The sequence below is a fragment of the Takifugu rubripes genome, chromosome 14, assembly GCF_901000725.2.
Source record: "Takifugu rubripes chromosome 14, fTakRub1.2, whole genome shotgun sequence".
In the NCBI taxonomy this organism is placed as follows: domain Eukaryota; kingdom Metazoa; phylum Chordata; class Actinopteri; order Tetraodontiformes; family Tetraodontidae; genus Takifugu; species Takifugu rubripes.
This window is the reverse complement of record NC_042298.1, coordinates 14,059,607-14,131,695: the sequence shown is the minus strand read 5'-3', so window position 1 is coordinate 14,131,695 and position 72,089 is coordinate 14,059,607. Positions and strand designations below refer to the sequence as shown.

Sequence of the window (72,089 nt, the reverse complement as noted above, 5' to 3'; positions counted from 1 at the left end):
ATGGAAAAACGCGCACCAAATTGTCTGAAACGTGAAGCAGAACACCCCATCAACCGCGACACACCCCATGCTGTTTACTGTTAGGGAACACTGATACAACCCGATGAACAGAACACATCAGACATAAATAAAATAGCCCCATCCAACATGTTCTCTGACCAATGCGGCCAGAGAAATGCTACCACCAGAGTCACTTAGACCAGCTGTAATATGACCCTGATCAGAAGGCGTCCTCCGATTTGGGTTAGGGTTCGTGGTTCTTTCGGAGAAAGTTTTCTGCGCCTTCTGCAGCAGGAAACTTGTAATTCATTTTACCCTCATGTTGTTGTCTTGGTTTAAGGTCCAAACCCATCTGATAGCTGCAGTCATACACGTTATGCAGAACCTTCCAGTGTTCTCAATGTTCATCGCAGCATGAATGGTCCAGAGCGGGCTAACGTATTTAAAACTTGATTTTCACTTTATAGCAACACCATTGTAAAATACATTTTAAGAAAGAGCAGCACCAAGTTAGTGTTGGCAATCAACGAACTGACCTTCAGTAAAATCTAGGAGTTTGGATCGATGAAAGTCATTCTCTAACCGGGGATTAGATGGAGGTTGAAAGTGCTGGTTTCTGCCTCAGCACCTCATTCTGTTTTTCACCTCCTCCATCTTGGAGAAATGTCAAGAGAACAATAAATGTATAAAAGGTCAGCGGCGTACTAACAGACCCTTCCAAGCTTTCATTACATTTGCTGTTGGCTATAGCGGAGGCGCTTGGGCAGTGGTGCTGACATTTGGTTTGTTTTTACACCATGTTGAGTCTCACATAGCTGTAGCTCCTAATAATGTCAGAAGAAAAGATCTCGGGGCGGCGTGGTTGCGTTTATTGCTACTGTGTAGCAACAGGACTGAAGCTATAGCTCAAACCACATTGGAACCACCAATGTAATCAATAACTACCGTGAGGCTCCTTAGAAAAAAGCAGTGATGAAACGTTTTGTCCTAAAGTTGCATAATTACTGATATTGAAAGCAGCCAGATGTATGCTTGGTTACATCAGTGTTGCAGGCCCGGGCCTGCAGAGGGGAAGAGAGTGGTCTTGTGCCACGGCAGCAGCAGCATTAGTTAATGACTTCACACCTTGCCGAGTCAAAATCGATCCGCAAAGATTCGTATTTGGACACAAATGGAGATTGAAACAGATGCACATGACGACAACCATGTGGTGCACAGAAAAGTAATGGAGCTACTGTGACCATATGAAGACATCAAACCCCAACACTTGGTTAGCGGTGTTGAAACAGCCAGAAAGCTAAGACCAATTACAAAAGATTAGATGTACTCCATGTCCTCGGCCGTCCCTTTGAGCTCAACACACTCCATAACCTTTTCCAAGTGGTGTTTTTGCACACAATTACTGCCTCATTTTGTCTATTATCACATACCAGACAGAAATTGTATTATTGTTATATTATTCATCACTTTATTGACCAGATCTCTGCATTCATCCATTGTTTGAGACTGTCAGTTTGCCTCGATGGGCTGCTTTTACAGTGAAAAAAACAGAACCATGTTGAGATTTCTTCTAGGTCAGAGGTTAATGAAGGCTCATTTCTCTCTCCCAGCAGGCATTGCCCACTCTCCCGTGGCCAGGAGGGTGAAGGAAACTCAATTTATTGCAGATAAATCCCAGGGAGACAGTGTGCTGTGATTTAATCAGCGCCGAACCGATTACTGTTGACAAGGAAAACATAACCAAAAAGGAATTGGTTTATTGATCCTTTTAAAAACACGATGATTTGCATGGGGTGCCAATCCATAGAAAGTGGTTTAATGACCAGTGAGTTCCTCAAATTATACTGTAAATGAAAGTTTGCTGAACAGTTGCTGAATAAGAACAGGGCATTAACAACACTGGATGATAAAGTAGCAGCAGCCATGAAGCACATTCTTGTGTGTGGCCTGAACTGAACTTAAATCTCTAAACCTGGGCCAGAACTCTGCTCAAGGAAGAAGATAAGTGAAAAGTGAAGTGCAACAGAGTTCGTGATAGTTTTCTTTCACTCCAGAGCCAGGTGGTGGCTCTGTACTCACCACGAACTCCCGGCCTTCCGGTCCGGTCCTTGTTCCCACCTTTGCAGGCTGTAAAACGCCAGCTGAGCTCAGACGATGGGATGGGATGGGATGGGATCATGTTCGATTCTGAAAAGCTGATTTTTAAATGGAATCTGTCTGCACAACTTGATCCAGCACCTTTTGCTGGAGTGGTCTTGGCTTCCACATGAGGATCACTTGGAGCAAAGTTGTGTTTTTTTCTCCTCATTTAATAAAAAGCAAAAAGTCGTGCAACTGTTATGAGATCAACGCTGATTCCCGTGGGGATTTGTCTGCAATTTCTATGGTTCATGCAATGACCAACAAGTTCCATGTTTTAATCGGTGGCGAGCAGCATTTTAGGGCTCCTCTGCACAATGTTGGTGAGGTATTTGACCCCTTGCTGCTCCCAGTCAACCCAAAACTCACTTTAGGTCACCGAGAGGAAATCTGTCAACCTGTTACTAATGTGGTTGTGAGAGATAGTGAGGGCACAGTGTCAGGAAAAAAGAAGAAAATCAGCCTAATCACTAGCGGTCCAGCTTTGTTTGGAAACATGGATTTGAATTTGCTCTTCGGTCACCGAACACATTGAAAACGCCTCGCCGGGTAGATCACTTTACTGCATCATTCTCTGATTCAGTACGTGGATTACAGGACAAATGTAACCCTATTTTTGTCCCGCTCCCACCGATTTTTCCGCAGCTCAGGGGGACTCCATTTCTCACGTTGGCGGTGGACAGTTGTTCTTCGGGTTAATGGCTCGCTGAAGAACTGAATCAGAGCCAGATGAAAGCGACCTAAAGGGCCCGCATTTTTCCCCATTAATCATCCTTGTTTTCTTTAAGGTGATCTTTTCACCCTGTTTTTAAGTACCTGTCTGCATTCTGGCAAAGAGCTCGTCCAGGGTCCGAGGGGCCAAATGGAGGCTTGTCCAATCCCCATCCCCTCCACCAAAGCAGTCCCAAGAGCTCAGAACAAGGCCCCAAGGTTTAATAGCTTTTGTAATGGCAAATTATAAGCCGCTACAAGGGTAAGATTAATTGAAAGATGGTCTCAAGGCTTGGCCTCATTTGGGCTGCAGGGTAACCGGAGACGTTAGCATTGCACTAAAAAATGTGGGTGCCTGTCTTGTTGACCAAAGGCATCAGACATTCATGAACTCTTGTGACACAGCATTTCACTGAGGCCCATATTTTGGTTGCCTGGAGGGACCATCTGACTTTAAAGAAATCCTTGTCATTTGTAAAATTAACCAATCCTAATGTCGGCTTTTTCAACAACATCATTTTTCCTGTGCTAACGGATTTACTTGGAGTCAGTGACCGCTTACTTCACTCCCAGGATATGCAGTTACATTGCTCACTATTTCAATTTAGTCCCGCAAAGCATAAAGTGAAAAAGTCCAAATCATCTCTGTTACAGTCTGAATATTTAGATTAAAATATGTGGGGAGGAAAGGGAAGAAAAACTACAGGCTCAATTTGTCAAAACAACCACAACGGGTCCTGAGACTGCTCTCATTGCTCTCAGTGGGATATAAAAACGCAGCTTTTGAGCACAGCAACAAAGCAGGGGCATTTAAGCTGATAATGATTCCCAAACCTACACTCACAGCAGTCTAGAACTCAAACTTTTCGGCCCTTTTCGTGAGTTTGATGAGTTCATAGGAAAGAATTAAAAGGTTTTCCATTATCTAATTGGGACATTAAACATCAGAGTAATCACAGTTACAATTGAATCAAAATACAACATATTGTCATGTGTTTGACATTAGAAAACGGACAAATAGAGCAGCGCCGTCTGTGCCAGAACACCGAGACAGAGATCTTTGTCTCTTTATCTTGTTATTGTCGAGAGGTTTTTTACAGCCCTCTTACGTTGTAAATATACTTGTCATTTTGCTGAAGGCGATCCACTTTAAAATTGGTTAAAATTCCAACTGTCAAATCTACTATGTTTATTTGTGTACATCATGTGCTGTTGAGTCATGGCCATCTGCATTTCATTTTGCTTTTTCTGTGTTGTATTTATTCACGAATAAGCTCTGAATGAGAATAAAATGTGAATCTTTTCATGGTGAATCCTGGAACAAAACTTTCAACACCCTCTTGGGTCATGCAAAATGCTAGTTTGTCAATCACTCTGCATATGATGCCAATGAAATGTTCCAAGCCGAACACAAAAGGAGGAGCTCGTTGCTGCTAAACCAGCAGGGGCACCGGCTTTTCACCCCTCTACGCCAAAACAGCCTCATTCACAATAAAATGGTGAGAAGAAGCAAACACAGGGCAAATCCATGCGCTCGGATTAAACTTTCCCTTTGTTTTGGTTTTTATAAAACAGACAACACGCTCTTGGCAGCGGCTCCTTCAACAGCATTTGACCTCTCCTCAAGAATGCAATGGAACAAGAGGATGAAAAAAGAGAAAGCAATGCAAACGAAATGGGAGGCCCGAGCGCCCCGCTCATATCTCATCTCTATTAACGGTTTTACGGGTGACCCCAGGGATCCTCATAAAAGTTTACGTGCGGGTTTCAGTTAGAGTTGCCTTTAAAAAAAAACGAAAGAAATTGGCTAGTTTATGGTTAGCCTTCAGAATTTTATTACATGTTTTACTTAAGTTCTCATTTTTACAGATCCTGGTTCCAATTAGCGTAGCAGCAGTGCAGAAGGCTAAACTGAGCTCCTCTCTACTCTCGGGCTAAAACAACAACAAAAAATACGAAGGAACACGTAATTGACTGTCGATCGGCGAGGACACATTCAGGTCAAGTGCAGAGGCGCAGAGACGAGGTCTGAAGAGACTGAGGAGTCTTTACCTCTTCTGCAACAAGGTTGAAACAGAGGAAACCTCAGAGAAGGAGAAATGAGACACTTTTGACAGCTAAATATCGAGACTTTGGTGTCAGAGAGGTGGTTAGTGATGAGGTTGTTAAGTTACATTTTGTCTCTAACAAAGACAAAGAGGTTGGTGAGCGAAGAGATGTTGATTTTATTTTAACTTCACAGTTTGGTTTCATTTTCATTTGCTTTGTCAGTACATGTTTCTGTTCGGTTCTGCTGTTGAACAACCATAAAGCCTCTATCTTGTGCCTTCATTATGGAAGACAGACAGGTGAGTGGTACAGGACACACTGGGCCAACTGGAATCAATGAATCACGACATGCTCATGGCAAATTGTCAAGTTGGTGTGTAGCAACTGCTGTTTACACAATGAAAAAATGAGAGAACTTACATATTTATAGATATAAGTTGAATTGCTCAATTTTATTGCATATTCGGAATTATCAGCTTAATGTTCTACATCTGTCCCAGCCGTCCTCCTCCCTGGATTCAACCATGTGCAGATTTCTCGCTCTTTATACTAAAGCAAGATTTTATTTGTTGCGACATTTATCTATTGAGGTAAATGTGGACTACATTAAATTACTCATAAATATGGAAAAGTGCATTGTGCCTGAAATTCTCAACCAGCCTCCCCAGCAACGCCACTGGAAGCACCATAAAAACTCAACTCATTTTTGATTTAAGTAACTATACCAGTCAGTCAGCCAGGAGAAGACAGGCTGATTACTGCAGAAGAATAAAGCTCACGGTGGTAATCAAAGGGCATCGGCGGAGGACGGGGGGCCACTTGGCCGTTTCATGTCATCTCTAAATCACCAACACGCTACAGCCATCATCGCCACCACCTCAGTGTGTTTACAGCTCTACAAACAAACTGTCAACGTGCTGCATGCAGCCTGTTTAACAGTTCAGACACACACTGGGAAACAGCGTGCATGTTGTTAGAGATCCTCGCCTTCCTGGCTGGAAATCAAACACGTTTTACTGTCTGATTCACAATCCCAGCACCATTCCATCGACTTTTCTTCTCCTTTAGTGAAATAAAGCCTCTTGTTGCTCGTCTTTCCTCTCTTTAACGCTATGAGATTATTATACAAGCTCATGAACAGTGGAACTCAGGCTTTCATCAGTCTGGTGTGTGTTTTTACTTGTTATTGTAAAATTCTATTCCAACCAATTATCTTGAGGTGTAATTAAAATGTAATGAAAAAACAAACAATCGGTGAAGAAGTTTATGTGATATGTGATGAAATCACAATCGAGTCAGACATGCAGCAAAGGTGAAGAGGAACTCTCTCTCTCTCTGTCACACACACACACACACACACACACACACACACACACACACACACACACACACACACACACACACACACACACAGTGTAAAGTATATCTTACCCGACAAACAGTGTCGGTAATTAGATCAGTCATTGTTACTGAAATAACAGATGAGGCTTTGTGGTGTATTTTCCTTTGATTTACAGGAAATCCTTCATCTGGTCTCATGCGCGCACACACACACATACATGTGTACGCGAAATAGTGTGTCGGAGAAACATTTTGAAGATGTATGTCTCTCTGGTCCGTAATAATACAGACGAGCAGAACAACAACGTATTATTACAATTTATTATACGTGCATGTGGTTACCAGAAGAGAAACGATGGTTCATCCCTTCAAAAACACACGCAAGGAAAACCATGAAGACATTAAGAAAAAAACATTTGTCCACATACGTGCTTATAAATACACACCTACTTGAAAGAGTCCCGCACATATACACGCCAACACGGTCACACACATCCTGCGTATCTCCGGTGTGCCTCTGGGCCATGCTTTAGGAAGGAACCATACCCATAACACAGTGGTTGTTTTCCTGCCTCCAGGAGCCGTAATAGGCAGTGGAGTAGCTGACTCACTGGGCAGACTGCGGATGTCTTCCCTGAATCATGACGGCAAAGGACACATGCTTCTGAGCATTTGCTTTCTGGTTTTTGCACAATATACATAAATGTAAATGCACAAAACAACACTCACATTTACTATAGAAATATATACACAACTAAGGATTCCTCTATTTTTATTACTTAAACTGGTATCAAAACTAGAGTTTTGTAGTTGGTCTGGAGACCAAGGGCAACCAGGAAATCCCCTGGTGTGTGTGAGAGTTTAGGACGCAACTTCCTTTCGTCTTCTTCTTCTTTACAAAAGGCAGCGAACTATCGAAATCGGATTTCTGCATTAAAATTTTCCACATTATTTTTGATTTCTCAGCAGACATAAAAAGCTGAACCAGCTGAAGGGGCCTCTTTATTTCATCTTCCGGATAGTTTGGATTTATGTTGGACATCATTACAAACACCCAGAAGCCGTCGTGTTTTGACTCATTTAACTTCTTGGGACAGAAGCAAACGCCTGTAGCCTCGCCTGACCTGACCCAGAGGGGAGGCAACAGCGCTTGCCCCCAGGCAGAGTCCAAATGTGGCCTGGCCCTCACAGCTATCGTGAAATCCAAACTGGAACCCAGAGAGAAATGCAATTCGCTCCGCATGGCCGGACACAGAGGAGAGCTGGCTGCACTTTCTGCATCTTTGTTCGTCTCGCCCTCATTCAAACTGCAGCGTGATCATCTGGAGATGTTCAAATGAATTCTTTATGATATTGTCGTAGATTTATTTCATGTGCAAAACTGTCAAGGCTGGAATTTAACTGTGAAAATTCCACTGTAACTGCTACATTTAAGTGAGAACAGACATGCGGCTCTAATGCTGATCTCAACACAAGCTCTGCAGTAGTTTTTGTCTTCCTCTGTCCTCATCTAGTAATGAAAAATGGAAGCAGCTGTAGAGCCTGGAATAATTTGTTGATTTTCATACATATACTGTTGTGTTTTATGCACAAGTTAATTGCCGTAAATCAATTGCAAATGTGCTCATTGAAACAGTGATTCACAGGAATTTTATTTACGAAAACACGCTGGGGTGGAAGTTCCCAATAAGAAGGCAAAAATGGGGTTGTATACAAAAAGATTGCATGACATTCAATTGTGAATGACTATAGATCTTGGCAGATCTTTGTCAATCAGGAAGTTGTCTTATCTGAGCTGGCTTATTGCTCCATGTTGTGGTTGGACTGACTGCCAAGAATGGATTTGTTTCTACAAGCATCCTGTCTCTGTGCTTCATTTAACAGATGTTTTGGGCATGAACTTTAGTTGTTTGGATTTATTATGCTCAAAAAAATCCCGATAACATGTCTGCCGATCATGAGATTTTGTTTTTCATTTCTCATCCCTGAACAGAAATATTGTCTTTGGCCTGCATGTATAACACCTGCGTCTTTATGCGTATTTTAGGCTTTTTCTTTGATTTGAATGTCAGATGAGATGACTTGAGTCACCGTTCTTCCACTTTCTTACCTAGATTTACGGGGGGTGATTGTGTGAGTAAAAGGAAGCGTGACGGCTGTTCATACAGAGAAAAGGAAACTGTTGGAGAGGAACAATGACAACTTCAAATGATCGAGGTTGAGAGATGGCAAGTGCCAAAGTACGGGGACAAACAAATCAAATGGAACTTCTGGGTTTTTTTTCTAAAAAAGGCAAAGAAAAGGAAGTGAAGCCCAGCTTTATTATATCCTAATATGCCTTCCATACTCAGCTGGCGAGCAGAAGAGCACAGAGACATAATTATATCCCCTCCCGGGCCGTCTGCCTGTATTAGCGTCTCCTCTAGTTCACTGGCTGCGACAGAGACAAATGGGAGAGTTTTTCCAGCGGATCATTCTCATCCGTTACTGCCAGTTCCGTGTGATAGATCGTCGGAGCTAAAGCGGGGCAATAGATCACAGCGTAAAAGAGACTCGCTAGCGTACCCCAGCGGAGCGTAGCTTTACAGATCATCGCCCACCTAATGCACACATGGGTTAAGAGTCAAATCCCTTTAGCTGGAGCGTGCCCCCCTAACACAAGCCCACCAAACCTTTCTCTGCTCTTATTTCCATCACCTCTCACTTCCTCTGCTGCTGATTAAGTTGGAATAAATGGGTGCAGTCATTCCATCAACCTCTCTATATTACTGCGTCCCAGGTGCTGCTGCTGCTGAATGAAGCTGCTTGAAGCTTTTACTCCGAGGTCGATGCATGATGGATTCCAAGCATCACAGCTCCATTGTTCCTTTAAATATTTGACGATGAATATGCTTTCTCCTGTACTGTTTCTGTTATTTTGGCTTGGTAGCATCCTTTGCCACCAGAATCTGTGACCCCGAAGATGAGCGGTAGGTTCAGCTTCTGTGGCGCAAGCGATCATCTCATGTTTGGATTCAGAATCCTGGAAGACCTCCAAGAGCAGAAACAATGTCTTGAAAATGAAAGCTATCGGCCACAAGATGCTTCAAAAGCTTCAAAATGGATTTATACACTTTTGGGTCCTTAGCCTATACAATAACCTTGCATGTACGCACAGACTTCGCTGCGCGGCTTCTATTTTCTGCCCAATGACAATAACAGCAGGGGTCAATAAGATCTCACAGTTCATATGGATCATAAAGAAAGACTCCAGTGTCCTTTTCTGCCAGCTCTAAGTGGACTTTATTAACATCGACCACTGTTAATTGTAGCACACATATTTCCTTTTTGTAGTATTTATAACGTATACAACCCGAACCCATTTATATGGTTGTTTCAAAGAGTGCTGCGTTCCTTTGTGGTTTTATTGTCTAATGCTAACTAAATGAGAAACCTCATGTAACTTCAGCTCAGTCGGACAGGACACATCCACAGACATGGTTCAAGGTGAAACAAGAACAGGCTTATTTGTGCCACATCAGAGCCATGAGTGCAAGAACACTATTATTAACACAGTGTTGACAATGTAAATCTGTTCTGAAAGAGTTTAGGCAGTATCAGATAACGTGCCCCGTGTGTACCTAATGTGCACACACGGTGAGAGAGTCTTTGTAGATGGATGTCATTTATCAATGTTGCTGCATTACAGTTACAGAATCGGCCTTTCTGTGTTCTATTCTCAGGCCCGTATCTGTACGTCTAAGAGAGAAGTGTGTTGTTCTTCACATAATCTTCACACAGTTTCAGGTAAATGAGGGCATTGTTCCAGTCCACAGCATGTGAATGTAAACCTCACTCACAGTTATTTGAATTAAGCGCAAAGCCGAGACAAAAGCAGCCGCCCCTGTTGCTGCACCGTTAAACGTTTAGCTCCTGTCTCAATCAAGCTCAGTGAATAGACGTCTCTAAATGGCGTGATGCTTCTTTATATGCTGCTGGTAACATAGCAAATTAGCGCTGCTGCACAACATTAAAGATTTCAATTAATTCTGATCAGCACAGATGTTGGATAATTCCAACACAAGGCAGGCTCATTTTTATGTAAATTGAAGCCGTTAGACTGAGACAGGGATTCTGGGAAACTGGAAAATGGATGATGATGATGCCCGTGTTATGTTCTCAGGTAACATACAGCCTGGTGGGTTTGCCTTATGGTGTGTGCTCTCAAAATTAGGTTATTTGGGCCTTTTAAACGGGACCAACTGGTAAATAGGTTTTCAATTTTCTGTTTTGAGCACTAATGAGATTTTATAAGCATTTTTGTAACGCTAAAGCTACAGAAGTGATGATACACTGCAGTCAGATACAAGACAGACATGTCCGTGTTGGTCTTCAGTGAAAAGTGTTGATGGGAACTATGGGAGCCCCCAAGGGTCAAAGGGGAAAACACACCTCCCCATTACCCAAACAGGATACGCTTAAGCAAGGTTGATGACAAAATCAACATGTTTCTTTTTCTGTAAAACATGTCAAAGGACTTGTGTTTCTTTGTTTTCACATCATGGATGTGTGGGAACCGAGGCTGCGGTGACGACAGCAACAGTGGCATCATCAGCTACGTGAAGTCACCCCCATTGTTCATGTCGGTGCATCATTTTGGTGAACGTGACCTCTGCTGACCTCCAGATTACATGCTAACACTAACCAAATATTGTAGAAATCTAGATAAAGTGAAATCAGTGTTGCATAAAAAAGGACTTTTAAATTAGTCAGCAATCAATCATAATTAGGGCAGATTTAATTATGATTAGGTGGTTTCAGTTCTGCATTTCAAGACAGCCTATGGCAGAGCCGAGCCTACATCTTTGCCCTCAGTGTCGTGTTTGTGTGCTGTCTTCACATAATACCTCCACCACAAAAGGAGCGAGACTCCTCACAACAGGTGTGGAGGTCAGCGGCGAGGTCACGGCTTTCACATTTGGCTTGCTAAAGACTGGCGACAAGAAACCTGCAGCCAGAAAAGAATCCAAGATACTAAAGGTTGTGATTTATCACCTCTGCCAGACTTCTGCCAAGACTGTATGAAAAACAGCTACAAGGGTTAGAAAACAGGGTCTGTTGTCAATTTTTTAATCCCAGCGTGTCCACAGACTATCGCACAGCGCTCTGCTTTGGGAGGGGGAAGAGAAATGGGGCAAAGGCCACATAGCAACTTTTCATTTTCTTCAAGCTGACATTTTCATCAAGTTGACCCACAAACTTTAAGATCTCTCAAGTAGTATATTAGACAACTTAAAGTGTTAAAAGGACACATAATTTTCCAGTTGGAGCGGTCCAGGGTTTCCAAACACACTGAGGAGCTTCTTTGTGAATAGGACTCAATAAGAAAACTGCACAATCTCTGGAAAATTATTACACAATCAAGCAAATATTTCCTGCTTCTAATTAAAAAGGAAGCACACCCAGTTTTTTATGAGCTTTTGTTTGTTGCTGGGATCAGAACCTGACAAAGCAACATGCATGCTGTACTGCTCCTACTATTTTTAATACCTATTCCAAGATGGTCACTCAAATATCGGCCACCCAAGGGAAGTTCTTCTCACAGGGGTTGATGATTAAAATGATTTTAATCCTACCGATGAGCGGCAACCCCCCTCAGACACATTATACTTCCACAAGCTGTCCTCTCCCACCTTGAAAAATGATTAGAACTAATTAATCCGATGAAACACATCACATGTTAATGCAGGCCGCAGACCTTCGTGCACACATTAAAGTGCACAGCATGCACACACTGCCACGGAAATCCACTTCGCTGCTAAAATGATGAACCTTCAACTATAAAGTGACACTGAGAGATTCGTTTGCACGCCGACCGAACACACACGTCTGGACTTCTTCAATACACCCCGCGGCTTCAGAATATCAACTATCCTGCGAGTGGTGGTCGTGTGAATTTGACACATAGGGTGGTGGGGGAGGGGTGGGGGGGGGGGGGGGGTGTGGGGGGTGGCAGCAGAACAAACAGCCAACCTAATAATTCTGAGCTGTCGCCCTGCAACAATCCCCGCGGTGCCTCCACCCCTGCCCCCATCCCCAAAACGGCGGCATACGGCTGTCATCGCCCAAAACAAGATGTCGTGTCAGGGTGGGAAAATTACACCATAACGAGGCCCACTTGAGATTAGGCTAATGAGAAAATCAAAACACAATTTAATTCTTGTCACCGGCAAGGCGTCTTTAAATTACCTCTCACGCTCAGGCTGATTAAGAGAAGTCTGCCACTCAGCCCGCTGCCCACTATAAATAGCCCCTGGGCTTTTTAGACCCAGGTCGGCTTTTCTCATCGCAGAATATATTAAATGCTAGAACGCACATGCACGCACACCGTGCCCGTGTGCACCAGGCTCCACATAACAACCGAGTCTCAGCCTTTCAGCAACTTTTATTTTCAGCGTCTTCAGACCTGTGAATTTGATGAGCACTGTTGTATTTAGACGAAGCTGCGTTGTCGCTGTCACGGAGGTATTTGGAAGATGCCGTTTTCATCACTACTCATCAAACATATATAGACTGCAGATCCAAATAAGAGAGCAGGGCAGCTGCCTGTATGGGACGCATCAGTTTTACGCAGCGCTTTAGAGCTCACAGATGAATTAACTGCCAGCCTGGACTTGATTGCATTTATTTACTATGTTGAATTGTTGTGATGAATAAATCCTCCAAAATGGCAGTACTGTGACCTTATATCTGTCTTATATCTAACTGTATGGAACTGCTGGTTATTCTTGGGCAAATTCTTAGAAAGTCAAATGTCACCATTAGTAACAGGCAGCAGATGTCCGATAGCAGACTGCACTTCAAGAACCACATCATTTAATACTGATGTTCACAGGGGTATAATTTATTATCCGGTAGATCTGAAAACACCCCTTTAATCATAAAGACTTCCTGATCTCTGCTGCCTTCCTCCCTCCTTCAGAGCTTTATGCCCGTGCCACAGCTGCAGCTCCCTTCCAGTTTTGATGTCACGATGATAATTAACTGGCAGCGTGTAAGCTACAGCAACCCATGATATGGCCACGTCACTATTCCCAAACAACCTGCTAGCATATGGCACCAAATGTTTCATTTCCCTAATAGCCCCTGAGAGGAGTGGTGCTCCCATTATATTAAAAAAAGGTGGTGTGGGGGGTAGCAGTGATCTCACAGCACCAACAGTCGAGCTGAGACCTGTCAATTCACCCTGCCAACATCCTGAGCTGCTCGGGCTCTGCGGTGCCTGGAGCTGCTCAGCCCTCACAGATTAGAGACAAGCAAGGCAAACTGTTCCCTTATAATTAATTAGAATATTTTGTCACTGGCAGCAGAGGAGACTTCCTGCCACACTGGTCTGGACTTTGCCCTGCAGCGGTTTGTGGCATCTGCTGTCAGGAGGTTTCTTTGTTGTCGTGATTCAGTCCCTCGGGAATTTCAGAGATTTTCGAGCCGTTTTCACAAGGAGACGGTGCAATGTCACCAAAACGAAGCCTCTTTTCTGTATATTGTTTTACTCATTCATTTTTATGTGATTTACAGCACCATCTATGATATTTTAAAGTACTTTATAAAGAAAGTTATTATTACTGTTGTTGTTGTTATTGTTAATATTAGGTTACAGGACTTAATTTCAATGTTACCCTCAACAACAAAAAGATGCAAAAGAGCAAAATGGTGTGTGTGTGTGTGTTTCTCTGCCCTCATCAGAAGTCACTTGGTAATTTGTGCACGTTAGCGGATCGGACCCTTGTCAGATCTGCAGCCAGAGCGACCAGACCCGTGAACGCTGCTTCACGCAGGCTTTGAGCAGCCAAGCAGTTAACGCCGTTTTCACCTTTTTTCGTGCTCCGCTGCTCTCCCCACCGCTGGCCTCGCTCAGCCATATGGCTCATGGACGCCGTTCCCATTTTTCAGATATCTTCTCGAGCGGGAGGATGGAACTCAAGCGTGACGGAAATGTCACAGCAGGCAGAGTTTAAGAGAGTGGAACAGTTATTATTAGCTGGTCAGGGTTCTACAGAGTGCTTTATAAAATATATATCGGTCTTTCGATTTAAAAGCCTCAAAATAAACTGCTTAAATGCCGAATTATTTCTGATTCAAAGGTGTAACCTCTTTACAATGACGTTAAATCGATGTCCTTTTTTGTGTTTCACTTTGAGTGAGTGTTAACATCCCTCCCATCTCGAGCCCCAGAAACCAACTGTAGAGGTTAGCATGAGAGCGGCCAGCTCCCCACATTACCTATGCATCCCTCCTTTCTCTGGCTTCTTCCATCCTTTGTTCTCGGCATTCCTTAAATAGCTGCATCCTCAGAGCTCTCAAAGGACTCCGCTGCCGAAAGAGTTAAGACTTCCTCTCCTGTCGGCCTGATGTTGGCAATGCATGACAGCGCCAGTTGACAGTGCCGGCTATGGATGACAGATGACAGTAGAGGAGGGAGTGGTTTGGTGTGTGTGTGACTCTGTGTGTGTGTGTGGGGGAGAAGGAGGGGGTGATTATGAAGATAAGGACACCTTTCTCCCTCTCTTTCGCAGACACACAATCATACACACACACACACACTCCTCGCAGGCACCATCCCATCTATTTGACACAGTAATTACAGCACACACTGATTCCAATGATGGATGAACTCCCAGGCTGGGATGAGCAGTCTTCTCCTTCCTCCCACTCTCTCCTCGTGCTCTCCCTCCCTGGCTCGCCACATCCTCCAGCTGTGTTACATGAAAAGCTGTTTTACCTTTAATACTACTCCTCAGCGACGCAGAGGATGGCAGCAGAAATAAATCTGCTAGACTGTCAAAATTTAACGCTGATTATTCCTTTAAAGCTGATAAAGATACATTTACACCACCGCTTCGCCCTTGTCTCCTTTCCTGTCTCTTCCTTTCTGCCTCCGCCCATCGAAATTTGAAAAACAAGAGAGTGACACAGTGTCTGACTTATTTGTACCAGACTGTCACGGCAGCAGATGCTCACTGGCATTTAATCGACTTGTTAATGCAGCTCACAGAAGCAGACGCACCCTCCTTTGTATCTGGCTGTTTCCATCTCAGCCAGGTCGCTTTAGCGCTCATGTTAAAGAATCATAGGACACCTGGTGGGGGCCCAGACACTCCACCCTCGGCACCAGGTATGACAATGACAAGCTTAGCTCCAAGCTACGTCTTTAACATATTTGTACTGATTTTGTCGAACCGAACACATTTTAAAGTGTGAGTGCTTATTATTTTGCATATAAAGTTTGATTTTATTTTCTGCTCTTATCTACTTGTTTTAAATCATTCTTAAATCTTCTATATATTTTTTTAAATGCAATAAACAACATGTTTGGGATCTTTGCATTTGCATGTTTTTATTCCGGCTTTAAGTGTAAATATATTTTTATCCTGTTTGATGATATATTGTTTAGTCTCATCAGTAAAAGGCTTAAGCAAAAATCAAACGGCAATAAAATAATTGGTAGAAATGTATTTTGTATGGCTCCTAGATAAATACATTACACATAAATACATTAACATTACAGATCAGTGTTTAAAATCGAGAAATTCTAATTCTTCTGAGGGTTGGAAGCTCAGAGGGGGGAGGAGTGATGTCGCCTGAGGCCGTGAGTGTAGTGATGCTGGGGGAAAAGTCCGTCCTGCCCACCCTCACCACCTGGCTGAGGAACCAGCCACGCCCCGATGCATCAGAACCTGTCAGGAGGGGAAAAGAGACACTGCGAGGTCACAGCGGACCGGGTGGGCGACCTTCTCGGTGCCTGCTGATGTCTTTTTCATTAGTCGCCGAGGGGAGGGGTGCGGGATGGGGGTCTGCAGATTCGGTCGGCTGCCCCAGTGAATTGGCCTGAAAACACGAGGCAATTGAGGCTAATGTCATTGCCCACGCAAATTAATGCAACTCCACAACGCCGTGAACATTGCGATTAATACGGAGGGAGAATCTCTGAGGAGTTATCTCATCTGCTCCTGCATTTCATGATCTATGTAAATGAACGAGCAGGATGGAACTAAAAAGATGATTAAAGTGTCAAGGGTTCGATGTGAAATGAGCTTTCTCTGCTGTAGCTCTTGGCCTGTGCAGGCTTTCGCTGCGTTTCCGATTAAATACGGTAAAATTCAAAAACGGGCTGTTTGTTTTCATTTTTAAACAAAACAACAGAAACTTTTCGGCACTTTTAAATGGATTACCTTCTTCGGAAAGGACTCAGCAGACCACCATCAATAACAAACTCCAGCCGCACCTCCATTATTGACTTTTTCATATAAGCTAATGATTCTTTAGCATAAGTGGTGGTAAATCATTGATGTCAGATAATCACCGATCAATAGCAGCATTTAAGCCTCATTACAGTTTCAAGCTGCTACAGTTTGTATCTGTCAACAGTTTTGACATTAACGTATGTGTTAATTTTTACCACAGGAACTCTTCATCAACCTCTGCGCTCCTTTCCTGAACATCTACATTATATTTTTATATTTTTACAGTCATTTAACTCAAGTTTAATCCCAATATGTCCACACTGGTTTGGCTTTACGGCTAAAAACATGCTAAACAACCAGAACATGAAGAAAAAGAACCCTTCCTCCTTACGTATTGTCACAGAGAAATGCCATTTTCCCCATCTAGGCTGTTTATGTAACGCCTATGTGGCTCTTCAGGATTTATTTATAAAAAACCTTGATCTGACTTGTATCCTTTGAGAAACAAGCCAAATATCAACTACTGGTCATTCAGACGAACCCCCCCTCTGGGAGTTTGCTGGCTCTGGCTGGAGTGTTAACTACTAAACTGTTCGTGCAGCGTAACATGAATCACGGCCACACACAATAGACTGCCAGCCCTCATATAACTGACTCCTTTTCCGCTCCGAAATATTGCGAGGGACCGGGGAAAGGCAACGCTTCCACAGAGGATGTGAACATGGGTCGTGGGCACATTGTTGGCCTTGAGTCTCACCGCGCTCCCTTGCAGGCGGTTTGGAGTGAAGCGGTGGTGGTCTGCTCCTGCAGCTTCCTGCCCGCCTGGCCTTTGGACCTACAAGACACCGGGGACTCGGACACAGAGAAAGAATATCCAAAGGAGGCGAGTAAATCCCCTCCTGACGTCAGAAACATGTGGTGAGCTGAGAAAAAGATGAAAACGAGCAGGCTGGACACCAGAACGCGGTGCGTGACTCACTCACTCAGGCCAGACGATGGAGAGGTGGGTTCAAAATGGCAAAGTTCCATCACTTTAATGGTGGTGGATATCAAAGGGTTCTGCAGACGTTGACTAGGTAAAAGTTGGCTCTCTGAGATATTTCATTGTTTTGCAAGATGCTGTCTCATGTCAACTTTGCAAAAATCTTGGCCGAACTGTCAGCACCTCCAGAGAGGAAGACATTATCAGGCTCTGTATCCTTGTCATGTTTGCACATTGCTCTGACCCCCCATTGTTGTGCAGGGGCAGAAAGTAGCTCTTTGATGCGCTAAGTGATTTACAGCGCGGGAGGACACAAACAACGTGTTCGTTCAGGAGCCTGGACAGGAAGTGGCCTCTAACTTCAAACAGTCTCTCTGAATAAACAATAGCCCGAGGTCGATTTCTCTCCTGTCATTTTATTTTCCCTCGCTGCCGGAGCTCAGCCACACAGTGCTGGACCGGAGTGTTTTACCCTGAGCTGCCATGAATCCCGCTTTATTTGGCAACGTGCCTTTTATATTTCAGCCCTGAAACTTCCATAATAAACAATTGCAAATCATTCTGGGAAATAACGAGCCAGAAAGGTCCATAATGAATGAGGAGGCCATTTTTAGATCCTGGAGGTACCTCATATTGAATCTACAAATATAGATACAAATTCCCCACAACTACTGCCTAGTAAATAGCAACTGATGATACAGTGAACACAAATGAACACAACAACCTGCTTGTAGCAACTATCCTGCTTTAATCTAACATGTATCAAACAACATTTGCAGGTCCCAGGTGGAGGCTAAATCTCATAAATCTCCATCTAACAGCAGTCTTGATGTCTTGTTTCACTCGGGGGCTGAACATCCTCTCCCCAGCTTGGACCGCTGAGGATACTCAGCATAGAAGGTGAGGGGATGGGGAGCAGGGTACCCTTTAAATCAGCATCCTGTTGTGTTACAAAGTGAGAAATAATCATTCATTAACCCCTCTGACCCCCCTCTGGTGGTGTTGCGATGGAGCCCCTCATTGTCTCGCTCACTGTGCAGCTGGGTCAGCCGAGTGACAATACACATAATGATCTTAAATGGATTAACTGGCCAAACACGGCCTGGAGTTTCCTTTTCAATTATGAGGCGAATCGGTTTATAAAGCAGAGCCTGGTGTGGATGGAGGGGAAAAGAAGACCCCCAGGGATTACATGCAGTGTGTGTGTGTGTGTGTGTGTGTGTGTGAGAGAGAGAGAGAGAGAGAGAGAGAGAAAGAGAGGGTGGGGGGGGGGGGGTTGCTGCCTTGTGGCCAGGCCGAGGTTTGGAAATGTATTTTAGAATCTGAGTGGAGGTGATGTGTGTGCGTGTGTGTGTGCGTGCGTGTGTGTGTGTGTTCCTGTGCCCGAGGGTCTCAAGCATGTCATCGCACAATGAGCTCCCTGAGGTACAGAGTTTATTGTCGCAGTGAAGAGCCTGACAGACAAGTTAATCAATCTGGCAATTTGGTGCTGCATACGTCTCTGGTGTTGCTCCTACCGACACACGCGCACACACACACACACACACACACACACACACACACACACACGCACACACACACACACACACACTAAGGAGTTACACAGCAGCAGTAAAATTATCTACTTGTTATCTGTTTTTTTTGACAAAATAAATCACAGAAATTTGATTAATTTCTTTGAAGAATCTATGAGGAAATTGTCTCAGTCTGAAACAGGAAAAACCCGAAACGCAAAGAAGAAAAATGTGAATTTTGGATGCATATTTATACCTCTTGCCTCCCTAATTCCAAGTGAATAAAAATACCAGAGAGGGATGAAACATTGTTCTTCTCCTCGTTGCTCTGTGTTGGAACACATGTGGACAAAGTTTTGATCTTGATAAGTGTTGAAACCGGTGGGTCGATCACGTGACTTGAACTACATTTAAGTGTGAAAATAAGGTGGTCGCGAGTGGTTCGGACTCCACCCACCAAGGTTTTGTGTGATATGGCCACATATTCACCTTGTTTCCATACTGTTGCTGGGTTATATTTCATGTTTCCTTTTTAGGTCTAAAATGTACTAACTTTTGCCTTTCATTTGCATTAAAAGGGTTTGTGTTTTCTCTTCTTCTGTGGTTTTTTTCCTCCTTTGTGTGGGTGTGGTTAACAGGTGTGTCTCCACCCTTCACATGCGCACCTGCTCTTGATCACCGCACCGTCACATACCTGCACACCAGCCATCCCTGCTCACCTGTTCGCAGTAAAAAAAAAAGTCCCAGCTTTTCAAGAATTCTCTGACCTCGGGGAGGTTGTCCGGCAGATCATCATGATGAACGCCACCTGTGCACAGCAAAAACCTGTGAGTGTCAGTAAGTCTGCACAGCACCTCAAACATGAACCATCACAACTCTGCAGTCGTCTTCTGAAATGTGTGTGTGTGTGTGTGCTCTGAAGAACAAATGCATGTGGAGCACATGTCTGCATGCCTCCTTTGCTGCACGTCCAAGTGTTACATGATCTAAGTGGTTTCTGGATCCCAGTGCGGAGTTGACCGCAGCACTCTTCTGTGTTGTGACAGCTTTGATTAATTTGATAATGATGACCTATCGTTGGGGCTTTATGCTAAGGTAAGCACAGCTGTCTGCCCGGGTCAAGAAGAGCAGAAGGAGGTCGCGGTTAGAAGAGAGTTAACTTTGTTAATAGAGAGACGGACGAAAGGAGACACTCGGACCAAGGACGGCGATCAATGAAACAGTTTTTAATGAAATGGACAATAACCTTGAAAGAGGGGAGGTCGGGTACACTTCATAATATACACTCAAGCAATGCGCCTGAAGACCGCCAGCGCTAGTATCCTGAAGTGTTCTGGTTTGGCTTTCGATTGTGTTTTCATCCCAGTCTTATTTTGATATTTAAAAGCAATATTTTTGTATACATGTCAGAAAGGCTCTTTCGTCGTTTCATAGTTCAACCTCTTAACCGAGGCCTCAGCGGAAAGCTGCCTCTTCCCCGTGAGCTTTAGCCCTCACTGCTAGCGTTTTCTTCTTTCTTACTCTCTTAACTGGAAGGAAACCTGACACCTGATAGCTGTCGGAGCTGGACAGTGAGTCATCCCTTTCCAGCAGCGGATGAAACCCGAAACTTTAATCCCAAGGATCTCAGAATCCGGAGAGTTGCAGATTCCTTATCATTTACATTAATCTCAGGAATTTGCGCCATGCCAGGAGACACAGGCTCCTCTTACTTTAACTGACATAAAATATGGCCCGAGCCATGATGATCCTCATTCGGTTTAAGCCACACAACCAAATCACTCTCTCGGTTGTAAATAACAAGTTAATAGGATTGGAGCAGATGTTTAACACCTTTTTTCATATATTGGGCATAATTAGAAGCAAACATTTTCTTTTCAAACACAGAATTCATTTGTCTTTTGCTTGAATTATTGATTTATATCATCCATCTTTGAATCAATTGGCACGGCTCATCGAAGATTTTATTACTGCCTCAGCTGTGAAGATCTGCAGCTCTCACCTTCAGCTCAGAGTTCAACCTCGTCTCCTGCCAAGTCCTTTGAAGTGATCCTTGTAGAAAGAAAAACTCCAACACTTGCCCATAAACCATGCCAGGCCTGTACCAGTGCCCATATGTGAAATTAATACGTGTTTCGAAACTAGCAGCCTCGAACTGACCCGCTTGCGTGCTGTAATCTGTCTCATGAACCTTGCGCGGCACAGTGAGAATGAAATCAGCCACGTAAAAGACAAATTGTCAATAAATCTTGTCCGCGTTTGTGGAAAAATATCTGGATGAAAATAATGGCCAGGGAAACCCTATCTGTTCTTTGGAAATGCTGCATCGAGGTAACCTAAGACATCGCGGCAGCTGTAAGGATGACATAGATCGTTTCAAAATACCCCGTTTCCACTTCTCAATATCAGAACACTGTAGCTGCTTGAGATTTCTTTACAAGTCACCAATGAAAGCTTTGGCTCCGACCTATCTGATCACATCCAAAGTGAGAGCATCAAAAGAAACTTACTGGATTTACCCTCATGGGCGGGTGTAACAGAGCCAAAAGCACAGGCTGTTAAGAATCTCAGCAATGGAGTCCATTTCTAGTGTTTTATTACGTAATTCTGGGGGAAAAGATGCAAAACAAGAGATCTGAGATGTTAATCTGATGCACAAATAACATAAAGGAGTTCAGCTAATGGCTTGCTCCTCCCTGCAACACAAAGGATTTAGCCTGGAATCTCAAATCAGTCTCAGGTCGTGCAGCAGTGCGTCTGCTTATGAGGTTATGTCATCTCAAAATAGCTGAGCTTTGTAATCTGTGCGCAGCGGCTCCAGAATGTGGCGAGTATTCGTTAATGGTGAGAGCGATCCTCGAGTCACAGCAGGTTTCGTCTCCTGTGACCAACAACAAGGTTAAACCCGGATGCTTGTTGGTTCAGAGATGTTTGTGCCGCGATGCTGATAGCATGCTGAGCATTGCCGCCACTGCTCAGGAAGGTGTAGGAAATTTACAGCCCTCCCAAAGAATTTGCTTATATTTATTGCTTGTATTGCTGGTCAGGTCCTCACTCATTAGCTTTAACTCCAGGAGTTAACATTTTTTTTGTTTTTATCACAGGATCTATTGTGTCAGATCAGTACGTTGTGCATTTTCTTCCTGCATTTTCAAGACTACATTCTTGTACACACTTACACAACTATTCTTACAACATTCATAAAAATTAGAGACCAAGATTGATGAAGGATTTAATTACTTTTCACAAGCTAGTATTAAAACATATTCATTATCGCTGTTGTTTTAAAAAATCCTGACACAAAATGCAACATAATATCTCAAATCAGTGTTGTGAAGATTATAATTCCAAAGTTTCCAAAGAGGAAAAAGTAAAAATTCAGAATTCCCTTTACCTACAAACCAGAATCAGACCTTAGCATGATGTGCACCCAGCAGCTGATGTAAACTTGATCCACTACATGAACAATGTGATTTTTGTGCTGCTTTTCTGTGTATAACATTACAGTCTGCTATATAGTTGCACCATGAGTAGGAATGTTGATGTTTGTTGTTTGCCAACCGTGAGAGGTGTTGCAAGTTAGCCAATAAGATTGGACACAATTAATAAAAAGCTGACATCCTGAGATGAAACAAAGGGAATCTGTTTTTCCTTGCTTTTCAATGAGTGTTTTCATGCACCGATGCATATAATATGTAATCAATATTCATATGCACATGATTTTTGTCGTTCACGCAGGCCTATTATTGCTGACAGTTGAGCATGCACAGCATCGAGGATGAGGTGGAGTACAGGGATTTTGCCAATAATCAGTCAACACATTCACATTGTCTTTTTTTTTAATGGACTTTTGCCAGCTGGTGATGAAATTTCTAGGATAACATTAAAGTAGAGCAGTTCGTTTCTCTATAGTAAAAAATAAATTGCTGCAAATGTGACTTAAATATGGGGCCCAGGCATTTCTCAGGCATCTGTTAATCAACTATGTTTTAAGGCTTTAAGGCTTTAGCGGGTAGGTGGCGTAGCCCATAACGCCATAATAAAAATGTAAGCAGGTAACTAAAAGTTCCCATTTACAGCCTGGAAAGTGAACATGGCGCTTTAGAGTTTGATGCCTAGCCAATGCCGGAAAATGTTGTATAGGAAAATGTTTGCTTTGCTCCTCTAAAAACTCTAAATTTAGAAGCAAGTGCCACAAATCAGGAACAAATCCACTGAACATTCATCAAGTGATTTGTAGCTTTGCTCATCCTGATAGATTCTTGAATCCTGCACGTAATGGGGATCCCCTTTGCTTTTACTTTTGTGCAGTTCCGAGCGTCGTCGAGGAAGCGGGCTAAAGCCAAGATAAAGGGCCAACCCTAATCACAAAGCAGCAGGAGATGGAAGAGTTGGCTTCCAAGGGAAGATATATGTCTAGAATAAGACCAGGATCAGCTCCTTTGGGAACTTAAAACCTGGGATGACACTGAGAGCCATTAATAATAATAAGATGAAGAGGCTCTTCCTGGCACCAGCTGGTATGGTTAGAAGTTTACCCTGTTTAACACAAATGAGCAGTGTGTTTGTGGATTACTCACAGACACAGGCTGGATCTATAACAACACTCACTGCACCTTTGCAAAGCTTCAGAAGTCATTTTCAATACATGTGGGTATTTAGCCACTTTGTTAATTTCTCTGTGCAGCCTTCATCCATTACTAGTGCAGAGGTATGAGGGTGTCTGCCTCACCTCATTTTGGGAGTATCTCACCATGGCAGGTAAAACCTCCCAAATCAATAGCACATATGTTCCACATTACACTGGGAAAGGCCTCCAAAAACCTTTTTCCTCCAGAGTGGCTTACATTGATGACAGACACGTTTTGATTCCACATATGTTGAAATGTAGAAAGCGTTACATGGCCTCTTTGATACTGGATGATTTATAGGGTCCTGACACCAGTTGAAAATGTCTCTGGTGGGGGCACGAAAAGGCCTGTGCAGCAAGTGGATAGTGTCAATCATATCCCGTTCAAAGACACAACTTACCTTCCCGCTTTAAAGTTTCCTGTCTTGTTACATTTGCAGCCCTTATTGGGTCATTGTCATCTGACAACGAGCTGCTCCTGAAACCATGAAAGGGCCGGCAGGGCTACATGCCAGTGTAGTGTGTTCACCAGTTTGCTCAGGATGCCATCTGGAGGGAATAAAATGTGTATTCTCGTGCAGATAGTTCCTGCTCCAGTTAGACGGGGTTTATGGCAGATACGGACATGAAAAGAAAGCAAAAACAAAGCTCTGCCCAGCCTGCACCGCGGACACTGTCAAAGTGCTCTGCATTACAAAATAAGATTGGCTGGGGTCACTGTCTAGTGTGGTGTAATTATATCATAAAACTAAGCCTTTTGCTTTGACATAATGGTAGATAAACAGAGTCTGATTTGTCACAGTTCTCAAGTTCAAATCCAAACCAATGCAGATAACTCAATTAGCAAATGAGGGATCGCCAGCCTTTTAATAGGGCTTGGTGTGGATGAGCGAACGTGTTCTTAAAAATTAATTGCCTATCACATTTCTCATAGTCGAAGCAGAGCAGGCTAATAGCATGGCTAAATCCATATTCAGGCGGTGCTCATGTTCCATTAGATACATCACTCAGTCACTGTAGTCAGCTTTACTCTTGTCTCATGCCCTTCAAACACCCTAGCATGTAAATGATGTCTTTAGCCATGTGCCTGCAGTAATTTGGTTTAAAATACATATATAAATATTTGATTCAAAACTCTTGGTCACCCAGCTCACGTTCACACAAAGTGTCTGCAAGGGAGTAATTAATAATGTACAGTTAGAGTTGACAAGCCAGCAAAGTGTAAAAGGACGTAAGTGAAAGGATACGTTTGGCGGTTAAATGTCAGTTCACATCTGTTTTAGACCAGCCTTTATTGAATTATGTATGTATGATATTAAACCCGCGCTACACTGACAATTAAAATAAATCAATCATGACCTTTCGCCACACTTACTACTTAGTTTATTGCTTTTATTCAAAGTGTGGGAAGTTGTCTAAGAAACTTTATGAAGTCTGACATTGCAATGAATTCATGTATTACTACAGGCTGACTGAATAACTGAATTAACAATTCGTTTTGATCAACTGAAAAACACAAGTTTACGTTTATGATTTGTGGTTTATGCTAGTGATGCTTTTTACATTCTGATTGTACAGATTTCAAAGTTCATTTTGAAGGTGAACTCTGCTCCAGGGTCACAGTGCAGACTGTTTAAAAAAAGCCAAAGGCTCACCAGAAGTGAGGCCAGATCATTTTTGACCATCCCCTTGAGATGTATTGCAATAAAACTGAATTTGTGTTATATTTAAGATGTCTGCAGGGCCACAAGCTGCAGTTCATGCAAGAACTATATTTATGTTGGAATTTATACCCTCTCCCTGTGTCTCTGTTACTCTGCATTTATTTCATGCGCTCTCTAACATCCAGTCCCCGTTTGTGGAATTTGCCTTCCACAAATTTGCACAAATCTGGCATACTGTGAAAAGCCATGATACAAATGCTTGTAGTGGTAGGCTTACAGCCAAATCATGCTTCTGTGCTTCTTTTGTCTGGTCTTTAAAAAGAGCCTACACTGAAGCATTCACTGCAGGAGAAGAGCCACGGCTAACAAAGTAAAATGTCAAACATTATCTGTTGGAGTTACTTTAGTCAAACTTATCACCATTTCTTCTCCTGAGCTCAGTTTTAGCGTACATGTAAAGCCATCTCAGCAACCAGTAAAACCATCACTATGTTAGAAAACTCCCAGAGAGGTTAGGTGGAGCAGCCAGAGGACAACCAGGAAACTTTTGCTCCAAAAAAAAATCTATTTGCACCAAACCCAGTGAATAATCCAAACTCTCTGATATGAAATATTAAGCTATTACATGCCATTGGAAATTGATTGTTGGGTGGAAATCAGGTTACTGAAAACAGTTGATACTCCAAAGGTTCTAAATGACATAAGAGTGGATGGGGAACATTTCTGTAAAATATGATTTTTCTAATCTAATTTCTAATCTAATCATCTTTACTTGAAATGACCCAATCCTCTGCTCCTCCCTCTGTTTTGCCCTGCAACTGTGGATGCAGCACGCAGGAAGGGGCTGGCAAGAGAAAACACTAACCTGGAAGCCATGAACTCTGCATGAAGTTGAGAAGTAATTTAAGACTTCTGTCAAAGTGCTCTGGGTCTTATCAGTATCAAGCGAATGAAATAAGTCATGACAAACAGCAAATATAGCTTAAACAAACAGTAATTTGTAGTATAAGTATTACAACAATTTTGTATTTCAGTATGTTCTTAGTTTCAACAAAGTCCGTTCAGCAAAATAGAGTTGTTTTTATTTTTTGTATTAAAATAATATAGGAAGTTAAATGAAATACATTGACAAATAAACTCCTTCAACAGTCTATTGCCTTGGTGATAGAAAGATGGTGCACGGTGGACTGACCTTTAAACCACCAGCCAAACACCAGCAGAGCCTGAAGCTGTGAACACAATGAGTCTTCACACTGTCAGGTTGTTTGTTTACATGTGGCCTGAGATAATTAGCCCAAAAGTAATGACTGCTCTCTGATGACAGCCGCTGAAACCTGATCCGCCACTGTGACATGCTCCCCCTGTCACTCTCTCCTGGCCAACAACTGCTGCAGGGTTATTTTCTGCCTTGCCTAGCCTGGCGCCAGCCCCAAGGACCCAGTGAGCTAAGGGGCTGACAGGGCCATCGCTGCCATTTGCCCTATAACCTCCTACGCCCTGCCAATGCCAAACCTGGAACCCAACACTGAGGGCACTGTCATGGCCCCGTCCATTGACAGAATGGAATGGCAGAAATGCTTGAGATTTGTGCTTTATTCCTCTTAAGCTATGCTTTCATTAAGCAGAACCCCTCTGCAGTTGGATGGTGGTGCTGCATTCTGGAAACCACTCCAACAAAAATGTACTTTTCTCAGCAGGAATAAACAACTGACACTTTTTGACAAAAGTTACCCTCTTTGACCGTGTACTCTTCTTTTACTCTGGTTTCTGTTGTACTCATTTCAAGAGTCCCCTCAGTCCCATTTGAATTTTTTTTCATCTTCCAAAGGTCAGTAGATGTGTCCTGGGACAGAGCTTAGCTTCAGCAAGATTTTTATATTCCACAAATCTAAAGCAAACAGGCACAACATGGCAACTGAGCCACACTGCTTCACTACTGCTTTAGAAGGAAAACAATGACTTTCCCTGATTAGCTATAAAAGCTCAGCTGCCTGCCAAGTGCAAAGGCCTTACAATCCATTGTACTGGGGGATGGCGAGGACTCTCGCCAGTTCCCAATCCCCATCTGACACAACACTCAAGCAATGGACCAATGTCAACATCGTCCATATTTCATCTATGAACTCAATACTTAGAGAAAACTGCTTCCCAAAACATTTCAAATCAACCTATAAGCTAAATTTAGTAACCATGATAGGAGGAGTTTATGTGACTCAAACCATGAGGGTTGGCATTGCTCAAGTAACTAAAAGACAGGTCTTTTGAAGATGATCCCAATTATGTCATTGCCTGTGCTGGTTCCATCATTTATTTTTTAAAGTGGGAAAGGAGTAGGAAACAATTACTGAAAGACAAAAGTTTTATATATTTATGGGGTCTTTTTGCATGGAGGTCTACAGCCTATCCTGCCATGAGAACAGTGATGTGCAACACATATCTCTTTTCCTCTCAAAGGTTTAGAGGTCACATCCTTGCTCTTGAAAGGCAGACACTAACATTTAAAAGGCCTGAAGTACTGAGGGGTTGCCACTTGTGACCTCCAAATGGTATTCATTCCTTGTTGGTCCTGTGTGTGAAACATTTCTGTTGACACTTTGCAATGCAGCGTTGATGACTTAATCTAGCAGTTGAATGTGTCCTTTAACTACACCCAACCTCCTGCAGATTTTCAGAAAAACACCCAATATCTCTACTGGAGCAATGAAAAAAAGAGGTGTTCCGCTGGATGTAAATGACCAGCATCATATGTGAGACGGTGGCCCTCTGCACACAGTGGACTGTCCAGTTCATCAAATTGGAACACAATGGTTTTTTTTAATTATTTATCTTGGGTAGGTCCTAAAAAAAACCCAACAACTTTCTTCTCACACTTGGAGCACATAGGAAGTGAGTTTAGACAAGGTTTCCGGAACTTGTATTCCCCTATTATTGGTGAACCATGGCCCCTTGTCCTGCACGTCCCAGTGGAGACCACAGGAATAGGGCAGTAGAACTGCTGGACACTACTTGAACCGTGCTGGATGGGCTCCAGGGTTGCGTGAGATCAGGACAACAAAAATAGGGTTAGAGTATGTTCAGCCCTTAGTATGAAATCCACACTGAGGCTCAGCACTTTATTGTATGTGTGGCCTGCTCTGTGGATATCGTTTACTTCTCCGAACTATCTTGTAACCTGGGCTTATTAGGCAGCCTTAATAAGGCTCTCTGACAGCTGAGGCGAGTCCTTTTCAAATTATCCCAATTCCAGCTTTAACAATGGGATTTTGTAGCTGCACTGGCATGACAGGCTGCAACATATGATGGGCAGAATTGCTGTTGCTGTCACATATTTTTCTTGGACAAACTAAAGGTGACGCTTAAAGCATCCCATCAGCGCATGACTTGGACCAATTCAAACACCTCGGCCTTAACACGGGAAGATTTGTCCCAGTCTTGATGGGTTAGGAATTAGGCATGAACCACAGAATAATTTCAGCCTTATTGATATCAGCATATTGACCTAAAAAAAAATTAGATAATTGTAATCTTATGAAGAGACACAAGACAATTTTTAACTGTGGGAAAATGTGGCTCATCTTGGGGTGTTGGGTGATGGGGCTGCACTGAAGATATATCTGAAATGTGGTAATGACCAGTGTATCCTTTCCCACTGACAGCTCGTCTGACATCTTGGAATTTATCTCTTGCGGCAAATTTTCTTGGGCTTTAAGCTGCGCTCTGTGGTCGCCTCATGGGTGTATCTCACTTACTGTATGGACAGAAACAGCTGTAAAGCTGTGTTGGTGTGTGTGAGCGAGAACAGGACATTTGTTTGCTTTGACACGTCACAGTCACTTGAAAGCACACCATCTTCTTTGTGTGAGTGCCATTATATTTCTCTTTATGGGTAAATTGATGTGTCTGCTGGGCTTCTTAATGACTATATGGCAAAGGTAAACGTCCATCAACCTTAGCTCATTAGCCTGCTGCTTTGACACCAGATCCCCTACGCACATTATGTGGAAATGTGACAGAATAAACCTCTTACAATGCACATTATGCATTGCATGCTGCAAGTTACATTTTTTCTTTGGAAACCCACCCCCGAGAATAGGTGCAAAATATCTTAGAATGAGTTCAAAACATGTGGCTTGCATGTGCATTGTTTTACTAAAACTGGCAATAAACTTGTCAGACCATCAACATTGTTATGAACCTGTTTCAAAGGGGAAGCCAGTCTGTTGTGAAAGGTTTGTCACGCGCTTGCGGGCTGCTTGGGTCAATGCTGTTTGGGTCAACCTTCATGTTCCTCTTTCTGATACTTCAGGAACCTCAACCACAGCAGTGAAATGTCGGAGAGAAAAGATCCATTTATTTCTGCAGCAGCCAGTTGTTCTTGTCTTTAACACCCAGACACTCAAGACACAACATGATCCCATTTGTTATCTGTTGCCTCGGCACAAGTTATTTAGCCTGTCAGCAGAATGATAAACTCTCTCTTGCCATGGGTGTCACTTTGACAGCTCGCCCTCACATTAGCCAATAAAGTAATAAGGTGAAGAGGAACCTCAAGTTTCCAAAATAGGACGTCAGTCACTCAATAACGTGGCAGCTGCTCTTACAGACGGATCAATACCACAAAATGAAAACAAGTGGTTTTTTAAAATTAATTAATTTATTAGCAGAGGAAGGTTTTTACAGTCTTCCTTAAATCAGATATAGGGATTGAAGACCCTGTAAAAACATATATGTGCTGTATAGGCTTGGGACTTTAAAAAGCTGTTATAAATGCTTTGGGTTACAGCAGAAATGCTGTGAGCTGGATCAAAGTTCTGGGTTTTGTACAAAGAAGAGATGGCGTGCCTTGTACCGCCATTAATCACAGCTAACTTGACATTATAGGACTTCTTTATTGGAGGCTAGAGTTAGAGGTGGAGTTGGTCAAAGGTCAAGACAAGGTTCATTTCTTTGAATTTAGCTGCAACGTTTCCAAACCTTAAAACAAAAACAGCTTTCGCCAACTTTTCCTCCCACAGCAGTTCATATCTGCTTTCCCCTTTTACTTCTGCTGATTTCACTGCCACTCCTACATGATGGTTAACAAAAAAAGTTCAAAAAAGAAAAGAATTGAAAGTACAATGGCTAGTGTTTTGCTAGTGTTCACTCATGGACTTTCAATGGTCAATCATGAGGAGGTTTGGGATCAAATGATTAGCTCTGGGGGAGCAGCCCTACATGGTGTGGTGTTTTTATGATAGCCCAGTGTGAAAATTGTCACCTCTGATTAGTTTCCTGTTACCAACAGTTTATGAGTAACTGCTTGTGTGCGTGAGACTGTAGAAAATCACTGCAGTTGAGTTTTATTTGATTTCTCAAAGGTATGAAACTGACAGCAGGGGCAGAAAAGATGAGGTTCTACTGGATGATAAACGAAACCAATATGTTCATTATTTTTGAAAATGACTTTTTTTAATAAGAGTGCTCAACGTGATTGGGTCACCCAAAAACAGCAACTTTTTGAAAGTTCTGCATGTGCTTCAGCTGCAATATTGAAAAGATTAAATTGACAGGGGAACGATTCACTGGGTGTTTGAAGCCAATAAGAGGAGCTTACGGCTGCAACATGCAGGGGAAAAATGTATAAAATTAAAATTATGACCGGATTAACATTTTTAACATTCTATCTATGTGTCTGAAGAGAGAAATCATTTTAAAACTTCCTGCCAACACAGATATGCAGCCTGAGTTGCAGGATATTTTATGAATAAGTATTATCATTTCAATAGCTTTAAAGGCTTTACGTTTTCATTTTTAAGTCCAAATCACGAGATAATATTAATCCCATTTTTGGAAATTTTGCTGCCGTGGACATTGAGAAAGAACATTTGGATCCAAACTCTACACTCTTGTTGCATGCTGGATGTGACCCCAGTTTTTGGCTGCTGCTCTTTCTTTTATGCATCCTCCCCACCACAGCAGCTCAATCCAGCTGGCGGTCAGACACCAAGCTGAGGTCTGACCCCTGCTGACAGACATGAGATTTGTATTTAGGACCTGTTGCTCAGCCGTTGAATAGTAGAGCAACATAGCGGCACTATACCTGCATCTAGTGTTAAATTAGTTATGGGAGACCGTTCAAGGATTACAAGATAAGATGTTGAAGCTATTGCTGTAGTGAATGTTTGTGAGAGAGAGAAAATGGGAGCTAAGCCTTTTACCTTTTATTTGTTAGCATTTAACATTTTCAGTTAAGCATTCATGCAAGTAAACATACCTCCCATTTTTACTTTGCTGTACACAAGCATGAATTTGAATGCGAGTGTTGCTTTCAAAGCCTGTTGCTATGGTGTCAAACAGTCAAAAAGTCTTTGCTGACTGATGGCCACCTGCTAGGGAGAGAAGCCCCTCAGAGGTGGGGAGGGAGTGGAGTGGGGATGAGGTGACAGAGAAAACGAGGACAGTGTCTACATGATCCAGCATCAGGATAAAACCGTGATAGTAGGTGAAAAGTCACGGATGGTCATTTGAACTGTTAATGAACTCGCATGTGAGCAACTTATACATGCGACACTCAGAAGATTTGCTGTGTGAAGGACTCACTATTTCTCCTTAGCTGCTCATGAGGGACGTGTCGAATGCTTGAACGCCTCAATGTATCTAGAATCTACAATTTAATAAGGCTCCAGTGGAAAGTTAACCTTGGCCTTTGTAACCAGAGACTTATATCAGACTTGCTCATACAGCAAGCAAGTTGGCTGACAAAGTTGGATGTAGCATGAGCCTGTCATCACGTACTATACACATTTCATATACACACTTTATTGCCCCCCACCCCCCCAGTTTATTTAAAGGACAACAATTTTAATTTCCTTTTTAAAGGTATAGCTTTTGTTACATTTTGTGTAGTAAGGGTCTCTGCATGTGTTTGCATGAAACAGCTGCTGTTTTGAAAGATACCAGCTTTGACATATGCCGATTACTGAATCCCAGAAAATTGTGGATATGTTTGTGCTCCAAGTGTGGATCCTCCATTTCATTTCTTCATCCTCTACAGTTCACCAACAGGTGGCAGTTTAATTAAAACCTCATTTTCACAATACTTATGAGCCCATAGTAGTTTGGAAAGATCACGGAGCTAATCTTTAATATTTATGGTAGATTAGAGACTCTAATTTGCCCCTTTTATGAGTTTGCCTGGCCTGTGATGGATTGGTGACCTCTCCTGGATTCTGCTCATCAGTCTGTGAATGCTGGGAGAAGCTCCAACACCAAAACATTCTTATTTCTGTTTTAGCAGTCTTTGAGGAATGTTCCTTTAGTTAAACACGCGTGCTGAACTACTGACTACATCGCTGGCCAACTGTTGTTTCCTCATTTGTATTGCTATTTTGATCACGTTAGCCTGGACATTGCGGACAACATTTAGCCAACAGCGAAGCCAAATTCCCAAATTTGGCTCTTTCAGCACTTGAGCGTATGCTTCTATTTCCTCACCAGTTGAGCCATCATTGTAAAGTCCAGATTCTTCAGTTCTTCCCAAAGTGCAAAAACTGTAAAAGAAAATAAAAATTTAAATGCAGAAATTTTAGAAGGTTTGCAGGGAGGGTGTTTTGCATTTCTGCAGCTGTTAGAATGAAAGAATGTGGCATTGCTAATATCCACATTATCCATTTTGGTGTGTGCTATGATTATTTCCATCTTCTTCAACTTGTGTGTTTTGAATATAACTAATTTGCTTAGTATTCCTGCTTAAAAATATGCACCATAAAGCATGTTTGCAACATACTACGTGTAAGCTAGCTGGCTAAAACTGCAACAGTGGCAAAGACATACTAAGGTGAAAAGTATCTGTTAATTTCATCATTGTGTAGTAAAGGATTTAGGTTTTGTGTATTTTATTTTTTAATTGCATACCCACGGTTTCGTCTTTCAGCAGCACCTGTTAACTCCTGTTCTATAGTCATACTCATGTAACCGATATCCTGGGGTGGAAAGTTAAGTACATTTCCTCAAGTTCTGTACTTAACAACTAAAGTTTAAGACTATCCTATGCAACAATATACTTCAACCCAAAGTCATCTCCTATTTATACTCTATTTCCAAGCCTTTTTCTTCTTAATTTTGTCCTTTTTCGAGAGGTTTTCATCACCACATCAGATCTCATCCACTCTCTCGCTTTAGGCGCACATGCCAAAGAGTTTAATATACCTTCATCGTAAAGTTTCACATGACTTGATCGGCTGACGTGGTTTGATGTACTTTCCAAAGTGAGAAATGCCGAGAAGGGTGGGATGGTGTCCTGCGCAGGATTATATATCATAACAAATTGCAACGTGTCTTGTGTCTCAGCGAAGAATTTGAGCGACAATCGGGTCAATTCGCAAAGGATGCGACATAGATTGAACTCAGTATTGCATTCCATTCCATCTGCATTTGCCTTAAACTCCACTCGTACATTCCAATGTACACTTAGTTTGTCATCTTCTTCCTCTCTGAATGAATTGCTCCCTCCCTTTATTTAACGTTACTCCGGTTAAGGGTAATTCAAATCTGAATTTTGACGGTGAATTTTTCTTGCTCTGCCGACATGATTTGGTGGGGATGTCATTTAAAATTTTAAGCCTTTGTCATCTTTGATTTTTACGTGGCATCATGCAACCGTCTGTTCCGTCTGTTCCAGCAAAATATTCGATATCATTTGATAAGAATATTATGCTAAAAATATGGCTTAGTTAATCTACATAATCAATAAAAACTATTATAAAGATTGTTAGTTAACTGGTCTAAAATGTTTTGTAAAAGCTGTAAAAATATTAAGAATACGGTAAGAAATAAAGTCATTCTGTGGACGAACAGAGGAAAATATGCGTTGAACTGAGCTAATTTTGTAAACATGCTAAGGTCAGTTAGTGTTTGATTGAATGCCCACTGGTGACAGCTATCAGCAGAACATGGCACACGTCCACATATTTAACTTCCATCACTCCACTATTGCTAACCGTCTATTTATACAGTGCGAGCAAATGGCGGTATCAGGTTTTTGAAAACACGACATTAACAAGCAGAAATGTCTGAACAAAGGCCCTGGTGGATGTGAAGGGTTATGTGTGGAGGGGAAAGGCAGCTCTAAGATATTCAACATGACTTCCTCATTGTTGAACAGCATCCACTTCCTCAAACTGGTGTTGGAGATCACTTTCAAAGGTAGTGGTGTTCATGTTCCAATTACCCCAGGGGACTGGGTACAACTGGGGCAGTCTGGGAGAGTTGCCACACCCCACCTCCCTCTCTTGCCAGATTTCACCCCATGGCTCAGCCCCCCTGGGGTTTTAACACAAGCTGGACCACCTTTGGTCTTCGTCACGCATTGTTCACAACTGTATTGCGACAGACCCCATTTTACATGGCTGCATTTGGACATCTGGTCATCCAGAGGCTGCCACCTGTTCTTGAAGGGGGGGTCGTTCGCAAAACTGGGATCCATGATAGGCCCATTTGTCAGCTGCATTAGTTGCAGCACATCATGTGATGTGACAGACTAAGCTCTTTGCTCAGTACTATCTCAAATTTCCCATTAAAGATGTATAGAAAGAGTGCAGAATGGGGACGTGGTAATTAGTGTTTTCCATTTATTTTAATACGTATGCGCACGTGTGTGTGTGTGTGCCTGTGTGTGTGTGTGTGAAGGGGGCAGGGAAATGCAGTGTTTTTCAGTGAATTCGAACAGAGCCAAAGATTCTACAGATGTAGTCAGTGGTGTTTGAAAGATTTTGAAGTTTTTGAGCGTTCCACACTTTTCTCAGTTAATATGATCAAAAAATTATCAGATTTTGAAAGTCCTAAAAAAAATTTTTGATTCTTTGAGAAGCATAAGAATCATTGATTTGAGTATCCATTGGACCCTTTTTGTATGAGAATACCCAAAGTGAATGTTTCCAGTAACATCTTTTTGGAGTAATTTCAGTTCTTCAGACAAAACTTGACTCAGATGATCTTTTCACCTTCTTCCACATTAGATTTACTGAGATTTAATTAAATATTGCTCATCGTTTTCTCTAATAGGAACATTCACTTTAATGCATTTTCAGTACTTTCTTTTAATTCTGGTGCAGCAAAAGTAATATAAAAAAACACACACACACAAAAAACAGAGATCTCATGTAAAAGGACATTTATTCACACAGTTTGAATGTCTGGTGATGCATTACACCACCATCACCTGTCAACAGGACCTTAACTGGCTTTTTAAAGAGAAGCCAGTTAAGGTCTTGTTGACTTTATGCTAGCACATAAAATAGTGCAAAACGAAGTCAATATCTGATGTGGAAGAATAATGCGCTAAATACAATTCATAGCCCAAACCTGCAGTGCTTGTGATAGTCCTAAAGAAAACTAGAATTGTTGTATAGTGTTATACAGCACTTAGCAACGGTTAGGGCCATTTGTTGTCCTTTCCAAAACCCGTTTCCAGATGTGCTCCCCTTGAACAGCCGTGCTGTTAATAAGGTGCCAAAAGCAACAGGAGGACAGCACATCAACAACATGCAGCACCTCTGGAAAGAAGAGAGAGAAAGACAGAGCGAGGACGGCTGAGATTTGTGTCAAAATAATGAGCAGATGTCTCAGAAGATGTCAGCAGATATCACCGTTTTTGAAGGAAAAGTCCTCTAAACAAAAAAGGTACCATGAAGATACCACACGTCTTCTGATTTATGATGATCTAAACACCAGGAGGGAGATGAGACTCTTCATCATTACTGTTCGCTCCTATAAGTCAATCTTAATGAAGTGAATCAAGCACGGCGCTGCATTTGCTGGGTAATGCAGAGAGTTAAGCAACAAATGACCCCGTCCAGCTGTAAATCTCTGTGATAAATTCCCAGTGAAACAGAGTGGGATTCTTCTTATGTACGTCCAGCATGCAAATCTTCTTCCTGTGCTCGTGTGAAATGTGCGCGTTGGAATTTAGGCCTCTTTGTTTGTTAATCAGTGTGTGAGAAGTTGCTGGCAGCAGTTGGAGTTATTGTAGGTCGGGTTAGGGTCCAGGAAAGCCTGTCCAACTTCCTGTCTGTGAATAAAAACCTCGTTCTGAGGGAGGCCGACTGACCTGGTGGGTGTTTCCCATCAGGGGGTAAAAACAACCAAGAGCTGGGGTTTCTTCACACCCACGTTGTTAATTAGCTTCCCAGTGGTGCTTGAAAAGTTCTTGACTCACCTTGCTCAGCAGGGAAGAGCAGGGGGAAAGCCGTTCACGGGGAAGAATGGCCGAGCCAGAAAGTTATTCCAGCTCAGTCTGGTGCGAACTGATTGATGTGCAGGTCTAATTTAAGAGCAACAAAAGAAGAGATCTTTAACGTTGGCTTTTCCGACATGACTTAAATGATAACTGTGTCTTCAACACTGCTGTAATTGGAAACTTGAATTCAAAGTGAATGATTTGGTTGATCTTTTGCTGAAGAGTCGCTGAGATTCAAAGAGTCAGAGAGGACGTGAGGACATTTCCTGTAGGGAGTCAGGAGAGCGTGAACAAGGAGAATGACTGTCAAATTTCTCCCAAATATCATGACATGTCCCTGAGTTTCCTGGTTTAAACTTCCAGGACACCGACTGCACTGGCAGCAAAATTGCACCAATAGATTAGAATTGTGGGATGGCTGAATGGTGTCAATGAATGCTAGGCGTCACATTTAAATACCATAGGTTGATCTGTTTCTTTTACATTATCCTGGTAATACATTAGACAGATCTTCGAGAGAATCATGAGGTCATTCTTGGATTTTGATAGCTTTTATAAAGTTTAAACTGATGCAACCCATTTTTAACACTTCAAACCAGACACCTCACACTCATTTTTCCATTCCTTCTCTATTGATCAGAGGCCTGTATGGAACCGTATTGCCTCTCTGCTTATTGGATTTCTTCACTTCATTTCTTTTGTGAAAAAGCTTGGCTCAACGTACAGAGAAATGATTCCACGGAAGGATTCTTCAGATGCTAATCCAAGTCGATTCAAGAGGTCACACTGATTCATCAGAAGTTTAGTTTAAAAACCCCAAAAGACCAAGGTGACTGACAATGCAGCTGAAACCATTCGGAAGAGAGTTTGGGATCACGTCCCTGCGTTAGGCAGCTGTTTCCATCCAGAGGTCTCCTATAGTCATCCATCATGAAGAATTTAATTTTTTGACCCTTAATGTGGGTTACGCGCTGTGCTGGAACCCACAGCAATGATCAGAATCTGACGGATAGGATCGAGGACTGAGAGCACTCAAGCACTGGCATCATCATCATTGTTCCTCATTGATTTGTCAGGAAGAGAGGGAGTAGACATGTTTGAAACGGAGGCATGTTCGCCGCAGCAGTGCCAACACTGGGCAGGATCAAATATTCAGACGTATTTCCTTTGCCAAGGACGGCAATTAAGCACATTCCAGCCTAGACCCAATCCCGGTTTTAAATGTCTCCAATATTTCCTTTTAAACAATTGTGGAAACAGTTGGGATTATTAACATATGTGTCCACTCAGTCCAGCACACAGAAAAAAAAGAATTGTTCAGCTTTGATGAGGGCTTTAATAAATAACCATATTTGTAGAGAAACACATTCCTTTGAAAAGCAGCCATTGGTTCCATTTCATACATCCGTATAAAACCTTCTGCGAGCATTAGTTTCCAGACTTTTAGACAAAAAACAAATCAAGCTGCTCAGGCCTTGTTTCAGATTTCCAGACCATCATACATCACTGTGTTCACCCTGATGCTGGTGAACGTAACTTCCACCACCACACAGATTGTTTTTGCAAGTAAAACACAACATTACCCAGCGGTGGTATGAAAAAATCACAGTGAGGGAGCTGACTGAATCTCTGTGAAACGTTTCCCAGAAACCCTCAAAATTAATAATTGCACACATGATTAATTACACCCAGTGACGGTTCTTTCTTAATGGCCCATTACACTTGGGCTCCAGTGTAATAGGAACAATGGACGAAGGTTGTTCTGAACAGGCTCTTGTGTGTGTCACAGACTGCTGGCTAAATTAAGCTAACGAGTTTACAGTTAGATATCGCTCATTGTGAAACGCTTCCTTAGGAACATGCAGCACTGAAAATATGACGTCTGTCCTATTAGCTGGTGAGAACAAATGGATGTATTTGGTGTGACTAATATAGTCATATTAAATAAACAACATGCAAATTACTTTATGAAATTTTGTTGTATAACTTACAAGTGTTTTTAACAACGGTAGAATTAAAAAAAAAAAAAAAAAAGAGGATTATTCAAAAGCAGTAATTTTAAATGTCAGACTATTTTCATCACATTCCTTATCGTAACATTGAAGAATATTAAATGTCCTCAATCACATTAAATCCAATTGTCACGGCTCCTATTTCAGCTTTCCCGGCCTTAGGAAGCATTTATTAAGATGACAAATGTATCGCGGCCCATTATCACTGCGATTACTGTGTTTACGGTACTGCCACCAAGCTGGGCTCCTCTCAGATCTTTATCACAGGGCCTTAAGTATTTGATACCCAACATCATGCTGTGTTTATGGTACCACCAAAGTCTGGGTTACAGTCTCAGCTATCACAACAGTAGAAAGCAGAAAACTTGCAGGCAGGCCTTTTACATGGCAGCACATATGCACGGTGATAGATGTAATCCCCTACCCTGTTACCCTCTGTTTGCTATCGCCCCCTTTTACAACCCCTAATAACAACGATCCCCCTTCAAGGCTGCAAACCCACGCAGCGCTCCGGTCTGCCTTCATGCTTGTTGACTTCTGAAGGCTTTGATGTCGTTACGAAGCGGGCTGGCGCTTTGATATGGTTCCTCTGGAATTTCATGCTCCCTGTGCTCCAAAACTAGCGAAAACACTCAGCTGCAGGTACAGTAGAAATTGGAGTTTTATTGCCTTTGCCCAGGAGGATTACCAGCCAGCTCCAAGTCAGGGAGGGGGCAGCCATGGCGGCAATGTCGCTCTCTCTGCCTTGAACCTCAGAGGCAAGCATTTCTCATGCCATCTAATCTGAAAACATGTCTCAAATCCTACTAATCTCTGAATACAAATTGATCCGGGGTTGTATCGCATTCACTCCTCCAGAGGCATCTTCGAATAGGAGTCAGTTCACTGTGCAATAAGAGACATAATAAACATATCAAACAAGGAAGAAATGTTGCTTTATGACTGTTAGTCTGGGGTGTCTCTTTGTTTTTGTATGTGAAATAAAAGACCTTATACTGAAATCAAAGAGGTGGAATGAGGGAAATGAAAGAATGTATTATCTAAATCCATTGTGGACTGAAACAACCTGAAAGATAAAGCATCTGCATTTGTCAGAAAATTTTGCAGTATGTTGAGGATTTAGTGGAATGCAGGGTATTTGTTTTCAGGGGATAGACCCACATGTTCAGTGTCTTTCTCACTGCATAGATCTTTATTACATCAAACAGGCTGTTCGATGTCAAGACAATCACAAGAACAAAGCCTTGCTTATTTCCTATCATACCTTTAATGATGTAATGTATTTTGCCATCGCTAGCGGGGGCTCGCAATCAGCCGGGATATATGGCATTCCTACATGATTTCGGAGCAGATCTTCAGTTTACGGCTGCACTTGACAAGGGGACAAATTTATCATTTGGTTTACGATATCCCTCAAATCTGTTCAGAATGCTTTTAAAAGAGGCCGCAGGGAAGCAGCACAAAGACACATGTGAGCCTGTTCACCGTGAGGCTCCCTTCGGAACATAAATTCTAGACTTCCACAGCGGGACAGGTCTGAAGCAGCATATTTTACTAATAAAGAGTTTTCCAGCTTTGTGAATAACTCTTCAACTAACGTCAGTTTTTTCTGCATTTGTTTGTTTTGCCTTGTCAACATATTTAAGACTCCTGTAATGCGCAGGAGCTATTTTAAAAGGTGCAGGGATGAGCAGCAAGAACAATAATAGTCAGTTGCTAATTAATAAATGGGAAGTATTTTCATTATGTTGTAAACAATAACACTGTCCTGATAATAAAATCACCACAGTGCTGCATGAAGTTGAAGCTCTTGTGTACAAGTCTCCAAACGTAGCAAAGAGACATTAACATGCTTGTTAAGATCCTTCTGGAGGGAAAAAAAAACGGCATATTTGAAATGCATTTCCTACATTTTTCGAGCAATAACTACATAATGTCATTACTTGAATGGGAAACTGCACTTAGATTTGCATTTGTAGATAAGTGTGGTCCTCATTAGTCATTGCTTAACCAACAGTGTCAAACTTGAATTAATTACTATACGATTAAAGGCAATAAATTACACATTATGAAAACATCCAGTGTGCTGTATCAAAAGCCTTTGCAGCATTTTTAGTACTGAATCCCACAAAACGGTCTTACTAACAATAAAAACACTCAAGTTAAAATTAAGATGTTTGTGGTTATTGTGTGCAACTCTCCATATTACCATCTCTTTAAGTTTTATGTGGTTTATCAAAAAAATACCAGTTTTTTGCAATGCACCCCTTTATTCTGTCCCACAAATCTAAATTATGAAGAAAATTTAGAGAAGGCAACTTCTGCTCAAAGTTTACAAACGGCATTTTTTACGTTTAATTGCTACATTTATTCTTCCTGATGCAGAGAGAGTCCGATAAATCCTGCAGCATTCTGCTGCCTAGGGAGCAAAATGAGCAGGAATAAATGTAGAATTTGATGCCAATTAAACACTCAACCACAACTTTTGGAATTTATTATTTCCCCTTTTCCCTCAATAACAGCCGAAAATGAATATTGTGTTTGGCTGTCGTCGGACAAATAAACTGCTAGCAGATAATCTGCAGTGTGTTTGAGCTGCGTGTTTGCTCGTTCTGAAGTTGCTTTCGGGAATGTTTGTTGTGTCAAGGCAACCTCAGCACAGGGTCAGAGCCTTTGAATAACTATGGCGTTATGATGTGGCCAGCTGCTCAGGATGTGAAAGGCTGACATTCAAAATGAGGGGTTTTGGTTGCAGCCTAGCCTAATTTACTGGACAGAGAACGTGCTGTGCCTGAAACCAATAGCCTCTAATCAACGAGAACAATGTATCAAAAGAGCTGAAGAACACATGAAATATGGAAAAAGAGTTTTAAGGTTAGATATAAGGCAAAATATTAGTTAAACAGATGCGACTAATTTCACTGGGTAGATCGTCTTTACAGGAAGTTTTGCATTTAAGCTTAAAAACATAAGAAGTCAAATTCTGCCATATAATAGATATGTATAATAAATATAATATAATAGTAAATGCTCAGTTCTTGCGATGAAGTGAATTTAAGGTTGCATCTTGTTGACCCTACTCAAAGACACATTTGCAATCACCTGCAGCTAATGATGAACAGAGAACCTTTCTAAAGAACTTCTTTATATGTGAGGAATCCCAGCATGCAAAAGTTGGAAGAGAAATAATGATCCGTCAGCACGCACACATAACTCGGTCCTGCAAAGGCTTTTGTATGCGACTGATCCCAAGCCAAAAATGAAGTTCCTAATTGTGGAGCTCAGGAACAACTGGGATTGATTAATATCCTGCATTGGGAACCGTCCCGAGGAACGGAAGAGAAATGAAGGCTTTTCATTGGCAGCGAGTGACGTGCGAGCGTGAGATGTGTCTTTCAGCAGGAGCTCTGGCTCTTTGCTGGGACACCTTGTTGGGAGTGCTCTCTATCGGAGGGACACCGCAGCTGGAAGCTCAAGAGACGATGAGCAGCAGACCAAGTGATGATGGAGTGTCCGTCTTTGATCTACCCATTCATGTTTGTTCAGTCATTCATCTCTAATGGAAAATTAATTTTAATTCAAAATGAAACCTGTGGAAAAGGTCAGATTAGGTTCAGTGACAAGACAGCCAACCTTTTTCTTTCTTTCTCTGCGGAGGGCTCAACTCAAGGTTCTGCCGTTGTCTAAAAATGATGCTGGTGTATTTCTGATAGTCGTCTGGGAATAGAAGGTAAATCATGGGGAGAAATGATCAAAAAACTAAATAATTCTGGATCTGGAGCTCAGGCTATTGAGGACTGGGTAGGGTTGAGCTGGAGGGCTTCTGGTTCATGTCTTTCCTGTAAAGTGTATGTTCTAAATAGTATCAACAGTAGTGTTACGGTGATTTCTCCTCTCTGTGGACTACTACAATGTTCTTCCACCCTGTTCTTCATCTAAATTGTTTAAATTAGTAAACTACTTAGTAGAATATCATTGCACTGAATGTTAACAAAGACTGCTGTAAACAGACACAGCTTATATGTAATACTTAAAACGAGCTTCTCTTTGGGAACATTTTAACTTAACAAATGTTCAGCACTGCCGAGTCAGCAGTTTTTCGATTCTGTCGCGCAAGTGTGTCTGAGAGACAGTAAGCGGCCCTTCAGCCCGTGCGTCTTAAAAAAGGCCTTAACAGCCAGCCCACAATAACAACAGTAACGCTGTCACAGATGCTCGCCTCTTTTATGGTGCTCGCCGAGGCCCCTAGAAGGATTGATGCATCTCCATAGCAACACTGACCCTTAAAGTCTCAATGCAGCCCGAGTCAGAGCAAAATTTATGGGCGTTTTTAGCTTGTTACAGCAGATTTATCTTCTCAATAAAAAAAAGAACAACAATCTGCAGAAAGCATTAAGGGGAGTCTGCTGGAAAGCCTGGCTGAAAGGCAAAGGTGCTCTATAGGAGCTGCTGATAAATATTGTCGATGTGATTAAGTAAAAACTCCAGTAAGAACCATTGTGTCTATTATTCTGGCAAGGAAGAAACAGCTCCAAGAGGAAGCCAAATTGGATCCAATTTGATGATGTCATGTGGTTTTCTGTATCGTATGTTGACAGGAAAGGACCGTTTGAAGGTGTTTCACTAAAATATTTTCTTCTTTGATTTTGCAGCTGCACTCCTTTGTGAGTGTAACGCCGAATCCTTCTTACATGAGTGATGAAGCAAAGATATTCAATATCCCAAGACTTATGTCGCCACGGCATGCTACTCAAGATTTCCTCAAGAATTTCAGTGGGGCTTTGGAGATTAATCCATTAACATAGTTTGAAGACAGATGGTGCAGTGGTGAAAACAGTCCGAATGGGGACGATGGCTGGAATTCTGAACAGGACATCTTCATTCTTCCTGCAGACATGAGTGATTCTGCTCCATTTGCTATGGTAGGAAGATGTGTGACCCTGCACAAGGGATGCGCTGTTGGGCCAGCCAGCAGCGCATCCCTTAAGCAGGCTTGACCGACCCGCAGTCACACACCATGCGGTCAAGCCCTGGGCAGGGGTATTTGAGATGTGACAGCATAATCAATTTCCATGATTCATAGTCACCCCAAAAAGGAGGGTGTGCTGAGTGAGTAGGCAGCTGAAAGAGGAGAGCGGGGGGGGGGGGACGCTGACGACAGCAGTCAGCAGACGTCTACAGCAGAGGGGACTCATCTTCTGTCTCTGGCTGCCACCATTTGCACGATCCTCCGGGAGACATGACCACAATGTGAGACTTTAGCGACCCCGGAGGGAGGATCGTGGTTTCATTGGAAAATGTCCAGAGGAACGTTCGAGTGGAAGCGGCTTGCTGTGATTTCAGTTCAGCTTCCCCTTAATGCTCAGAACCAGTTTCAGTGTTTTTGCAAGTTTGCTAACGTCGGTGTCAATACTGGAGGAAGAACCCAGCAGCTGCCTTTCATTCCTTTGTTTTGTGAGTTTGCAGGTTGCAGATTAGAGATTGCACCCGTCTCCACGATGATCATCATCACCTTCTCCATCATTTCCATCATCAGCATCACGTTATTGCTGGTATTCCATCATTGCCTTTCCTCTAAAAGCAGCCTTGAAAGTGTCTTCAAACCCTTATGAAAATCTTCCTCCGCATTTCAAATGCATCTGCCACAGCAGGTCACTGGGTGAAGAAGTGAAGCAGAGGTTTTCTGCCCCGGTGGGACTGCAACTTCAAACAGCAATACTTTATGTGTGATGCTGCAAAAGTGCACCTGGAAGGGATTCTGCTTCTCTAAAAACGCACACGTCCTGTCAGATCAGACCAGGTTGTTGTTTCCATGTGTGCAATTGAGCTGGACATCTGAGCGCAGGACGTATTTGCTATGAACCGTATCATCATAGAAACGCCCAGGTTAATGATTTCTTTGAATCAGAAAGCTTTTGGATTTACTGCAGGAAGGAGCAAATTGTGTCGGGAGAGAAAGAGCTAAATCATGATCAGTCCAACATACCACAAAGGCAGCAAACACTTCTCAAACACGTGCAGCCTCTGCTGACTGCATCTCAGCTCGGAGCATTTGAACTTTTCACATTATTGACAGCTAATTTCATTTGAGAGTAATCAGTGTTCAATCAGCACTGAATGATTAACAGCTTACAGGCCCCACAGCTGAGAAATTCTGGTGCTGTGAATAAGAATAATGACTGAGACTAATGAGAGCAATGCCATCTGGAGGTTAAGATGTTAAATCAAGGGCTCAAAACCTTTTTATATAAGGGATTAGTGTATTCAATAAAGGACTACTGTATACACGAAATGGTCCATTTATTACTTTTAACATTTTGGTTGCTTGTTTTAAAAGGCCCGTCTAGGCAAAATTCTTCTCTTTAGTTGAGGAATGTTAATAAAAATGACAAAATGTAAAAATAAAGTCATAAATAAGAGGCTGGTTAGTTGTCAACATGTCGTGTCGAGCTCCCTCCTCGTTTGTTTGTGCAGCTCTCAAGGTCACGGTCTCTGGCCCATTATCAGACTTCAGTGACTCTCGGAGCTATACATGGAAAGGACTGGTGTGAGTGTGTGTGTGTGTGTGTGTGTGTGAGAGAGAGAGAGAGAGAGGAGGGGGTTACAGCCAAAGAGCTAATATGTCTGTCTCTCCTCGGCCAGCAGGAGTTTGGCCTCTTCTGCCCAGACGACCGCTGACCCCTGTGGAGACAGTTCAGGTTGCTGCCGAGTCCCTTTGAAAACACCTCAGCCCTGTTTGAGTGATTGGCCATATGGGCGACAATGCCATCTTGGTGACCCCCGCTGTGCCAGGCATGTTTTGGGAGGCACTAATGGAAAGCATGGCAACCTTCCCCAACTCCCCTCATATTCTAGTCATCTTGTTCTGGGATCCACACGCAGGCCTTTGACACAACTACATGCCGAAAGATACAGATGGTTAAGTCAGGACTTCCCCATTACATTACACACATTCGGCTCAAGCGCAGGTGTGTATGTAAACACAATCTCACACATTCTGCAGCTTCTTTCTCACTGCAGTTATATAACTTCCAGTTTTCTTTTAACCTTCCAAACTTTATTTTATTCCAGCATTAGCTGAAATAGTTTGCTTGTCAAACAGCCTGTCCAGACACAGAGGAAACCAACTGGATGAGAAAACCAGACAAGGCTGGCTGTTTGCTTCCAAGTTGAATTTATTTTATTCACGCCTGGTTTGCACATACCTCATAATAATAAAGTAGTCACACCAGTTATCCGGTGTTGTCAGAGAGGCCACGGTGGAGTTTGATTTCACAAGTTTCTGATCTTCAAACACCAAAACGGCACCTGCAGAGCATCAAGCCGCAGATCTGTGGAAGCATCCGTAAATATAGCAGTCCAGGTGGACCGAATGGCCCCAACTTATTGACAACAGCTGAAGAATGAAACGTGTTAGCCACCCTTCAGTGGCTGATTTATTTAGACCTGATAACGAGAGGTATAAAATGATTCCCGAGGCCCCTCCCCATCAGCCTCCCTGCCAGCCTTCCCGCGCTGACAGGCTTAGTTTAAAACTGCTGCTGCTTCTGCTCGGGCAGCAGTGGAAACATTTCACCGGGGCTGTAAATCTCCTCGCCAGATTTTCTCTTTGATATCTGCTTTCTCCTCTGCTTCCACCCCCACCGTCCACATACATCAGCCCGTTTCGCTTACGCGAGGCCCCGCAAAGCCTCAAAGACATTTCTGGCAGCAGGGAAGAGATTCGGCAGATTAAAACACGCAAAAGCAGTTTTTTCCCCCCGCATTTACAAATTTGTTCACATTTCCTTTCAATTAAGAGCGAGCGCTTTGCGAAAGGCTTGGGGGAAATCCCCCTGGTGTTGCCGTTTCCAGTCCATATGCTTTGTCTCACATGGTTTTCCTTTTTTCTTAAAGTTACCAGGCCATCTGGTTCTGGCCTGAGTCACTCTCAGGTCAAACTGTACTTTCACTTCATCTACAGAAGAGCTTTTTTTCTTGCTCCTTGACTCATGGAGTGCAGGGAACGTTACCGAATACGAAATGATGTGATAACAGAAATGTGTAAGCTAATAATCCCATATGTTATCACATCTCCAACTGGGATAAGCCTTCTTTTCACTCTTTAACTGGTGATACGGACATCGACATACATGTGTTGTTCCAATTAAATTTATGTCCCAGCAATAAATCTAATATACCTTTAAAAAATGGCTTTTTATTCAAACCTTAAGTGCTGAATTTGAATAATCTCCATTCTTGATTTCTGATGCACTAAAATGACATCTGCCCTGCATCACAGCTGCAGCCTCGCACTCTTGCACTAACCACTGTGTTTTACAGTAATTATCTAATTTTAGTTGTTGTTTGGCCTCCGGTCTGACACTCTTTATTAACTGGAAAGTCTACTGGGAGAATGAAAGAAGTCCAACAGTTCCCCAGATCAGATGCAACGTTCGTTTGATCAGCCAGCTGCAGACTGACGAAGGCAACGTGAATCAGTTGACAGCAGATTGACAGAGGTCATAAATGAAGTCAAGGTGTTAAACAGGTGTGAAAAAGGTAGAAAACAAGAGGAATCAAACTGACTATAAAGAGATGCTGAGAAAAGCGGTTGAAAAGGCATTTCACTAGACAAATTTGTAATAAATTGTAGGTCGTTAAGAGTCTGGACACCTCCTGGCAGCAGCTTCAAAAGAAGAGAGGTTCTGCCTGTTACCTTCAGATTTGGCATGGAGGACAGGCAGCTAACGCCTCCACATCTGGTTGGCAGCACCAAGGCCAAAATTGAGACTTTCTCGCTCTTAAACGTTTCTCGTGACATCTTTATGAACTCTTGCTGTTACCCACTGCGGCGCCCAGCACTTTTCTGGCCGCATCTCTTGAACTCTCCAGCCCACAACCCCAAATATCTTATTCTCACCTGTTGTTCCCAAATCCAGCACCCCTTGCAGCAGTGAAACCTTAATGCAAAGCAGCTGTGCTCTGCAGTAGTTTTCCGTTGCATGGCCCTGTGAAAGTGCTAAGTGGAACCTGGCAAACCCTCTGCGTAGCTCTATAGGGAGTACTTTGACCAGCAGAGGCGGAACAACCTGCACACCTTGTCCGTATTACCCCAACGAAGGGCTTTTATGTTGCTATCCCATCATTGAACCCATTTTGCCTACACTGATTTACCGTTTGCCCCGACAGTGCACCCCCGAGCCATCAAAACCTGAAAGTTTTTCCTTTCTTGTAAGAGGCAAAAATAAAAGATTGGAGTGCACTTTTTTAAACCTCTGACCTGGACGGCACTTGCATATCTACTGTCACCATCTCTTTACAGCCCTGGCATAGAACCAGTGCTTTTTGTGGGATCAGAACAGGTGTAGGGTGTAAAGCACAAGCCAGAGAGGGTCTATAAATCAGACGGGGGGCTAAATCACAAAGCTCAGATGCCATGTTAATCTGTCAAAAGCTTTGAAGGCTGGGACAAGTGAATTCAACCTGGGAAGAAAATAAATGTTGAAGTTCCGCCTCTGCAGCACTCTAGTCCCCTATAAGCTCAATCACATGATAGAGCGTTTGCAGACTGATGTTTACAAATTGCTGCATTTCTACCCACGATATCTTCATTCTAAAAGTTGGAAGTTGCAGAAATGTACAGTCAAATGTGCATAAACGGGATGTTTTCTGTCTATTCTGCTGCACTTCCTAACCTGGATGGAAGCTAACGTTTGTTGATTTGTGGTGTTTGCTTTGTTTTATCACTTTAACTTTCCCCTTTTGTGCACTGAGGCTACGCGGCTGCTCAGCCTGTATCGCCATTGACTCGATTTACTTTTCTCTCAACAATTCGTGAATAAATATTTTACATGTGAAATTTGAATCTGCTGCAGCGACCCCTGACCCTTGCACTAATTGTTGCAATTACCAGGCTAAAAAAAACTTATGTTGTGTCTGTATTATTTGTTAATGTGGAAAAGCATCTCAATTTCCTTTAGGAAGCCCAGAACATCCCAGTTTCTCTCTTCCTTCTGCAGCCTGTTACAGCTACACACCTGTTTTCACTTCCCTCACTTACCTGGACTTCCCACCCACCTCCTTAGCTGCACCTCATTCAATCATCAGCCACTCAGCATACAAACCAGCATGTTTCCCTTCTATGAGATGTCTGTGGTCACTTTTTAGTCTTCCTGAATCTCATCCTTTTGTGGAAGTATAGTTCACTGATCTTTGCACCCATTTTTGTCCAATTGACCTTCCTCGGTGTATTGCATAATGCTGTAGATCTCTGAAACACAACAGTTAGGATGTATATAATCCGAAAAGCCCTAAAAGTACATGCATTGTGTTAAAGAACAGAAACCTGAATGCCACTGAGACAATTACGATGATCTAACTCACAAGTCTTTTAAACAGGATTTAGCCAAATCACCAGGATGGGGTTGATAATTCTTTTTTCCCTTCTGGTATCTCATTTGACTTATGCTTCATTTCTTTGTTGTTGCGCTCCTGAAGATCCTCATGTGTCTCACCAGCGTCTTGTTAGCCCCATCCTAATTTGCTGCACCCGTGTGGATCTCCACATTTCACCCATGTAGACCTCTTCACAGCATTCTGAAGAAGCTAGAGCGTCTACAGTTCCTCCCAACCCACTTTCTCCATTTCTCACCAGTCACAAACATGATAGACCTGCTTGGAGTAAAGCTTGGTTTTAAACATCTCTAATCATTCTGGTCTACTCAGCTCTTAAACTGTATGTCACAGATATGAACCTGCAGATATTCGACAGGAGGCAGAAAGTATCTGTAGCATGGGGGAGAAGGGGGGTTGTTTATGGCTCTGGCATGTGGCAGGGACAGCGATGAGGTCACATGTGTCTGGGCTCCTGTTGGCGCTGTCCACCACACCCTGTGACCGTGATGTGTTCCTGGTTGCAAGACTTATTTTCCTCCCGAGTGAGTCCTTGGGCTGTCATCACCCGTGGGCATCGCACATCTGACCCCCCCTAATTCACAACCACATTGCTCTGCATTTACAAGCAAAAATTTGCACGTGCAGAAGGAATATAGATGAGACCATATTTATTGGGAAGTATTGATACAAAGGTTTTTGCGTGGAAAGCATTTCCTTCCTTAAAGGAGAGAATAGAAGCTAAGGCCAAAGTCAAAAGTGTGTCATGGTGGAAAAACACTAAAAGTTGCAGAGGGACAGCTGGGAGCTTTCCTTTTTTGGCTTTGACAGGAGAAATAAATCACCACAATTATGGGCCAGCTCAAGGAAGCAGGGACAGATCCCCCTTATCACTCCCAAGTTCAAGGTGTTTCCCAATCGTCTGAGTCAGCTCAGCAGTTGAGCTCCGGCGAGGCCAGTGAGATCTCGATGTGCCCTGGATGTCGGTAAAACGAGAGCGGGCGTCTGGTTCCTGTGCGAACGTAAAGGAGAGCTTTTCCAGCCCACATAAATGCCTCAGTGTTATGACTAAAATGAGCGCAGACATTTCACCGCGTTTTCAGCCCTCAACCTCTTTCATGGAATCCTCTCTGTATCCCTTTGTTTCTCTGGTAGGTCCATCTGACCAGTTTTTTCATCTTTTCCTGTTCATTCCTGTTTCCCCCCCTTTTCCTCTCCCTTCCTCTCTCTCCTGTGGGGGTGAGTAGGGTAGCGCAGGACAGGGGGAAATTGGTGTAATGAATTTAGGGCACTCATGCTTGCTGAGGCGAGCCTCCCTTGGCTGCTCGTAGCCATTAATCTTCCGCACTCTGTCAGAGCAAAATGTGCCCACAATAGGCAAAGGGGGAGCTCAAATTGACTACCAATTACGCGCCTGTGAATAAAGGATATGGAGAGAGGAGGGAGGGCACAATATGGTTCAGCAGTAACGTTTATTTTAACCCTGCGAGCGTCACGGGAGCGTTAAGGCCTGGAGATGTGTGTGTGGGTGTGGGTGCGTGTGTGACTGCTCAAGGATGAAGATTCTTTGGTTTATCTCAGGGTGAGGACGTTCTCGCCACCATGGGTTCAACACCCTGTCAATACTATCTACTCCATGTTTCTCCTGTCAGTGATCGACATCTCTGAATGAAAAAAGTCACCCAGGAAGAAACTTTTCAAAGACCAAAAATCACTTAAACCAGAAAAGCTGGAGTGTTTATACAAAAACGTCATTCAATAATCATCAAACATAAGGAAAACCTGTAGATATTGGAGAGAAAATCCACCTGGACTTCCAACAAATGATGATGGAATCTTTTTTAAATGGCTTAATTGTTTGCAAGGCTTATGTTGGAGCACTGACGGTTAATAATTTAACCTTTAGTCTTAACTCAGCCTGTTTAAGGGATGGTAAAATATGTTTTCTATATTCGACCACATCAGTAGAATTTAACTCCTCCGCTCTCTGTTCTGAATATGCCATCATTAAAAATGAGCTAAATATTCTTATTCTCATACAATTTGGGTGTGCATTTACAAGAATGGACCCTGGATAATAAAATAGTTTTCATTTCTCGAGTGACATTGTGTTTATGTAGAAAATGATCACTTTTACAAAGGCTATAAAAATGTTTTTACAGAGCTTAACACATTTGGAGCAAAGATGTATGCTTTAAAGGCAGAATAATGCGCCGCACAGCTGACCCAGAGGAACTCGGTTGTTAGTGCAACTGCAGCCCTGATGGTTGCGATTACTTGAGGGTGGTGTTTATTATATTACCGACAAGAACATGGCAAGAACTAATATGTTCCTTAATTGTATCTGATTTCATTCAAGCCTAATTTTGCTATCAGAGACACGGGCCAGTTTGGTTGGAAACCAGTTCCCTTGTAATAAGACCATTACACGAAGGGTGTGCTCAACATGTGGCTGAAATGAAAAAGACTTGATGACGGTGCTGGAAGATAAATCAAGTCCTTTAATGAAGTTTGACTTTCCAGATTAGGGAATTTAGGCCCACGAGTTGCTCTGAAGATCTGCACACTTTTGTAATTCCAAGGAAAACTCTTGCAGCTAGAATAATACTTTTCAAAGCGGCGCACAGTTGGAGCTTCGCTCGGCTCTGTTTGGTGATTTTCAGTCAAGACTGATGAAGTTCGGGCTGTAAAGAATGTGTGGCATGTAGCCTCAATTACTTTAATGAATTTGTGTTTAAACAGGAGACGGCACGGCGGTCTGCAGCTCAGCACAGTTGCTTTGTATTAAGACATTTCTGTTTTTTAGTCCAGGTTTGGGGTCTTTCTTTGTGGAGTTTTCATGTTCTCTTCACGTCAGCGTGTGTTTTGTTTCTGGGTGCTTCAGTTTCCCCTCATGCTCCAGGTTGATTAGCAACTCTAAATTACCCCAAAGTGTGAGTGGTGGAAATGTGCCCTGTGAGGAGTCTGCAAAGAAGGTTTGGACCTGGTGACCTGTTCAGTTCGGAGCCTCCCAGCATCCATTTACACCCTAAATGGATGAATGGGTGTTTACGAGCTGTCAGAATATTTAACAAATTATTATTATATTCTTATTTTTATAAGTATTCTGACTTTTTAAAGCCTTAGACAACCATTATGCATTATCTAGGCTACTATGGCTCTTTTTATAATATATTTTTGCGTTAAAGAAAGGCATTTTTTTAATTAACGGCGACGTTTCGACAATACAGCCGCAATACAGCAAATTTATTGAGAGATGAATGATTCAGAATATAGTCAGTACCACAATATTTCTACTGTGGGAAATTTCAGTTTTAATAAAGTAGCATAGTTACTAACTCTTGGTCTTCAACGCCACAGTGGAAAACCTGTTTTCATTGAGCGTCCTGCAGTGGACACTATATCAGAAATGGGGTGGGGGCAGATGGACCATGTTGTTCTGGGTGGGATGAAAGAGCCGTGAAGGCGGCGCAGTCAGCCAACTGTTCAGGGTCATGCAAGGGTTGTGCTCTCCGCTTGAAAGAGAGAGCGAGAGAGAGGCAGGGTAACCATCACACACTGTGTGTCACACACTCCCCAACACAAACATTATTAACAGAACAAACAGTCTGACTGATGAGAAAATGGACGCGTTGTGTACCTGTTCTCAGGACTTCCAGTTTTCAGTTTAGCAGGTCTCATTTGTCTGGATTAGATACTGGAGGGAGTCAGATCCTGGATCTGGACTTTCCTTATCTGGGAAGGACCTTAACATGTCCTGGAAGATGGTGAATGGAGGTGACTGAGATTTATAACCTGCTCTGTAAACAGGAAAATACATGTTCCATGATGTACTAAAACGAATATGACCTCTCATCTTCCCCCACACTGGAATTATACCAAGGAATCAACACCAGTGTTAGTGATAATAATGAAAAAAAGGCCAAATAAAATGAATCATGCATAGAGACACAATGTCACTGGATACGTTCACCAAAAACTCATTTCACTCAGTTGATTTTAACCCTGGAATATCTTCCTCACAACTTCACTAAACTGACTAGTTTATGTAATCTCATCCGTCGGGATTTGAACCCTTGTTCTCTTTATCTGTATCTGTGTTTTTTACTGAGAGAAACTTCCTGAGATCCCCTGAACTGTTTTTTTTTTAATCTCCAAACTCAAAGGTTTTGATCCGCTTGCTTAGATTCTGTCATGCCGATATTTTGACACGTCTGCAGCTTTGTGACCTCCTCGGACGGCTTCATCTTCTTCTTCCTGCTCCAACCTGCAGTCTGGTCGGGGAATACAAAGCGACGGCTGCTGGGAGAAATTGTTGCAGCTTCGTCACCCCCTCACACAGACAGAGGGAGACATTAATCTTTCACTAATTCCTTCAAGTGTGAAACGGCCCTGATGGCGTCGGCCAAGGAGGGGGAAGACGGTCCAGGCAGGCCGGGGGGATTGAATGAGGGGAGGTCAGGGAGGAAGGATGGATGGGAGAAGAAGGGCCTCATCGCCACAAACACTCTTCCTTCTGAGTCCCCCCCTTTCACCCCAACCCTGCAGTCGACACCCCCGGACAGCCGACCAGATGGCGGCGGCGTTAACCCAACAAAGACTATCTAATTAGGGGTACAATGGAGGGAGTGGGGGCCTGGTGATATCCTGATGGACGGCACGCAAGAACAGCCAGGAAGGCCTCCTGAGACCAAAGCAAGTCAATAGCATACCTACACCCCCCCTCCCACCCCCTCACACACACTCTGGACACACTCATACACCCCCCTGGCAGTAATATAGGGGGCTATGACTTTATTACCCCTCATTAACACAAATTAGACCACTTGAGCCTCCCTGAATGGTGATGACAAATTGAATTAAGTGTTTGGAAACAAGTCAGTCTCCACCCCTGGCCAGGCTGCAACCATATTGCATTAACAATCACTGGAGGGGGTCTTGGAAGAGCACGAGTAAGTGCAGTCATAAAAACAACAACTGAAAAATGGGCTATTATTCAGAGGGAAATGAGGGGTTGGAGGCTTTGAATGGTGAAATTCTTTAGAATATATTGAAGCTGTGAAGTGTTAACGCGAGCGAGTTAAGCAATAATAAAAGGCAGCAGATGGAGGATTCAGTTCTTGTGTTTTATCTGGAGATGATCCACATTTATTCCATTAATAAAGAAACTGCAGCACAGAAGCAGTTAAAGTAAGTACATCGTACATTAGAACCTCTTACATTTAAGGTGACGAATGTTGAAGCTGATGCAACAAAGAAAATCTTTACTTTAATATAACAGAAGGCAAAAGAGCACGTTCATATTAAAAAGGTTCCGTTGAAAAAGTCGCATCAAACAATGAGGAAAAAAGCTCTCGGAGAGTTCAGATCTGTTGTGACGTGTGTGGTATTGTGTATACTGCAGTAACACAAGGTTACACAACATTGCCGGATTCTTTATGATCAATGGCTCTTGGACTTGAGCTTTGGAAGATCAAAAGGTCAAAGTTTCTCCGGAATCATCGCCAAAATTGAGTCGTCTTTTCCTTCACCCATGATCGTTTCCTCAACATTTCATTAAAATCAATTCACGACCAGACAGACAGACGGACAACTTTGTTGGCAGAGGTAATTAAAGCTTTCTGTTTATTACAACTCAGCATTAGGGAAGGTTAGGATAGATAGAGAGAGAGACAGAGAGACAGAGACAGAGAGATAGAGATAAAGATTTCATGTTCAAACAGCCTTGAAAAACATGACTTTCCAAATACAAACCTATTGGGGCGAAATGAGTTTAAATCATGTGTACTGACTCTTTTTGAAAGCAACTATTGAATATTTGCTCCTTTTTTCCACTCATCTGCTGCAGAATGAGTTTATTTGGCTACTAAAGGTTGTAAAAGCCTGACATCTTGTGGTCAATCGTAAAACCGCAGTCAGTCGATATCAACCAGCCATTGGATGAATTATAAACTGGAGGTGAAGCATCGTATTCACAACAACGGCCTTACAAGTTTTAGCCTTTTAAATGAAATAATCCTAGATCCTTGGTCATTTACCTGGTTGCACTGTTTGGCTGTTGTGGAATTCACATTACCTCACAATGTTTCTTTCGTTTTTCTTTACATGCTCTTTCATCAACAAAGGCCCAAAGTTAATAATCGAGTGTGAGCATTTTCTGGAAATGCAAATAAGAAGCCGACAGTCGTTATGGTTAATTCTGAATCTAGTGGGAGGATTTTTGACAACATATTACAGAGACTTGTTTTCTGTGTTTGGCTGTGTAGTTGTGTATGGAACACATGCACACACATGTTCTCTCTCACACACATCATTATTGGTCGGAATCGTCCTGCCACTTGCAGATGTTTGGATTTGGCTGCGAAACAAAAGAGCCTGATTTCCTTCCTCATCCATATTTAAAACATCTGTTTTATTTCAAACACTCATTTCTGGTGCTTTTATCCCCCCCACTAAATATGGGGGATTTTTTTAGAGAGTTGTTTTGTGTTTTGTGTGTTTTGTTCCAGCTGATGAGGAATGGAAGGAAAAAACTTTCATTTGTTCCCAGTTCCCATCGTCTTGTAGATGCATATAAACTAAAATTGCACCACAATAATCATAACTACTAGAGTAATGACACATAAAAAGCTCTCAACAATCCCATCTGAGGTGGATTTTAAGTCTCATCTAATATGGAACTGATCTTTCTGGTATGAATAGTTCTGAAATGCAGCTGAAAGTTGTTTTTTTTAGTATTTTGACATGGAAGAACAAATGAAGGTTAACTTTTTATGATTTTTTGGCAGAAGATAAATTAGATACATTAAATCACACAACTCAACTTACCTGTAAAACCGTAGTTGTAACTGTTTTGAAGAAATGTGAAGTTAGTCTAATGCATTATGATCAATGCCCTAGATTTTCACCAATTAATCCAACAATTTGATAAATTTGATATAAGACGTCATATAAAATGTATTTAATAAAAGAATAATCTTTCTTTTGTATTCTGCCCTGTATAAAAGTAGTTAACGGCCACTGTCACACCAGCACCAAGATGTTTGTCACTGGTTTAAACATGAATTTACACAGCGATTTAAACTGTAGTCCCATTTTTAAACACTAGATGGAAGTAAAGAGTAAACTGAGCAATATTCACGGTTTAGTGTTTTGTTTTAAAGGTTTAAATGTGTCGTTGTATTAAAGATGTTACGACATAATATAAAGTCAATAAATAAACAAACTAAAAAGTAATCCTGGAACAATTGGAAAATAACAGTGGTTTAAAGCCAAGTGGGAAACTTTTAAATCAGGATAAACAATTAGAGTATATTGAACAGATGGCTGACAGACAGATTGTTGATTATGCCAAATGTCCCCTGTGGTCAAAATCAAATGAGCGAAAAATACATGTGCATTGTTTTAAATAGCTTTTTTGAAAATGCAAGTCTCTAATTGAGCTGTGGTTTCCAACTGGGACACAGACTCAAACCGGTTATTTAGGGTAGAATTCTATTATAGCACCTTAAAATAACAAACATTTGTCCAGAAACCCAACGGGGGAATGCACAAATCATATTTTAAAAAAGCCAGACGCTTCTTTTAAACAATGGCTAATCAGCCTCATTTACTTAACACAATAACAGCCAACAGGCCAATCAAACACCCAGGAACAAAGGAAACTGGAGAGAAAACCTAATCAAATGCTGATGCGAGTTATGTAAAAAAAAAAAAAAAGTGTATGTGTATGAAAGAAGCCACATAAAGTTTCCATGGATGGTCAGTGATGACAGTCAGTACTGATGACCCTTAAACTTGGGAAACACACAAATACAGGCTAAAAATGTTTCTCCGCTGTGCCTTTTTCACAATAGGTCATATTAAGGATATTTTAATGTTAATGAGTAATTACCAGAACTGTAAATCTATTTTAATCCTGCTTCGTTTCCATGGTCACAGTCCATGATCTTTGAACAGAGAAGCTGTACGAAGCCTTATGATTTTAATGCCCCGCAGATGCAGTACCCCTTCTAAACGGTAGGTCGTGCTGTTGAACCTTTTCCTGGCGCCTGTTCCAAATCAGATTCAGGGGTGTTGTTTGGCTCCTGACTGGCTCAGTATCCACCTGGAAGTGGTACAAAAGCACAGTTGTGCAGGAAGCGTTTGCAATTTCCTCCTCGTTGCGTCACAAACGCATTACTGTGCCTCTTACCCAAACCACAACCACATGGGACCCAGCGCAGCGCTGGAATTTTCCCACTGACAAAAACACACAAACAGTGCAGCAGCAGCAGCCTCGTCTCTAAACTTGAGCTTTACCTTTGCTGTGACGGCTTCCATGAATGAGCCCCTTTCACAGCACCTGTCACGGTTTATGGGGACAGTGAGTGGACAGTCTCGGTCCAAACCTGCCCGCGGTGTCTGTTTTTACTGTCATTTCAAATGACAATCACTTGTGTGGACTGAGTTTTGGTTTATTCGTATCTGATCTGATTGAAAAGTCGTACTTGTGACTGAAACAAGGATAAATATGGAATCCGCCTCAACTTGGTTTTGAGCTCGAGTGAACTCACCGGCTGAAACTGCTATTGATCCAGCAGCAAATAGAGAAATAAATAAAAGCTGTGGGAGCATTTTCCAGAAACAATCTGGAGTAAGTGGCTAAGACCACCCTCTGGCACTTTTAATCTACTACATTATTAAATAACAAAAGATAGAAAACAGATCAATTTACCACTCGGGGTGTGATCAATGTCGGCAAACACAATCACAAACCCACCCTGAGCTGGTTCATCAGGAACATTTTGTCTCCTGGAATGAAGTAGATGTTAATGACAGCAGATCTCACGGCAGGAATGACAAACACTGGAATAACTAATCCAGTGGTGCTGAGCTTCTGCTGATTAGCAGCTGTATTGGTTTTTGCAGGCTGTTTTCCAGGCGGTTCAGGCTGTGCTCAGAGTTATTTTGGGCAGTCACCAGCACCTGCATGGCGCTGCGTGTTAATCTAGTAAAGATCTAGTAAAGATCCGACTGCTGTGCTCTCGCACAGACGGCAACTGTCGTTATTTATTGATTATTGCAAGCACACGCCAGCGCTGAAGGTTCTGCACTCCCAGCTCAGCTCAACACCTTTTTTTTTCACAGTTTGTGTGTTCTGCTGTCGCAGGACAGACGCCTGCAGCCAGGGATTCATAATGCTATGATGCTGTAATCATGTGGAATAAACAAGAACGGGGGATACAGGAAGAATGCAAAAAAGAGCTGAAGCTTGTGTGTGTGTGTGTGTGTGTGTGTGTGTGTGTGAGGGGGGGCAAGCAAGGTGACCTGGGGCCATTTGCCAATATGACAGGAAACATGAAACGCGGCAGATTCAATATTAATATAATTGATGTTTTGCTCTGGATTAATATTAATATCGGCATTATGTTGGTGTAAGTTTTTCAAAAGCAGAAACTTTTTTAAGAGCCGCTCTCAGTAGATGGTTTTAAATGGGCACTATTGTGAGGACTGAAGATGGGATCCTCTTTAATTCTCTCTATCGAATGACTTTCATGCTTGGCTGGTGTCCAATTTTATCTCCAGGAGTTGCTAGGCGACAGGAAGATTCTCATTGCCAGTGTATTCTGGGAAATGATGAGACCAATGACTGAATTCCTCAGATCTGTAGCTTGTTATCTGCTTTCAACACCGTCACGGCGCGGGTCAACGACACAAGCGGCGTTCTGTGAAAGGGTGGCGAAAGAGCGTAATAACAGTGAGTAATGGAGCTTTCAGGGCTTCAGGTGAGTCAGGGTGCTTTTGATGGTGCAGCTGTGCCAGTTGGGTTCCTTAAATTCCAAAGTGACATGTTCTAAAATACCCAAAAGTCAGACAATTCTCTTGAACACCCTTTTTAAAAGTCACCTTTTAAACAAAATTAAACTGACGCAACACAAGTGTTGAATCACTTCCCACCAAAGTGCCACCAGTTTTACTCACAATCCTATATTCCAAATGATTGTATGAACATTTTGACAGTATTTTACACGTGAAAGGTTGATGTTTCCTGACTGATAAAGCTGGGGGACGACAGAAGCTTTCGGAACATGTGGCGAACAGGTCCGACAGTATTTGTTGCATTCCAACATTTCCTGCCGAGCTCGGCGGGTTTGCTGATGGTATTCACAAGCTCGCACGGTTTTTCAGCCTGTCTTTGTTTGGAAAAACATCACAGGAGCTCAAAAGAAAAGAGAGGACGCTGTGTTGAGCGTATCTGTGGCCTCCTGACATGAAACATTAAAATTCTCCTGCTGACGTGTTTCTGAAATATTTTATTCATGACGTTTCTATGTTTAATCAAATAATACATTCTTCTGGTGACACGCACTCCTTTGGAACCTTGATTGTGATTCATGATATGTTGAACGCTGGTGGCGTGTTTATATATAAAGACTGATTGATTGATCTGAATCTCCCTTAAAACTTGGCATATTGATCAGGGCAGTATTTGCGAATTGATGAATTTAAAGCTGTATTACAATAAGCCTCCTGTTCTACAGAGGAAAGACAAACCAAAGATGATGCGTTTGTGGCTGCGTTGCCTTTAGCAAGGCCATATTTTACACAAACAGCAAGCTGCTCTTCGCTTCTTCATGGCCACTAAGGCACAACCACTGTGCTGATGGAAACCCACAAATATCCCTGTTTGAGCTGGTCCACAAGCAGAAGGAAATGAAATGGAAACACGTTGTAAACAAATGTGGTTTGTGAGGATGCCAGTAACATTTCTGGTGCACATATGTCACAAAGGTCTGACCACGGACTCCCACCCCCACCCCCACCACTGTGCTCCCCTCTGCTGTGATATCAGACTGGGTGAAATTGACAACTGATCATTTCACATTAGGTCTAATATTCAGTGACTTTTTAAATGATTCCTGCAGTATTAAAGCATTTGCTGAAGGAAACGTGATTTATGGAAACAATTAAGGCAAATGGGCACAAACCTTAACATAAACACGGCCTTGTTTTCTTATTTATATTCATTTTCTAATAAGTTCAGTTCCAGGCTGTGATTAGAGTCAAGAGAGACAATTAATATTTTGAATTTGGCACCGCTCTCAGGACCACACTTCATTGTTGCAGGATAATTAGTGACAGTTCTGTTGCTTTTGCAGGGCAGAGCTTGTCCGGATGTGCTGCAGCACCTCGGAGGATGATTTCAGCTGACAGTACAGAGAAATAAGCCGATCATGCTGTGAAAGAAACTTAATAACCTGTCTGCTTCTCTTAAACAACAATGAGTTTTTGCTTCAAACAAACCCTTTGTGAAATTTCAATTACAGCGCCAAAGCTGTAATCTGCCCTTGCGTGGCCAGAGCTGTTAGCGTGAAGTCTGGTAAACGGTCGGCACGGAGATTTCTGCAGAGAATTCCAATGACACTGAACTCGTCATTGTGATTCTTTCCATGTCACTGGCTCTGAATATACAGTGGCAAGTGTTGAAAACCGGTACAATGTTTTTGTAATGTCTTTTATCGCCACTAGAGGCAGTAATGCATCTAAAACGTGTGTGTGTTTTTTTTTTAAACCCTTCAAAGGATTTTTCCGTCCATTTTTAAAAAAAACAGCTTGCACACAACAGCCAACAAGACATCTCATCTGTAGACTAAGAGATGTTGTCTTCTTTACATCACTCTGTGGCATGTTTTTCATGCTCAGCTGCCGGCCAATTCTCTGGGAGTTGCTAGGCGACAGATGCATCCTCATTGCAAGTGTATTCTGGGAAATGATGGGAGCCACAAATGAATTGTGCTGATCTCTAACGTATTACAGCCTTCCACAGAACTCTCCAATCTGGTCGTTGAAAAGGAAGATGTTATGCAAATTAACTACTTAGGTCATTCAGCAGAGTCATCCTGTTTAAGGGAATGCTTTCACGCCTTGAAGAGAAAAGAGTTTATTTTCAGTGTAATCATAAATCTTTCCATTGTTTGAATGCCACTAAAAACACAGCAAATATGCGGCTCCCAGATCTAAATGATCTTGAGCTGGAAATTCTGTTTAAAATCTTGCTTTTGGATAGTTAAGAGGGACACATTCGGCTTAAATAAAAACCAGTATTATGTGTTTGAAAAAAAAGTAAGACATTATGTTGCCTTCACAAAGTAGCTGTTGCCATTGTTAAAGAAAGGGTGCAGCGAGCCTTAAAACACACTTTATCTGGAGATCTTGCTGATTTTGAAAGAACTCCCAGCTGTCGCCATGGATCAAGTGCAGCCATTGTGTTCTCTCTGCAGTGAAATATTATAGAGCCAAGCCTTGAAGATAACTCATCTATCACCATAACGTGACAAAGGAGTCCACCTGAATGGTCCATGGTGCCACAATGACAAGAGTAGCCATTGTAAAGCACAGCAAACAGCAATTAATACCCCCATGCCCTGAATCACAACATGAAAACTAACTAGTCCTGCAGGTCGCACTAACTCAGAGACTTCTCTGTCAAGCCCTGCCCAGATGATGGAAATTGATGTTTTTATATTACATAAAACATCCAGCTAAAACATTTTATAGAATCATGAAAGATACATATCACATAAATGGTGCAGCTAACTGGATTATATGGGTCTTGTCTGCAGAGTGGCTAATGGAGGCTGTGGTGCACAGGGAATAAGACCTGTTAGCTGACCACGCTTGCATGAAATACTAGCCTCCCAGGCTTTTTTCACCACAGGTCTCATGGAGATAAAGCCCTGTTGCACTTAGTAGTCATCCATTTTTAATGTTGCAACCTCAGCTGGAAAGATGCACCAAGCCTAAGAGGAGGTGGATACAGGCAGGGTTGAGCAGTCACCCAGCCAGATGCTTCTGGCTGAAGAATATTTTATAGTCCTTTTTTTATATTTATAGTCTTCTTGATGTGTTCTTGTGCTCTGGTACAGAATGGTCAGCAGCACTTGTGGATTTCAGTCCTATATTGTTCGGTAAAGTCAAACTGACAGTAGAGTCATTCATGAACACGTCATAATGGCTAATTTACTGTTTCCTTTTGGTTCCTGGGACGAACACGCTGTTCATAAGCAGCCCCAGCGGCACAATTCTTGACAACTAGTCACAAGAAAAGAGAAAAAAGAAGCAGCAGAACTCCCTGGCTGTTCTGAGCCCCTCAATATGTCCGAAGCAACCATTCCACAGATGGCAAGAAGAGAAGGGCCAGCAGGACTCAGCTATTCAATTCACTTCATTGCAAACATGATCTGTTTGAATGGTGAGGCAAAAGCCAAGACATTCTTGTGTGGGCAGGCCCCCCTTTAGCAACCACAACAGCCACGGCACTGTGTCCCCTCTGAGGAAAACCGTTCGCTACAAGAGCAGCATGAATTAAACCAAATGCTTCCAGACTGAGTGTGTTGCTGTCAGCCTGTAAGGCCGTCACATGTGCAGCCAGTTTGTGTTAAGAATGTCCTGTAAGTAAAACCCGCCTGATTTAATCAGCCCATCTGCAAATCACTAAACTTTGCTCCTTCACGAGGTTTTTCTGCTCATTCCAAAGAAAAAGTACAACCACATGGAATCAAATATTTGATAAGTTTTTATTTCTCTAGTGGATTCATATGTTATTCTGCACAGCAGCATACAGGAAATTGTGGTAAAATATAAATAACAAAGTTTAACAGTGTTTCTTTTTCAATTATTCATTTAATCCCCCCCTCAAAAAACAACAAACCCTCTGTTAAAAGTGGCAAGTTTTGTCCACCTTCTTCAACACTCTCTTTCACTCTCTCAAGAATGTAACATCGAACAGCTAAACTTTCAAAAGAATGGGTAGAATCATTATTTACAGACATTCACCTTCTGGTGAGCAATGCTTATAGCTTTTTGGAAATTCACTTCCATAATGTTAAATGCAACAAAAGGAAAATACAATTATGTTATACAAAGATCAAAAATACTATCAAAAACCCTTATTATAAATGGCAGCACTATATCAATAAACTGCTGTTGACATTTTACATGTAAGTACAAAATCCGGTTGAGGTAGTGCCCTCTGAAGTCACTTGTAATGTTAAAATACTGAATAAACATCACTTTGTACACACTACAGCAAATCTCATTGCTCTCTTCAATGTAATCGGATTCCTTTGGTAAACAAAACTGTCAGAAATGTGCAGTCCTGAAAGTGACACTTTCAATCTTACATTCACAACATTTTTGCATCTTTGTTTTGGATTCTTCAGAACTGAAATGACGGGATCGTGTTTGCTGACATTCGTTTGCTCTTTGTCAGGGAAAGGTAACGGAGTCGCTCCTGCCCGAGAGACTTCCTGGAAGAGGGCAAACCAAAAGCACAAAAAATAAAATAATAAAAAAAGAATCAAACACCATAGAGAGGAAAGGAAACCTGACGGAGAAAAGAAATCCAGTGTGTTGCCCACTTATCTGGGAATGTAAACATACAAAAATGCAGGCTTGGTAGCTCTCATTTCTGAGCAAATGTTAAGTCAAATTATATTCTCATCTCATCCCACAAGATTACGATTGATTTTAACACTCCCCAGAGAATGTGTGCTCAAAGCAGAGGCCACATTGTCGTGTTGTTTCTGTCTTCTCTCTCAGATTGAAGATCATGTATTAGAGCAAGTTGGAAAATAGTTATTTGCGCAGGCAGGCGAGAGCAAAGGACTTCCTCCTGGAGTCTGATGCACACTAGTCTACGAGTTAATGACACATTCTTCAGCTTCTTTTAATGGCAAACATAACTTTGGTTTTCTAAGACGAGAGAAAAGAAAAATCATGACGAGCTGAGCTCAGCATACAAAAATACTTAATAAAAATATGACATTCATCCCCCTCTTTTTGCCAATGTCTGCCCCTACGTGATCAAAATACTTCTCTTTAAATGTATTCACTTTGTGATTATTGATACACATTTATATGCACACACTCAAATGACTACAAACTAGCAAGAAAAATAAATCCCATGTATAAAGCATAAAATTATTCTATGTGGATAAAACAACTATAAAAATATAAGAGATCTTAGCCAAATAAAGGAGAAAAAAAAACGATTAAATCAATATGTTTATGAAATTGGGATAAAGGCTAGAGCCGAAATTAAAACAGTCATCTGGAAATTGTTCAGTGCAAATCAATTTACTTTATAGTCATATCTTTTTTAGAATATTTTCATCCTCTTACCACCCACAGCCCTCCCTCCCTTTAATGGTCGCTGGGATGGTTGGTCTTTTGACAGTGGACAGTATTTTATTGTATGGGCATTGTCCCCGTTGGCACTGCAAAGGGGACATGTATAAGCTCTGAGAATTGGGCACACAACCCTGCCGTCCGGGGTCTTCAGGACGTGAGAGCCGTACACCTCTTCGGGCGCTCCGTTATTTCGGCAGAAGACGCAGATTTTGGGCTCTTGTTTGCTTCTGGAAGCAGGTTTGCGTATCTTCCTCTCCATGCCGAACAGGTCGAAGCCCGCGAAGCTCCCACCGAAGCTCACCTCTCGTTCAGGTTGGACGTCGAGTTGGTTCTGGAACGGGCTGAGGATCGAGAAACGCTCCTTCAAGTCCAGGATGGAGGCCGGCGGCGGGCTCCCGGACGGGCAGCAGCAGTCCATGTGCCCGCTCTCCCCAACGCTGCCCGCGATTACGCACGGACACGTCGGGGAATCGTCCAAACCCAGAGTCGCCTTCAGTGACTCGGTGATCGAGTTGGGGTTCTGAGGCATGTTGAGCTTGTTATTCTTCGTGACCAACGTTGTCAGCCCGAGATAGTCGTTCCAGAAATTAAAAGTATAGTCATATGGGCTGCGCGCGTTCAAATAGTTGTGATTGAGAAAATCCATGGCCACTTCTGGTCGTTTGCTCGATCAAAAGGCGAAACAACCAGCGTAATCCGTAATTTTTTTGTAGCCAGAGTTCTTCTCCAAGACTGGTTCATGCACGACGGTGTGGGTCTCCAGTGTTCCTCTTATGTTTGCGCGTCCAGCGTCTGGTTTTCTGGTTTTAAGGAGCAGGAGGGCGGGGCGCTCTCTCCTCAAAACCAAATTTCTGATCAAGGTTGAAAGCAGGGCTCTTTTCATCAAAGACACATTTAAACCGACTTCTTGTCTCACGGGCATGTGCTCGATCCATATCAATTTATTATCTCAAGGCTCGGGCATTTTTGTTATATATAAAAAAAGTTGGTGATGATATTAAGCAAGTACGCGGAGAGACGTACGCAGGAATAGCGCCTCTGGTTCATGACTTTAATCGGCATCAGAGCACCCCTGGCACCCTTTCTGCCCTAATACGAGGGAAAGGGACGGTTTAAGATATAAAGTACAGTGTGTGAATACATCCTTCTATCTACTTGGACACCCCTTTTTCTTCTTTTCAAGGAACAAACATTACAGTATTGCGGTAATGTTAAAACCGAATAGCTATGAGATATCGTTTTTCGTTATTTTGAATAGAAGCAGAGTTCGAAATCGTATTTTTAACGAGTCAAGAGACCGTGTATTGCATCTCTTTCGTTAGATGAACTCTTCATTGTCATAAAACGCAGTCAAAACAACGCACTGATCCAGCGATGCGGAATGTAAACACAGGGGTGCTGTCTTTCAACAGGGGGCAGCAGAGTGCAAACCCAGCTCACATCCATTCAGACCAGCAAAACCTGCCACCCCCCTTCCCGCCCCCCATGCCGAGTGCCAACCAAAACCTATAGTGCTGACCTCTAGTAGGAAAGTTAAAAGTTTGCCATTGTCTTCACCCAGCCGTATATCACAGATGTAGAGATAGAGAGCGCGAGATGGACTCAAGCACCCTGGACACTGTGGACCTACATCATCACCCGAACTCTGCTCAACCACTGCAAAGCTGCATAAACAAGACTAATGATTCTGGAGGGGAACTCATCAATATTCCAAGTTATAGAATAATGTGCTTCCCTAAACACTTGGAACATTTGCAGCGTTAGTATATCTGGGATAATAATAATGTTCTGGTAGATTGTTTGTGGTGTGAAACCAGCAGCTTCCTGAATCATCAACCAATACTATGAAACTAGTGTTCCATGGAAGTCTGCCTTCATACAACACAAACATGACCTTATCTGACAGGCACAACACACATCTATGGTTTATCATGAGCCTGTGGGTTTGATTTGAATGTGCTTGATTGTAACACAGAGTTTCAGCTTCTGATGTTTCAAGGTGAAATCCAGAGGGGATCCGGAGCAGCAGCTCCAAACACTGAACTCCTTTTTGAACTCTGATCCTACGATGGAGTGGGCAGCTCAGGAATGTGGAAGCATTCCCCTTGAAACAACAATAACGCGAGTGACTGGTGTTCTAATTAAAACTTCCAGGGGGATCTTGCGGGAACTCACCGGCTTGGAATGAATATCTATTTTTAAGGGATCAACTAAGGATGTAGACAGGGTGATAACAGCCCAACAAAGATGCACTTCAGCGAATTCTTACGTTTCAGAAGTCATTTCTCACTGTTCCATGTGTTCAGCAAGGTAGTTTGAAGCACTATCGACTACTTATTGGATTTTCTTCACTCCCTTGCACCGTTTGGCTGGTGCAAATCTGAATTTTATGATGAAGCATTAATAATGTATGTAATCGCCAATTCTTTCCTCGCAGGCCGGGGCAGGTTGTGGGAACAGATTCTTACATTGCTGCAGTGTAACTGAAATATTCATGGTCACATTACTTCTTAATTTTGTTGTGACTAAGAGGGATTAATACTCATCCATTAAACAAAGCTAATTCTGCAGCAGCCATGGAAGCCATTAGACAAGAAAGCAAGATTAGAAGGGGAGCGATGCATAACATCAGCAGGGCAGCCGCGGCTGTAAATTGATTTTGGAATCCCTCTGACCAAGTGATTGTTGTACGGTATGAATAGGGAGAGGAAGAAAAAAACACAGATCATCAGGAAAAGTGGTGGCTGGTTGAGGAAGCTAATGATGAAATAATACTCCGTGTACAGGCTCATTAGCAATATGAAGTCCGCATCTAAATCATTTCACTGCCTTCCAGAGCATAATGCAAATAAGCTAAGATGTGCCTTTTTATTTTCGCTGAGTTGTGCATTTGGTAATGAGTGTCTGGTGCTATCTTGTGAAGCGAGACACAAATGTAATCCTCTGTAGCGACTTAAGCTCAACTGAATGAGAATCAGGGTTTAGAGTCTGCTGGATTCCTAGTTGAAGCAGTAATTAATGATTGATGTTATAGAGGAATGATTAATAAAAGCCACTCCTGTTATTTTTCACTCTGAACAGTAATAATTGAAATCCATCAGTTGGGTTTTGAACCACAGACATCAGATATGGTTCCTCGTGCAGAATCACAGAACACTTTTCCCGGCTAAATCCTTGATCTGTGATTCTGTTTCTTTGTTCACTGTTGCTGATTTCATGAGGCAAGTTTGAGCAGCAGCCTTAGACAGGCACATGCATTGAGGGGGATTATGCACGCACAGAGGACGTCTTTGTGTACTGCTGCCAGAGGAAGCTCATTACAATACTCTGCTCAAGGGTATTTTAAAAGTGGGCATTCTCCTCAGCCATGAATTAACTGATAATTCAGACTAGAGCACCACCCAAAATGTCCCTATCACACTTCTTTTCAGACCCATCCCCTCTGCCTGCATGTTTACAGTGACATATTGAAGAATGAAACAAATACATGAGGGTTTTGAAGGAATAGGGGGGGGAAAAAATCCATTTTGCTACATTGATTGCTGTAATGAAGATAAATGCAGACTCACCTTGCAAGAAATGGTTCTTTCACATTTGCAAGCTGCATTTTTCATTTATTTTTTTCACACTGTGAGGACTGCTGACATTTTTCAGCCTCGCAGAATACCATGTGTTTCCATTCACAGGCATTAGAGCTCTGTTTGCGATTATGCAAATTAGAAAACATGCAGGAAATTTAATCAGAGCACAAATTTGATTTCACATGAAAGATTGCTTGAGGGGTGAGGGGGTCGGGGGGTATGATGGCATAATACTGAACGACCAAATTATGCTCAATGTTTGTTTTCACAATGGGCCTCGGACATGCGGCAGCTTTAGAGGCTTAAGGTGTGTCCTGGTTGGAGGCTTGAAGTTAACAGCCCTGCAGAAGGTTTGGTTATCCCTTTTCCCCCCAGAGATGATGAATGGAAACTGCAATTATTGGGGGTATTATGTTCCCTACCAGCAGAATAATAAGTATGCTTGTGTTCATGCATTTTTATTATTGTTGCAGTTCTTAATTTCCCTGTTCTCCTGCTGAAAACCAGAAAATGGGTTCTTTTGCAACGGTGCATAAACTCAGAGGGCTGCATTGTGCTGTTGTCAGTGCCAGCACAGATAACGGGTGATTAAACCGAGGCGTGGCAAAATTGAAACTAATAAAGCATGTCAGTCAGTGAGAGAGGTTGTTCTGCTAATCAAGTTCGGTGATGTGGCACAAACGATCCTCATGCAAGTTCCGCGGACGTAGTTCAATCATCCTGTGACGTTAAGTTTAAAGACATATTAGTCTACCAAAATAGGAAAACAGGGAAACCCAATCCTATTCATTCTCTGGAATATTGAAATAAATACTAAAGGTTTCAGTGGTGCTGACCCTCCTTTCTTTATCTCATACTCGGGGAAGCCTACGGTTTCCCAAACTGGTTACAAAAACCTGTCGAGTCTGTGATGTTGCCCAGATTCAGAAGTCCAACTTGACTCCCTTTCTGACAGAAACAGCCACAACATTCATCAGCGATGCATTCGTGGGTCCAAGCCAAGCTAACACCTCTTCTGCATTCAAACATTACCTCTAGTTCCTCTTCGTTCTAGTTCCCAGTTGATAATCAGCCCACTGTTTTCATATGGCTGCTGGAGTGTGGCAACAGAACAAAGCAAAACCATCAAAGCTCAATGTGAGATGGGTGATCACTGATGACATCATAAACTGACCCAAATATTTAGAATCGTTTATTGACATTCACTCATGAAGGCAATAATGCACCAAAAAGCAACCAATGCCTGGCCACGAAGTGTATGCTGAGGGAACAGTCACGGCCCCATACACGCAATCCTTCTCTAATGCAAGACTGTTCTTGCTTCCACTTTCTCCTTTGTATGCACTCGTCACAACCTGGAGCGTCCTCTCTCACCCTACGAGGGGGAGGGAGAGAGACTGTTAGAGATCAAATGCTGCAAGCTAGAGTTTTAAATGCATATGGTCACCCATGGCTCTCCCCAGGAGTTTCCACACAATCCAGTATTCCGTTCCGTTGGCGACTCCCCGGGCAGCAACACTGATTGATTTCAGGAGACTCCAAGTATTCAGAGGAGAGACCGCCAGTGCAGTCATCAAGGTTCTCTGTGGTTATGACTCCACAACTGGGGAAAATAAATCAGCAGTAAAGGGTGTGTTTTATTTAGTTGTTTTACGCAAAACCTGATTGGGCCACTGGATTAGATTTCTGCTGTCCTTCCTTCCACTGGTGCGTCCAAAGTCCTCAACTTTCCCCAAAGTGTAGATCTTTAAAATGTTGCATTTCCTAAAAGTTGTGCATTAAAAGCCTTGTTTCCGGTTTCTATGCTTTGGTAATTGTTTGTCCTATTAATGTTAAATTCATGAAACTTTCATTGAGTCAGGCTGTGACTGGGGAGACTGGTTCTTACTCCGCAGCGCCCGGTAGCAGGTCTCATCGGGGACGCCATGTTGGTGGGCGTACTCCCACACTTTTCCACGGTCTCCTCCATGGTAGGTTCCAGAATTGGCCCTGTCAATCACATGGTGGACTGAGATGTAGGCAGATGGCCATCTTTCTCTATGCTTAATGTTGATGAACAAACTTCCAAAATAAACCAGCATTTAGTATATTTGTGACAAAATCTTCGGCACTAAACAACCAATTCTATAGTTTTGTCAACCCAATAGCAGACATTTATAAATGGAACAATGGAGCCTATCCTGGTGCCCATGAGCCCAGAATGAGCCACAATGCCGAGGGATGCGCTGGCTGGTAGTTACACTGGCATAGTTGATGCCATTTAGATTCCTCCAGTCCAGGACGTTGGCAGTTGAGTGAGGTTAAGAAGTTCATGAGGACGGGCAGAGGTTCTAAGGAGAAATGTAAACTCAAATGTAAACTATTCAGGCCTAAAAGTGATTGGAGAGGGGAAAGGAAGAAAATCTGAACGGCCAATAGTGATAAAGTGCCAGCAACCACACAATGAGACAGAAAAAATCTAAATGAACACAAACAGGAAATAAACTATTTACTAACTCTAAAATAAATAAAATAATTTTCATCAGTTATTTCAACCTCATGCCAAATTTTGGTTTCCTCTGCCCTGGCTGATAAGAAATCTCTTGGTAAACCAGCAGGCATCATGGGCATTAAACCAAAAAACAAAACCAAGTCACTGAGCCAGACAGAAGGAAACGGTCAACTCTGGTTTGATATAAATACCCGATGGCTTGCTGTGGGGCCTCAAGACTTTCTTGCTGTTTCCTTAGATTTTCTTGATTTGGTCCAGGTGTAAAGAAGGTAAATTTGTGATTCATCAGGGGTTTAAACCCAATCCTCAAGGGCAGTAATCCAGCCATGTTTTCTGTCCTACCAAGTAAACACAGTTTTCTGGTGGGAGGACAGAAAACCCGGGTGTAATACGGTCCTGGAGGACTGGGTGTGGACACCCTGGAAAACAGGTGCAGCAGACACATGGTGGCTGCTACATGTAAGCATAGTAATAGTATAAAGGCTCCAAAGAGACAAAATTAAGATGGATTCATTTTAGATTTAAAAAAATAAGAATCCTGATTAACCTTGAGTGTAATAAAGTAAAAGGAAGAAGTTACCTATATAGGTCACTGTCTAAAATAACTATTTTATCCTGAAGAAGGCATGCTAACCAGCTAGCAGTAGCTGGGCCTCTCTGCAATGCCACGTCTGTGTTGAGACAGATGGCAAGACATATTGGTATTTGCAGCCATATACTAGATAGTATAGCTTCCATTTAGATTTGAAGATACTGACAAAGAAACGATTAGAAGCAACCAACAAGAACAAGATGTCAAACAAGGGGAAAATGTTTCAAGATAGTGTTTGTGGAGTACAATCATTCAATTTGATGCCCACCTTGCAAAGATTCCTTCACACTGGTAAGTAAAATAATTTATCAGCTGTTCTTCTTTTTCCATTTCACTCTCTTAACAAAAAACACATCTCCTACTCAGAGACATAGACAGAGGAATAAAATATTCTACTCAAGCAAAAGTTCTTTTGATTTTCTGAAGTTTACTCCTCTCTTTTTTAATGTATTGAGGCAATTTCTCTTGCCCGCAGTCCTTATTTGCTTTGCTTGATTGTTGGACATGGCAAAGTCACTTTATAGATGATAATATTAATTTACTTTACATTGTTTTTTTTGGTTTTTTAGCAAAGATTGAGAATGGTTGGGAACAAAAGTCATTTAGTATTAGCTCAGCCTTTGCATATTATCTTTCAAATGTTGATGTTTTATTGATGCTTCAGCCTTCAACACAACACTGTCGGTAATCTTTTTCATTCCCAAATGTCTCCTAATCGTTCTGTTTATGCTTTTGTAGCTCTGTGATAACAAAGACTTTATCTGCCGACACAGTATGAGTGCTAACAGAGCATGGTACTAATTGACTGCCTGCCATCCCTTCTCATCTGCAGGAATAGAACGTCATATTTAATGCCTTGATTAATATCTAATTCTTTCATCTGACTCGGAGATGAAAGTAATTTTGGTGTAATGGAGGCTATTAATATTTAGATATAGAAAGGAAACCAGCTCCCAGAATTGTAATCATGTTTGGAATGGGGAATAATGTTTAAGGCTGCCAGCAGGATGGAAATGAAAATGTTTTTGCATGGATTCTTTTGTGGGTTTTTTTGTTGCTCTTGCATCTGTTTTTAAATTCATTTATTTATCCACGTGCCTTTTGAAAAGATTAATGAGACATTATTCTTCTTTCTCCTGCACCAGGTTAGTTTTTGATTTATCAGCAATTTTCGTCTGCGGGTGGGGGGAGGGGTTACATTTAACTGGTGCCCAAGGAAGTAAACACAATTTATATATTTCACATTTACATGTATCTTTAATTGTTCTGTATAAAATTTGTTCAGCTAAATAGGTCCAGCAATGTTGAGAGTGGAGAGCATGTGTTGTCCCTCACAATTTGTGACTTGCGGTAACTGTGCTAGCATGGTGACAAACACAGCTACAGATGATTACATC

General features: G+C 42.3%; 1 protein-coding gene and 2 long non-coding RNA genes across 6 annotated transcripts in view; 1 reads left to right on the top strand and 2 right to left on the bottom strand.

Annotated features, from left to right (window-relative positions):
* Positions 1-19,627: 19,627 nt before the first annotated feature.
* On the top strand, positions 19,628-44,793 carry LOC105417414 (uncharacterized). 3 transcript variants are annotated; one of them, XR_003890834.1, is made up of 4 exons: positions 19,628-19,786; positions 43,133-43,402; positions 43,947-44,032; positions 44,129-44,793. It is a non-coding gene; the product is annotated as an uncharacterized lncRNA (long non-coding RNA). The 3 variants fall into 3 exon arrangements; XR_965090.2 differs by having other exon boundaries at positions 19,628-19,796; XR_003890833.1 differs by lacking the exon at positions 43,133-43,402.
* A 17,599-nt stretch (positions 44,794-62,392) lies between these two features.
* On the bottom strand, positions 62,393-64,830 carry nanos1 (nanos homolog 1). Its single transcript, XM_011610989.2, has one exon. It carries the CDS (start codon positions 64,672-64,674, stop codon positions 63,997-63,999), a length of 678 nt encoding a protein of 225 aa, XP_011609291.1. The 5' UTR covers positions 64,675-64,830; the 3' UTR covers positions 62,393-63,996.
* A 3,962-nt stretch (positions 64,831-68,792) lies between these two features.
* Positions 68,793-72,089, bottom strand: part of LOC101070687 (uncharacterized) — a 16,787-nt gene continuing 13,490 nt past the window's right edge. The window contains exons 1-4 of one of the 2 annotated variants that reach the window (XR_965089.2): positions 70,292-70,401; positions 69,498-69,598; positions 69,057-69,212; positions 68,793-68,984 (exon numbers count right to left, since the gene is read on the bottom strand). This is a non-coding gene — a long non-coding RNA (uncharacterized lncRNA). Of the gene's footprint in view, positions 68,985-69,056; positions 69,213-69,497; positions 69,599-70,291; positions 70,402-72,089 lie in introns of those variants that run through there. The other variant, XR_003890836.1, reaches the window with a different exon arrangement.

Coding starts and splice junctions, on each gene's coding strand:
- nanos1 (XM_011610989.2), bottom strand. CDS start 64,674: ATGGATTTTCTCAATCACAACTATTTGAACGCGCGCAGCCCATATGAC.